Source organism: Tiliqua scincoides, chromosome 9 (genome assembly GCF_035046505.1).
Source record: "Tiliqua scincoides isolate rTilSci1 chromosome 9, rTilSci1.hap2, whole genome shotgun sequence".
Classification (NCBI taxonomy): domain Eukaryota; kingdom Metazoa; phylum Chordata; class Lepidosauria; order Squamata; family Scincidae; genus Tiliqua; species Tiliqua scincoides.
The window spans coordinates 40901207-40973295 of NC_089829.1; the positions used below are offsets into that span (position 1 = coordinate 40901207).

General features: G+C 44.6%; 2 pseudogenes; one reads left to right on the top strand and one right to left on the bottom strand.

The window, feature by feature from the left end:
• Positions 1 to 28837: 28837 nt before the first annotated feature.
• Positions 28838 to 28957, bottom strand: LOC136660935 (5S ribosomal RNA; annotated as a pseudogene).
• Positions 28958 to 53870: 24913 nt separating this feature from the next.
• On the top strand, positions 53871 to 53990 carry LOC136660801 (5S ribosomal RNA; annotated as a pseudogene).
• Positions 53991 to 72089: the final 18099 nt, after the last annotated feature.

The following is a 72089-nucleotide window of genomic DNA, read 5'->3' on the forward strand; positions in this document are numbered from 1 at the left end:
CTTCCACATAGCCATGCATGGCACCACTAGGACTAATGAACATGTATGGAAAGAGCATGAATGGTTCCTAGGGCTGTCCACCCTTGAGGCCAAGTGAGGCGATAGCTCCCTAAATTTGAAAAGGAAGCAAGAAAGGGAGTGGAAGAGGAAGTGTGAAGGGGAGAGAAGTAGTGGACTAGAACTGCCAGGATGTGGGGGAGGGGGGCGGGCGGATTGTGCATGTAGAAGAGACATGTTCTCTCTGATTTTTTCTCTATGCACCCTTCATTCTCTGTGCCCTACCTGCTGGTGCCTTCTGTTTGCCCTTTGTTCACCCTACCTGAATCTTGTATGCCATCTTTTTGTGTCTGTCGTGCCCCTGTGCCCATCTCTTATGTTTTTATCTGCCCCTTGTGTCCCATTTGGTTCTTGTCCTCTTGTCTGTATCTGTCTCTTGTGCTCTCAGTTGCTTTCTCATAAATACTGTGTAGCTCAGAAGTTCTCAAACTGTGGGTCCAGGACCCGCCAGTGGGTTGTGACCCAATTTTTGATGGTTTGTAAAACTGAGCGTGTACGTGTACTCAGCATTTACTCAGTGTGTCGTTGGTCTGTGGAACTCCTTGCCACAGCATGTGGTGATGGCATCTGGCCTAGATGCCTTTAAAAGGGGTTTGGAGGAAATTTCTGGAGGAAAAATTAATTATGGGTTACAAGCCATGATGTGTATGTGCAACTTCCTGATTTTAGAAATGGGCTATGTCAGATGCAGGGGAGGGGACCAGGATGCAGGTCTCTTGTTATCTGGTGTGCTCCCTGGGGCATTTGGTGGGCCATTGTGAGATATAGGAAGCTGGACTAGATGGGCCTATGGCCTGATCCAGTGGGGCGGTTCTTATGTTCTTAAACTACAATTCCCAGGAGGCCTTGCAGGTCTCTTGTTATCTGGTGTGCTCCCTGGGGCATTTGGTGGGCCACTGTGAGATATAGGAAGCTGGACTAGATAGGCCTATGGCCTGATCCAGTGGGGCGGTTCTTATGTTCTTAAACTACAATTCCCAGGAGGCCTTGCAGGTCTCTTGTTATCTGGTGTGCTCCCTGGGGCATTTGGTGGGCCACTGTGAGATATAGGAAGCTGGACTAGATGGGCCTATGGCCTGATCCAGAGGGGCTGTTCTTATGTTCTTATGACAAGGCAGATTAGGCTATGGGCATGAAAGGGTAAAGAAGCTGCTACTTGGGGGGGGGGAGCACTGCTGCCCAATCACCATGATTGCCACACCCCTTGACATTTATAAATCAGGCAGCAGCCTCTAGGGCCTCTGAAAAATTTGGAAACCACTGGTCTAGCCTGAGTGGAATTATCCAGATTTGTCACAAAGCAGAGGCTTGTGGTTAAATTTGCAACCGCTTTATGGAATGATCTCATCTTGACCCACTGACACTTTAAAACGCAATGCATTCCGCTGCACATGGATACAATCCTGTCTTAGTTTCCCAAGAGTTAGAACTCATGACTGACTCACCCTCTGGAAAACATAGAAGTGTAACTTGGCATAGCGCTCTGTGCTGACGAAAAACTGTTTTTCATTTACACCAGCCTTGCGTTAATTTTGCTCGAGCTGTTGGGTGCGAGGAACCGAAATATTAATGTGTTAAGGAGAGAGCAAACACAAGAGAAGTGGTTCTTCCGAACAGTATTGAACCAGTTTCCTGTTTTGTGGTAGGAAATAAACGGTGCTTGCCTCTGCAGGCTCTCAGCATGATAGCTGCACCAATGAAAAGTGGATTGCAGTTGGGGAACAATCCTGACTAGGTCCATTCTGCCAAATGCTAATGGGGAGTCAAAGGTACACACTGCAAGTTGAAATTTACAGTCTTTACTGGAGTTAAACAGGCTCCAAAATTTCAACCCACCCACTCAAAATATGTCTCTTTTTTTTTGGTCATATGGTAACAAGTTTGCTTTTTATTTTTTCAGATTCTCACACAAGAATAAAAGGGGGGGGGGAGCAGTAGCATAGCTAGAGGGGGTGTAATGTGCTTTCAGAGCCAGGTGTACACCTGTTTTGCTCTAGTGGCCCTGAATGGCTCCGAAAGGAAGGGGGAAGGGCTGCTTGCATGCTGTGGTGAGCCTCCCTGCAACACTTATGTTCTTATCTGATTGCCAGATGCAAGGGAGGGCACCAGGATGCAGGTTGTGTCTGTTGTCTGGTGTGTTCCCTGAAGTATTTGGTGGGCCACTGTGAGATACAGGAAGTTGGACTAGATAAACCTTTGGCCATGTTCTTCTTATGTTCTTATGTTCTTACTTAGTGCTTTGCACACCTCTAAGTATGCTTCTCAGTTCCTCTTCACCCAAAGCAAAGTACTCACCCAGGGAAAGAAGATGTTAGTTTTGTGGCCCTAGCAGTATCCTTTCTCAGTGGATATTGGGATTGGTTGTCCAAGAATCACCAACAGGAAGTAATGCTATCATTTCCACCTTTGAGAACTGTCTCCGTGGTGAAAATGTTGCAAACATCATCCATTTGCCATTTGATCAAGTGTCAGGCTGCAGCCGAATGCTAAGGGGGGGGGGGGAGACAGAAAGACAGAAAGACCGAAGTAGAACAAGACAAGGCAAGATGAGGCATGACTGGTTTTGTGTTAACTATTTCAAGATGTTCCAGCTACATGGGCTAGCTTGGAGACCCGAGTTTTATACAGCAAGAATCAACTGGCTGAATTCAGGCTGACTCTGATTACATACTGGTGCTGATCCTACATTTCTTTTCCCTGTGTTTTCACCAGTTTTCTCCATTTTGAATGTGGGGGGATTTTTGAGAGGTGTCACTAGGTGTTGCGGGGGGGGGCAGACTGCACCGGGTAACTGGTGCTGCAGACAGGGTGGACTACTTGCCTGGGTGACTCTCATCACCCCAGGCCAGTTTCCAGGGGGGACAAAGGGTTATGTCAGTACCTGAAGTTCATGCCAATCTTGCTCCAGCTGGAACCGATGGTTAGGTGGCATCCTGGTCCTGAAATCCCTCACAGTGAGCCCAGGGCCAACCTGGGTGCTCGAATAGCCCTAGGTATTCCTTCCTGACCTAGCCAAGATCTGGACTCTGCCAAGTGGGCTCTGATATCTGCAGACAGCTCAGTTGCTCTGCCCTCTGACCAATGGCCATCCCTGCCTATTCAGGGTCAGCCTTTATATCCTTGATCCCTAGGTAGTCCCAGGGAAGGTCAACATCCTTGCGTTCAGCAGCTCTGTCTGCTCTACACTGCAGGCACCACCATGTGGGGAGCCGCCATTGTCCTCCTGACCCCCCCCCCCAAATGTACACACTGCAACATCTTGTGGGATCCCCATAGGTCAGGATTTATGGTGAGCCTCATTTCTCGACAAGTTGAAGACCTCTCTAGAACTGATTGTTCCACCTCAGGCTGAAGTAATAATCAGGGAAATGAAGAAGTAGTCGCTCACAGGCTAGAGGGAGAAAGATTTGTTTGCCACGAATCCACCATTAGAGGCATGTCTCTGCTTTCTCAGCACTGACAGCCAGTGAAGGCTGTGGGTCAAAGGTGAGCGCATGGATTAAAAACAGAACTGCGCAAGTAATGTTGCGTGCACTGATATTCTGTGCTTGATTGCTTCCCTGGCTAGTCATTCTTTACACCTGTCTTCAGGGACCAAATCAATAAGATTTTATGTTATGCTTCAGGGTCATCATCATTGCTTATACTGAAGCAACATTTATTCTGGTACATATTGGTTGGCTAAATGATCTGCAAAGAACGGAGTTAAGGACATTCTGATTAAGGACATCCAACTCTTATTGTTAGGTTTATGGCTGAGCTGGGAACAAACGCTGTCATTTTACCCCCCAGATATATGCCATCCTTCCTTGATTTCCTGACATTAACATTTTAGTTTCAGGATCGTTTCAATGGTTTTCAGCACTTCCTAATCCTGGACGCACTCCATACAGAAACCAGGTTGCAGCTCTATATCCTGTATTAATTAAGCAGAATGGAAATAGCCCTATTATGCATTTGAAATAATTTGCAACAATTACAGTCCCGATGATTGTACATTTAAAATGCAGCAATAGTTCATTTTTTTTTATCATCCTCTCTAACCATGTTGATAACAAAGTAAAACAGAGAAGAATGACTGTTATAAACCCTATCCTGATTTTTCTTTAAGATGCCCCTTCCAAATCAAACAGATTACAGGAAATAACATATAGAGAATTCTTCTTTCAAGAACGAGTTGGTACTCAGTTTTCTCCAGAATAGAGTCATCATCTCTACTAGACATGCTATCAGATTATGTAGTATAACAAATTCAGAGGATTACTTGCTGGTCTACCTGTAATGGAGCCATATTGGACCTTTCTAGACAGGAGTTGGGCCAGACTCAGGTTGGGTATTGTCTATCAGAAGGAGCACGCATCTGAGTTGACCCCACTGAGCCCTCAGTACTGTCAGTGCCACATGTCAGCCAAATGACTCATGCAGTCATCAACCCTGGAACTCTCATCTACCTGCATTGGAACCACAGCGGACTGGTTCAGACAGGGGGAGTGGGAGATCAGGTTTGGCATTAGCTGAGGGACCATGTCCATTAGAATGAGCACCATGAACCCTAGAATGACCGTGGAACCCTCAACACTGGAAGCAGCAACAGCACAAATTGGCTAAGAGTTTCATGCTCAGTACTGCTCTGGGGAAACATCTTGCATTGGGGTCCCTGAAGGCTCTTCCCCCCCCCCTTCAATCCCCATCCCATCCCCCTCCTTTCACTGCATCCTCCTCCTACTTTCTCTTGTCCATCTCAATTCCTCCCTGAGGCCTCCAGGCCCTCTTGCCTGCTTCTTTCCCTTTCACTTTGGGCCCCTATCTTGCGCTGCATACAGCACAGGCCTCCTGGTCTGCCTGTTCCAGCACAAGATAGGATTGCACTGTAAATTAAGTTGGAGACATTAACCTACCTGGAATGAAGAAAATCCTAGTGGGAAATCTTATGAGAACATAAGCAAAAGCAAATAGCTGGTAATATAAAACACCCATTTAGCAACATCTACATGGGTTACCAATTTCTCTTTAGCTTTCAACACCCATAAATCTGGGAACAAGTGAACGGAAAGGTCGCACTCTCCCATATCAGCCTGCCCTGCTCCTGAAATAAGCAAGAGAAGCCCTGCTGTCAGATCTGCCATTGACAAGGATCTACTTGGCCAGCTCATGAGACAGGGCCTTTTTCATAGTTTACCCCAGTGTTGTGAAATTCTGCACAATTCTCACATTTGAGCATTCTATGAAAATGCTGAAGACAGTTTTCATTTGGGAAGTTCCTCCTGTCTCTTTGCCTGTGAATTGTTTGTTGTGCTTTTAGATTGTATATTGGACTGAAAGCTGCTGTTTTAGGGCACAATCCTATCCAGGTCTACTCAGAAGTAAGTCCTAGTCTGTTCAATGGGGCTTACTCCCAGGAAAGTATGGTTAGTATTGCAGCCTTAGTGATTACAGTCTCCGCTTTAATATGATTTATCAGGGGCAGTGCCCCTTCCCACTTTTCTGAAAGTACACATGATATATACCATTCAGTACCCAGGAACTGGGCAGCAGAGAGATGTGTGTTCTGATCTGTTCCCATCATCTAGATCATCATCATCATCAATTATCATCTTCATCATTGGATCATCATCATCATCATCTGTTCCCATCATCTAGCAGCTAGAGTTGATAGCATTGTACCCTTGCTGCCTTAGGGGTTGGCCAGGCATGGACCCCAAACAATCTACCTGTGGGACCTCCCTTGTGAGCTATGGCTGTTTTTTTTTAATTGTTCCTTGTAATGTATATGCTTGGCTCTTAAGTTTGGCTCTTTCCCAAGAGCCCCAAAATGGCTAATCACATCATAGAAAAAGCTGCATGATAAAAAACAATAGACCATTAAGGGCTGAATCCTATCTAACTCTCCAGGCCCATGCAACTGTAGTGCAGCCCCAAGGTAACAAACAGCCCCAAGGTAACAAACATTCTCTTACCATGAGGAAGCCTCCATGACAGCTTCTCCCCACTGCAGGATGCTGTGCATTCCCCATTGGTGTGGCTACACTGGTGCTTGAAAGTAGGGTAGGACTGGGCCCTTGTAGTTGGCAACCTTCAGTCTCGAAAGACTCTGGTATCGTACTCTGAAAGGTGGTTCTGGAACAGCGTCTAGTGTGGCTGAAAAGGCCGATTCGGGAGTGACAAGCCCTTCCACACTGGGAGCAAGTGCAGTCTGTCCCTGGTCTGTCTCCCTGGCTGTGGGCCTTCCTTCTTTGCCTCTTTGGTTCAGACTGTTGGCCAAGTGTCTCTTCAAACTGGGAAAGGCCATGCTGCACAGCCTGCCTCCAAGCGGGCCGCTCAGAGGTCAGGGTTTCCCACCTGTTGAGGTCCATTCCTAAGGCCTTCGGATCCCTCTTGCAGATGTCCTTGTATCACAGCTGTGGTCTACCTGTAGAGCGCTTTCCCTGCACGTGGGCCTTCCTTCTTTGCCTCTTAGCTTCAGACTGTTGGCCAAGTATCTCTTCAAACTGGGAAAGGCCATGCTGCACAGCCTGCCTCCAAGCAGGCCGCTCAGAAGGGGACATTGTGTAATGCTACTTGAAAAAAAAAAAAAAAAACTTGACAAAACATAAGGTTCTTTAACTGCTTCCAAAACGAGAACACACCAAGACTTTCATGGGAGGAAGTTTCACAGGGATGGAGCCACAGCTGAGAAGGCACTCCAGTGATAGCACCTCAAACAGTTGAGGGAAACACAAAAAGAGCTCCTCAGAATAATTTTGGGCACTGGTAGATTCACATGTGCGGGGGGCGGGGGGGGGTTTGCTTTGTTTGGTGGTCTAAACATTGAATAAATAAAGAAATAAAAGACTATATATCAAGCCTGTGGAAGGATTCAGATGAAAGGAGGCTAGCATGAGATTCTGGTAGAAATCTTGTTTGTGGATGATTTTTGCATTCTTGTGTGCTGCAAATGAACTCTGATGGTGTCCTGTTACTTGGGTCTTTGTAACCTAAAGCACAGATAATTGAAAAAGTTGAGAGTTCCATTCCTTAATGCTCCCTTGGGACCCAAACAAAGTTATAGGATGGGGCAATCGACTACAAGCTGAGGATGCAGACGTGGCCTCATTTCAAGGTCCTGCACGCCCCATTTGACTGTCGGTTAAGCCTTCTGGAGGGCTAGACATTTTCGAACATGAGTCTCAACAGCATTTTTTTTTTTTTACTTCTTGGCCCATCTTCTAATAAATAAATTAGCACCGTTTGATGAATATTCATGGTTAAAGGTCTATTGCCCAGTAAGCCTTTCTCAGGATAAATGCAAAGAGTGCTTACAGAAGCACATTCATTAGCAGCATTAAATTAACTTCCATGGATGATGCCGTGCTCTAGGTCCTAGCCTATGGCTAGAAGCCATCTGGATCCTACCACAAGTATGAGAGGCTGTGCATGAACAATCCGGAGTGTTTTGTATAGATCTGCATACCAGTAGATCTCTCTAGTGGAGAAAGACTTTTAAAACATCATTTGTCATTTACTTGGGGCAGGAGAATAGATGGAAGTAAATGAGTGCTGCATGAAGGCCTTCTCTGTCTTGCAGGAAGGCAAAGTCTTTCTGTTTGCTCCTCCTTCATTTCTGCAAGTCTTTGTATAAGACAGTGGTTCTCAAACTTTTTAGCACTGGGACCCACTTTTAAGGAGGACAGTCTGTCGGGACCCACCAGAAGTGATTAACCTGAAAGTGATGTCATGGCCAGAAGTGACAGCATCAATTTAGGCTTCAAACCTAAGCTGCATTCAGCCAAAGGTTCCATTGCATGGTGCACTCAGGGCACAAGCCTAACCAGGTCTACTCAGAAGTAAGTCCTATTTTGTTCAATGGGGCTTACGCTCAGGAAAGTGTGGTTAGGATTGCAGCCATGGACTGTTATTTTGTGTTCGGAATTCGAACATTCCAGCTCGGAAGTCAAAGCAGAACACACTTGGATCCTTCTCCAACCACACAGCCCTCCCTCCTTTCCAGTGTCCCATCTTCCCACTTATTCAGGGCAAAGCACCCTGCCTCTCTCCCAGTGGGAGCCCGCCCTGCCCAGAAGCTCTGTACCCTGTTCAGCTCTGTATTTTCAATAGCAGCTGAGCTAGATGCTATGTGACTCATCTGAAATAGGCTCGTGACCCACCTAGTGGGTCCCGACCCACAGTTTGAGAAACGCTGGAATAAGAATACTAGAAGAATATTAACTAAGAATAGAAGAATACTAAGAATACTAACCCTATTAGTATTCTACAGGAAACTACAGTTGTTAACGGGTGTTGAGCTACAAACTACAAACTACAGGAAACACAGTTGTTAACGGGTGTTGAGCAATTGATACAAGTCTCAGCCTGAGACCAAAGTATCAGGCAGGTTTTGGCACAGTATGTACGATGCTTTTTGCAGATCTGATGGTGTTATTTCGGTATGCTGCAGTTGTTTAAAGTAATTCACAAAGCATTTCAAGATTACTGCAAGTGCCTCGATGACAATGGTGTGTTTTGTCCATAATCGTGGGATTTCAATGGCCAAGTCTCAGTTTTTTTGTCATTTTTTCCTAGTTCTTTTTCATCAACATGGGCATCTCCAGGAATTGCAGTATCAACTAACCAGATGATTCAATTTTCTGTGATTGTTATATCAGGTGTGTTATGTTCAAGTGGTTGGCTCGTTTGAATTTTAAAGTCCCACAAGAACTTGACTTGTTCATTCGCCATAACAACAACAAAATATTGAGCTCACTTCCCGTGCTGTGATGAAGCAGCAACATACAGCCTCCACTGTATCCAGTGTGTGTGTGTGGGGGGGGGGGGGAGAGAGAGAGAGAGAGAGAGCTGTAGATATAGACTCACACACACACATCCAGAATATACAGCAATGCAGGGACACTGTATCTGCCAACGCAAGCAAAGGTCTTTTAGGAGAGCCTGGTCTTCTTATGTCAGCCTTTCATCTTTGATTCTCTCTCCCTGCTGCTGCAACACGTTGTTGCCTTCTATTCTCCAAAAGTCAGCTTTGCAGGACTCAACCTCCTCTGTCTGAAACAGATTCAATCCAAGACGTTCTGTCAGGTCTGGAGACATCTCAGCCCAAGAGGAATGGCTGCATCCTGGAGAGGGCAACGGAGATGTGATTTTCAGTGTTGGTCTATCGTATGGCTCTTCAGCTAGATAAGTGACTGTTTCCATTTATTCTTTTGACAAAAGCAGAGGGTTCTCCTCCCCACCCACCCCCATTTCTTACATTCATAAAGGTGAATATTTCACACTTGCAGGAAAAGCTTTTCAAGGAAAAATCTGGGTTCAGAGTAAGTCAGAGAAGCAAGGCAAACAGAAGGAGAGAACGAGAGAAGATGCTTGGGGGAAAAAAAGCCCACTTAACTATCAAGTGGCTATAGCGATGGCATGAAACCAAGCTGGTATGTCATCTCCAAGATGGTTATATTTTCCCCTGCTGTCAGGTGAGAAGAGGGCAGCTGGAGGTAGCTGTGTTAATTTAGATGTGACAACCAAGAACAGAGGGGAGCTCGGCAGAGGAGACCACAGCCGAGAAGAAAGGAGCCGGCACTGTGGGAAAGAGACAGATAGTTCTCCGGTGTGCGGGAATCTCTTTACAAACATCACATCCAGCCTTGGCAAAGCAACTAGCAGAACCGCTGGGGAGATTATGGGCCTGTCGACAACTCAGGCGACCGCAGGGCAAAATTGAGTGCTGCCAGCGGATGGGATTTGTGCTCCTTTTCAAGCTAAAATCTTGCCCAGGTTTCTAGTTCCTTTATATATTTACTACTGTGCATCCAAGGAGTTTAGGGAGGCTGACATGGTTTCCTACCCTGCCCCTTCCATTTTGTCTTGTCGTCATGGGCTCCTCCTCCTCATTCCACATTCCAGCGCCCTTGATAGTTCATATTCCCAAAGTTCTGAACTTCTGCACATGCACAGTCTTTACTGGTGCTTTCAGACACGACTCTTGTCCCCTGCTTCTTTCTTGGGGGTATCTCGGCATGTTTCCCTTTCTGCCCCTGCTTCGTCATCAGTCTAGCTCTAGATCAGCCACGTTCAACCTTTCTCATCTCACAGCACACTGAGAAGGCATTAAAATGGTCAAGACACACCATCCGTTTTTGGACAATTGACAAGCCACACCACACTACTAGTAGGAGGCTCACATACCCCAAAGGCCCTACTAATATATGGCCCCCCCAGACTCCAGCACACCTGAAATGCACTGTGGCACAATGATTGAAAATCGCTGCTCTTGATAGATGCCCCTTTTCCTAGTCTAAGACCAGGTCTTTCCTCTCACCTTGTTGGAGAACAGAGATAGATTCTCCCCTGGAGCACCTCACTCTGAGGTGGGCAGATACAGATACTCTAAGGCCATTTCATATATGTGGTCTGTGTCCAACTTATTGTCATTCTGTCAGATTGCCTTCCTATCTCTCCTCTTCCTCCCCCTCCCATTTATCTCCTTCCCTTCTCTGCTCCTCACCTAGCTTCCTCCTCTCCTGTCCACATTTTTCTGCTCTCTCCTCCCTCCTGCACTCCCTAACTGTCTCTGTCTTACCCTCCCCTTTTATGGGTCTGCCCAGTCTTCCCTGCCACCCCACCTGGAACGGGACTCTTGCCTGCTTGTACAGGCAGGAGGTCTGGTCTAGAGGGTAGAGCCTCCATTTGCCTGAAGATAACATCCACAGGGTCGCCAGTTCGAGGCCACCGGCACCGTGCGACCTTGAAGCAGCTGACAAGCTGAGCCGAGTTATTCCATCTGCTCTGAGCGTGGGAGGATGGAGGCCAGGATGTGCGACCAGATCAAGATAGAAACATCTGAATGTTGTGGTTTCTTGAAAGATAGAACCTTTCAAATTGTAAAAATCCCTACAGGGATTTAAATTAGCCTGCCTATGTAAACCGCCTTGAATAAAGTCCGAGGAGAAATCTGAGGACCAAGAAAGGCGGTATAGAAATACCTGTATTATTATTATTATTATTATTATTATTATTATTATTATTATTATTATTATTATTATTATTATTATTATTATTGCAGCACTCAGATGTTAGCACTCAGTGGCAAGGTTCCCTAGCATTCATCAGGATGTGCACCTCTCTCATATATCACCTCTCACTTCTCTCTCGTCTCTCACCTCTCATCTCATCTGTGCACCTCCCTCATCTCTCTCATAGCGGCTGTGAGGAGACTGAGCTCACTCCCCCCCCCCACCAACACACAATTCCTGCAAGTTAGCTTACACTGAGAGAGTCGCTAGCCCAAGTTTATCCAGTGAGTTTCATGGTTAAGGATGAATTTGAACCTGAGTCTTCCCAGTCCTAATGCGACATGCTAACCACTCCACTACACTGACTCTTCTAATATATTTTGTCAGGTTTCTGAAGAGGAATCAATACATTAGAAATCTGTTTTGGTGTATTTTTAAATTTCTGAATCTTCCACAGAGCTTCATCCATGTGCAATTTCCTGTAGCTATCAGCTCTGTTGTGGGCTGATTCAGACCATTCTTAGCAAATTGACTCATCTGAGCTGTCTGGATATTAGCCTACAGATGTTCCTGTACGTATTGAGACTTCCCAGTAGCAAACCCAGTTTAGCACTGCCCCTGTCAGTAATGTGCCAGCACATCCCTGTCTGCAGAAACAATGTGGAACAGAGGGAGAGATCCTCCCTGTAGCTGCTATTATGGGATGGGCAGGGCTCAGCCAAGCACACTACCAGAAGCCCTCACACATATAGGAATGTCTGGGAAGGCAAAGCTCAGTTTTTACAAGAGCTGTACAAAATGCCACCCCTGGTTTGCCTTGATAGAGCTGTAGCTCAGCAGAAGAACAGAAGACCCTAGGGTCAATCCCTGGGATCTCCAGGAAGCACAAGGAAAGACCTTCACCTGCAAACTTGGAGAGCTACAGCCAATCAGTGTCTTGACAATTCACAAGCTAGATAAACCAGTCGGTGGCCTGACTCACACTAAGGCCATTTCATATATGTGGTCTGTGTCCATCTTATTGTCATTCTGTTAACTTCTCTCCAAGATCCTACAGATGCTTTGCCCCAGCAGGACTCGTCACTTTCACTTCACATCCACTGCAGGCAAAATTCAGGGGCGGCTCAGGTTTTCATTGTTTCCTTCTCTGACAGAGTAAATAGCGGATTTCATCATTCAGTGCGAAGGGGAGGACGTGCAAATCAAAAGTTCATCATGCAAAGTGGATGAAGAGATACCTTTATGGCAATGCCACCGTCAAAAAATTACCAGAGAGGGAAGCTTGAGATGAACTGTCTGTTCTTCAAATAGATGGTATATGCAGTAGAAATCAGCATTTTCAAAAACAATTTCACCGCATTTGCCTCTGTTTTGCTTCCCTGCCCGGAATGACTCCGAAGGGGATGGTGAGGGGTCGCTTGCACACTGTGGTGAGGCTCCCTGCAAAACTTAGCACTTTGCACCCCCTCAAGCTATGCCACTGGTTCCCATCATTGCTCCTGCTCTCCGCGAAATCCCAGCATTCAACTTTGCCCCCACTCCGTTCCTCAACTACAACCCTGGCTATGCAAATGGACAGCGCAGTCTCAGAACACAACTCCCTCAAAATGAATTACCCAGGTACCACAGATGTGAGACATCTGACATGTGGCTGATATAGGGTGCAATTCTAACCCCTTATGTCAGTGCTTTCCAGGGCAGTGAAGCTCTGAGGTAAGGGAACAAACATTCCCTTACTTTGAGGAGGCCTCCATGAGCAACATCCAACTGCAGGATGCAGCACACGTCCCACTGGTACTGCTATGCCAGTGCTGGAAAGCACTGACATAAGGGGTTAGGATTGCGCCCATACTGGAATCATCAGTGTTCCCTATAAGCCATGCAGCCATGCAGCTCTTAGCCAAGCTACACACAGCACATTGCTCAGCATCCCAGAAGTTTGTGATGATGTATCGTGTAACTGTTAGGCATCCAGAGATGGGGTCACAATGCAGTCTCTACATCGTGTGCCAGAAGAAGGGGTCAGCGCACTGGTGCGTACCCCTTAGAAGGAATCTGACTACAACAGAAGCGTCTTTCCCATATAGTTGCTTTCAGTCCATTGATTGGACTTCAGTTGGAAAGATGAAGACAATGAAGACACAGTCCCTTGACTTCCTCGGGGAGATGTTATTCATGAGGTTAAGAAGGAACCACCCCAAATCGTGCTGGTGATCCACCGCCTCGTGGATGTGGGGTGGATCCAACAGTGATGGCAAGCACCAGATCCTGTCCCCTCTTCTTCCACCGTCCCAAGCCTTTCTTCTTGGACCTGCACCAGCTACAGTGCTGGTGCAGGTCCAAGGAGACCCAGTATGGAACTGGAGACTTACATAGGGGTAAAGGGAAATTTCCCCTTTCCCCCTGAAGCCTCCCCTTCCACCCCCTCACTGGAAACAGCATGTTCCTTTATGGTGCAGCTGCATCAATGGAAGAAAGGATAGGATAGGCCCCAAGCCTCATAAGTATTGTGACGGTCAAAACCATGGGTCACACATAATATACCTTTAATTTTTTAACCTGATTTTCTCCCTTTACTACTGTGAAAATGCCAAAGATAGGGTGCAAGAGAACTGAGCAGCATTTGTTAATGATAATGGTGGTTTTACAGTTTTAGATGAATACAGGGATGGGGGGATAATAGAGCTTAAAAGTACCTGATTTTCCAGAGGTCTAGTTAAATGTGTCTAACTAGGTGGTAAATTGGTGGCAACTCATTGAAGCCTCAGCCACGAGATGCAATCAAGAGAACTGTCAAATTGAGCTTAAACAAAAATGTGATTAGTGAGAGTGGCAGACGTATTCCGGAAACTGTCTGAATTCTCAGCTTTTCAATATTTGTAATTTATATTGTTGTTGTTGGTTTCGTTTTACAATAAGGTATTACTATTTTTTTTTATTACAAAGGACACGATGACAAATTTGTAGTGATATTCAGGTTTTGCAAATTAGATTTTACAAAAACACAAAAAACTAAAATATTCTCATCCGTGTTTGAATATGACTTGTCCCCATGTAACACCTGATTTTTATTTATTGACAAAATCCGCGGTCAACCTTCATGACTGCTGGCTCCTGTTGCTACTTGCCCACAGGTTTTATGCTCAGCCACATGGCTCCTGTTTTCTGGGTTGCTGCTACAGAAATCTAATTTGACAGTTCCAAGACACAGTCACACAGAAGCACATAACTGTGTCTACGGAATTTGTTGCCTCAAGATGTGGTGATGACCACTTGCTTGAATGGCTTTTAAAAAGGTTGGGAGAATGAATGGAGGACAGATCTATCAAAGACTTCTAGTCATTTTGTTAACTGTTCCTCATAGGGCTTGGTTTCTAGACACCCACCATCTTTCTTCCACTGAAGACACCTTCCACTGAACCTGTTCCAGCTTAGCAGGGCAGGAGGTGTGGTCTAGAGGTAGATCTGTCACCTTGACAGAAAAAAACTAAGTAAGATCAGCTCAGATCTACCATTGGTGTCAGATGAAGTTGTTCCCTGCCCTCTCCCCTGGGGAGGCAGCATGTGAAGAATTGATTCAGATCAGGACCATCATGGTCCTGAAAGAAAATATTTTTTTACCCACTGAGTAATTACTCTGTGAAATTGCTTGCTACAGGATGTAGTGAGGGCATCTGGCGTGGATGCCTTGAAAAGGGGAGAGGACAGATTTTGAGAAGAAACATCCTTTACAGGTTACAAGCCCTGATGGGTATGTGCAACCTCCTGGTTTTAGGCTACCTCAGAATGCCAGACGCAAGGGAGTGGCAACAGGATACAAGCATCTTGTTATGTGCTCCCCGAGACATCTGGTGGACCACTGTGAGTTGGACTAGATGGACCTTTGACGACCTGATCCAGCAGGGCTCTCATTATGTTCTTTTCAGCCCAGGTCTTGCTTTGGATGAGTGTTTGGAAGCTGTGGGCTAGAGATTGGCTGGCTAGATGCTTACACATTTGTGTTAAATAGTTGCAACTCACTAAATTTGAAATAGGCTAGATCTTTAATTGAAATACCAGTAGAAATAATAGCAGGAGAATAGATAATGAAGGCATTCAATGGCTGTTCTGTGATGGTCGCTACCGTGGGGACTTCAGGCAAAGCAGAAACAGCTTACACTTCGACCCATTTTTGCATAAATCACCCTCTGATACTTGACTGTTTCTGCCATTACCCACATTCCCCTCTGCAAGCTAGACAAACATTACCCTCCCATTTGTCCCTTATTTGGAAGACAGAGGTCATACTCCTGAACAGACCCAGCATTTGCTCTTGCCTCTTTAACAGCAGTTCAAATGGAAAATACCTCATTAAATCAGACCATATCTAAGAATGACGACCACCACCAATCTCTCTGTTGTTAAAGGCCATCTCATTAACATGGCCTGAAGATCCCACTTGGAACTTTCAAGTAGCCCATCAATTTGCAGCTAATAGGGAATCTGATAAATGCCTTTTGGCCTTAACTTGCTGTTATGACTGTCATCAGCACTGACAGACTCGGTGCAGAAGTAATGGATTTTTCCACATCCCCATGAAGTTGGGGATGCTCATATGATCTGAGAATGTGAATGGTAAGATACCTATAGATAGACTCACCCTGGGGCATCCCTTTGTAAAGGACAATATTGTATGATTTCTGCAGCTAATCAGAGAGCAGAAGGATTGCTTTGGAAGACAGTTGTGGTTGTATTGCTATGCAAACTCCTCTGTGTTTTCATTGGAATAAGTTCCACTGAAGTGAGGCTTTTCCTAGACCTCCTGCAGAATGTCACCTCTCTTCCTTCGATTTTTTTCTCAACATCTTTTTTCATGAAAACTTTGCAGGGTAGAATTGGGAGTCACTCAAGTCAGGTTCTGGCTGAAGCCCAATGTCCATCAGAAGGTCTACCAGACTGGTCCAACCCCCTGAGCCCTCAATGTAAAGAATAGTAAGGCAGATCAGCTAAGATACTTGTACTAAGATAAGCTACAAATGAGAGCATCCCCCCAGACTCCTTGCATCATTGCTGAGTTTCTAAGTGGTGTTGTCTTTGGCAAGTGGGGAGGAAGGAGCTATTCCCCTTCACTAATTGGGAGGGTGGAAGGAACCATCACCTACCTGAATAGCCTTACATTGGCATCCTTCAGTCTTGAAAGACTATGGTATTGCGCTCTGAATGGTGGTTCTGGAACAGAGTGTCCTCTCCAGTGCGCAAAGCCTGGGTAAAGTAGATATGGAGGATAGACTGTTACCCATGCAGCAAATCCCCCCTCTCCACGTCGCTGAAATGGTCCAATGGAAAGGCAGAAGCCAGTATGGTTGGTTCCAGCGACGTCGCAGGAGTTGCCAGAATGTGACTGTGTTCAGCCATGAACTGCCTCAGGGACTCTGGCTCCGGATTTTGTCTCGAGGTTGACTCCTGAAGCCTTTTCCATAACTGGATGTAGCCACAAGGCAGTGGAGGTTTGGGATCAGAGTTTTCCTTCTCTAAGATGAACTGCCTTCCCATGCCAACGAGTCCCATCTACCCAGTGGCTGTTTAGTCGCCTCTAAACTTTCTGTACTTTTGGCAAGTACAGCCAAACTGAGGGCCTATTCTTATCCCCAGCCCCCAGGGGATAGCCTTAGTACTTGTGATAGTGATTGGCTGTGAGATAACACCAGTGCTGTGCACCATCTACAAATGGAAATATCTCTCTGAGGCTCTCAAGTCAATGTGGGGCTCATAGAGAATGCTCTGCTCTTCTTCCCTTATCCCACAAAATTGGGAGAGGGTAGATGTCAATGAAAGTTCATACCCATTTGCTGATAGGGAGAGTAAGAGGAGTTGCTGCTCACTGAAGAGGGCAGAGCCCAACAAGCTGTGGGGAGGAGTGGAGAGCATTGTCCCAGGTTTCTTATATAACCCTCCCATCAACTATTTATATGCCTGGAGCAAGGTTAGGAGGTGGGTGATCCGCAGTCTGCTCACTGTTTGCAATGGAAAACAGGTCAATGTGGGTTACATCCATGGCAGGCTGGATAGAGACAGTGGCAGATGGGGTGAAAGCCGTCTCCCACAATCCGCTGCTGATGCCACCCACGTCACCTCGTGTACTGGAAGGGCCATGTCTGGGGCAGAACTAGAATCAATGGGTTGAAACTACAGGGACGTAGATTTGGGGTAGGCATGAGGAAGACGTTGCAAGAGCTGCTTGACACTGGAACAGTCTGCCTTGTGCTGTTGCTCTCCCTGAGCAGAGGGCTGAACTCAATGACCCCCAAGATCCCTTCCACTTCTATCAGCCCAATTCTATCCAGAGCTTGTGCAGTGGGGCCACACGGCCCACACTGTATCCAGCACTGGGATGGAGCAGGCTGGAGGTCTCCTCAGAGCAATGGGATATTTGTTCCCCTACCCATGTCTAGCCGCATACAGCCGAATGGGTTGACTTGGAACTATGCAAGCATGTAGGGCTTCCGGGCCTGGGAAGGGGGTTAGGATATGCCAAAGTTCTCCTCCGCTGATGCCGTCTCCCTCCCAGCCCTGAATCGCCCCCTTTCCACCATCCCCCTATACTGTTACAACCCTCCCCACCCTCCATGTGGCACACAACTTACATGCACAAGTGGCCGTTCTTCAGAATCCGCCATGGTCGGATGACGCAGGCCTTTCTGCTCACACTCCTTACTGCAAAATTGTCATAAAGTGCTCTGCTCACACTCCTTACTGCAAAATTGTCATAAAGTGCTTTATGGTGCTTTTGAAATGAATAGCAACAGCTAGGATTAGGATTGTACTGTACAGTGGCATCATAGGGTTTGTGTTACCTGGTGCAAGAGGCCAACACATCACCCCTATTATGCAGTGGGCAGGGCAACACTTTCAGCAGTAGGTTCGTCCTATCCCCACTTTTTTTGCCTATAACTTTTGATAGAATAGAGATAATTCAATGTGGTTTGTTTCATTGAGTTCTGCATGAAATTACACATTGATTGATACATAACTTGATGATTCATTCAAAAATACCAAGATTTTAAACAATTTGGCCAGTAATTATGTCACCCCCTTCCTGTGCATGTCACCGGTGAGGCCCCCCCCACACACACACGCTTCTAGTGACGCCACTGGCACCATAACATTTCTATGATTTAGAAAGCTTTCATTGTTTAGTTAGGCTGCAATCCCATGTTAACATACTGGGGAGGAAGTTCCAATGAACTCAATGGGGCTTGATTCTGAGTAGACAAACATACAATTACAGTGTCAGAGGTAGAGCTCAACAATGTTCGTACTTGTGGTTCCCCAAACCTGGAAACTCTCAAGCCCCAACCCACAGCAAGAGATTCTTCTTGCCAAACACATTGCTAATTCAGTACTGAACTGCAAAATATAAGCCAAAAGGCATTCAAGGTAATTGAGACCCTTGATGTGGGACCAGGTGTGTGAAGATATTCCAACTAATTATTCAATCATAAAACAATAACTAGTACAGTCAACCCTCTTGCTGATTTTTGAATGCTTATTAATTGAGGCACCTGTTATCGTGTAACAATTTCCTTAAAATACTTACAAAGCAATGCATGAGATGTAAATTTACAATGGATATGATTATCTCTTGATACAACCACTCTAGGTGCTCAAAATGATTAGAAAAGCATTGTTATTTTCACTGTTGTATAGATTCTGTTCTTGCAAGTATGCTTATATAATGATAGCTTAAAATCACCAAGAGACCTCCAAGCCATTGGATTACATTTCATTATACCTACCTGTCCCCTTTTGAATAGATGCTGTACATTTTAGGTCAAATGATCCACATCTATAAAGTGGGACAGATTGTAAATCAAGGGGTTATGGAAAAAAAAAAATCATTTTAAAAAACAGAATTTCAACAATTAAAACTGCAATCCTAGCCATACTTTCCTGAGAGTAAGCCCCATTGAACAAAATAGGACTTACTTCTGAGTAGACCTGGTTAGGATTGTACCCTAAGTCAATTAGGAAATTGATTTCAGGTTTTAAGAGGATTCATGGAAAATTGGGAGGGGGGGGTGAATTCCTGAAAGTGAATTTCCAAAACAGAAAGACAAGTCCCAAAGCAAAACCAGAATTTCATGAAGACAAATTATAAGACAATTATAGTAGACAAATTATAGTCCTAGGAATGCCATGTGAAACCACTGGTATGTTATTTTAGATTCTTATGCTCAGGCTCTGTGCTAATGCACTCAGATAAACTAATTTAAGAACATATGACAAGCTGTGCTGGATCAGGCCAAGGGCCCATCTAGTTCAGGAAGCCCACTAGGTGCCTCAGGGCGTAGTCAAGACAATATGACACCTGTGTCTTCTTGCTACTCCTTTGCAGAGACAGGCTACCTCTAAAACCCAAAGGATGCTTATAGTCAACGTGTCTTATGACCTGTGGTGGAACTTTCCTCCACAAATATGCCCAACCCCCTTCTGAGTCAGGTACCATCACAACATCATGTGGCAAGGAGTTTCAAAGATTAATTATGCCCTGGGTAAATCAATATCTCTTTTGTCTGTTCTAATATGATCAATTAGATCTGATTTGTGTGATCTAATTTTATCTGAGTAAGGAGTAGCCAACATTCAGGACTGGGCTCCAAGAATGTAATGAACACTGATATTGCTATGGAAAGAGGCCACCCCATAAAGTTCTATTGTACAAAACAAAAATTGTAGGTAGCTAAGTTAGGACCCAATCCTATCCAGCTTTCCAGCACTGGTGCAGATGCAATGCAGCCCTAAGATAAGGGACCAAATGGTGACTGCTCTGGATGCAGTGCATAGCGCATAGCTGTGCCAGCACTGGGAAATTGGATAGTACTGGGCCTTTAGTCCATTAGCAACAAAAGAAGGTGTCGTAATCTTGGAATACATATGAAGACACAATGGCCCAAATCCTAACCCACTTTCCAGCACTGGCATAGCTGTGCCAATGAGGCGTGTGCTGCATCCTGCAGTTGGGGGGCACTCACAGAGGCCACCTCAAAGTAGCCGGCCCAGGAGGGTCGCAAACATGCTGTAAAGCTGCATGCAGCCTGTATTGGAATCGCAGAAGATATTGCAAGGAGATTGGATGTGGTGTCAGCAGTATGTCCTTGCTCCGGTGAATCTGGGGAACAAAGGGTTAAGGGCTGGGCTTTCAGCAAAGGGTGTACTGCACAGCTGCAGCCACTAGAGGCAGAGGTCTTCAGTGTTGTAAGCAACACCTGGAGAAGGGAGAATTTTGGGGTTGAGAGTTGGAGAGAGAGAGTGAGTGAGTGAGTGAGTGGAGGAGGAGGAGGGGGGGGAGAGGAGCTGGCTAAATGGACTGACCTTTTTGGGTAACTGACCTACCGGTCTGTTAACTCATGGACTGACTTGTGGCTCTGCTTATTAGACTGACTCTCTGGCTGATGACTTACTGGACTTTTGGACTGATTAACTGGCAACTTGATCAATGGACTGGCAGACAAACAATGCACTGATGGACTAATTGGAGACTGCTGAGTGATGGGGAGCTGAGGTGGTGCTGCTGTACCTGAAAGGTCTGCTGCTTGGAGAACTGGGAGGAGGGACCCTGCAGACTTACAGGCAAGCCACCTACTGGTGTCCTTCCTGCTGGTGCTGGGGTATAGCAGTAGGTGTTAGCTGTGCTTGAACTGGGGAATTGGTTAACTTGAAGTGAGTGTAAGTTTTCTAGGCCAAGGCTAGAACAGGAATCTGGCAAAACACAGCCTCTGCACCGACCTGGGGAGGGAAGGTTGTGTTGGCTGAGCTTGGCAGATGCAGGGGGTCTGGGAAGGGACATTCCAGGGGGTAAGTGGGAGGTGGGGAGTGGGAGGTGGGGCTGGGACCTGGCAGTTATGCCAGATCCCAACCCTGTTTCCTGAGAAGCACGGAGTAGCTTCAAGCTGCTCTGTTTTCCTCTGACTTGTACCACCTCCTGAGGTGGTGCAAGTCTGAGGAGGCCCATCGGGGTGTGGTGGCTTACCTGGGGGTAAGGGGAAGAGTTTCCCCTTGCCTCTGGCTGAGCCACTTCTGGTCCCAATCTTGCACTGGATACCACGCAGGCCTCCTGGTCTACCTGTTCCAGCACAAGATAGGATTGTGCTGTGAGTTGTTTTGCTTTAAGCAAAAAAGGACATTGAAGTGGCAAGGTATGATCTCAAACTCCCCAAATCTGCCTGGTGTAAAAGTCCTAAAATTGAGGAATTAAGCAAACTGTATTGATTGATTGTTTAGGCTTCAGGGTGAACCTCTCAGGATTCTGTAAAGAAGAAGAGAGGACAGTAATGGCTTCTCTCCCACTTTTAGAATATAGGGTCCATCCATTATTGCGTTCCATCCCTTCTGGTGGTTGAAACCTACAGACCCCTTATCAGGCGGAGAAGTAAAAGAGAAACAGGATCACAAGCATGGAGATCAATTTAAGGTGATGTGCTAGGCAGAGAGTCAATGAATGGTGGAATGGAAGCATTACCTATTGGTTGGATGCTAGTTAAGCCTCAAGAAGTGATCTTCAGCTAGTAGATAATCATTTCCTCCCGTTTCAAAGCCCCTCTTGCTACATGTGCTATTGCGGCTATTCCTCCCTGTAGCCATCTTAGTTGACTTAATAATTACACAGCATTTTCCAGGCAATCCATTTTCTGCCCATGCTGTTCTAAGGGGGCATGCTGCAAATTGGACGCAATTGCAATACCAGTTGGAAAACCTTTGATTACCTTCACAACATTCCCTTCTCCAGCAGCTAAAAAACAGTATCTAAGGTCATTTGTTAACTTGATGAAGCCAGTTGTTGTTGTCATTTTATCCCAGGGTTGGTAATTAGGAAACGGTGTGATAGGTTTTTTTTTTGGTCAGGTAAGAAAAAAAAACGCAAATCAAATGCTTCTAGCCATTTATTCTTCCTCTAGCTGGGCAAAGTGCTTCTTATACAGAAGCGGGAAAGTGTTCCGCTTTCTAAAATCACTCTTTGTCTTAAAAGTGCCCAACGGAGGTATGAATATGGAAGAATAACAGCATGGGCAGGATTAAGCATACCATTCCAGCAGCTTCAAGAGCAGCCGTAATGCCTTAACAGAATGCGCAAAAATAAATGAAATGGCACAGTGATTATGCTGATTACAGCACTCCCAAATATGTGAGGATCCATCCTCGCTTCGGCAGGGATGTAATTGTGCTTTGAAAATGGCCACATGCTGAGCTCCTGCATTCCTCTGTTGCCTTCCTCCCGTTAATTTATTCCTGTTAACGTGGGGCCCAATCTCTTTGACTGTTGAATACCGTCTTCCATGTTCCAGTGGAAGCAAGCTCGGAGCATGCGAGGCCTGGTTTCTTATGTGCCTGTATACACCTAAGATGCTTGTATACATGGGCGAGATACATCATGAGTTGCTTTTGAGTCTGCAATAAGGTGCAGGCAATGACTATTTTTTTGCAAGGGCCTTCTCAAAAGGTGTGTTGCCTACAGCAGCAGCAGACCTAGTGCTTTGTGAACAGGGTAAATGTTCTGGGTGCTGAGTCCGCGTGCCTTTAGGACTGTATAGGAAGTCTCATTGAAGCTCCCAATGTGGTCAGTAACTGTGCTTCCGGTTTCCCGGAAGCATGGCTTAAGACCATGGAGAAGCCTTAGGAGGCTTCTCCAGCTGGTCCTGGAGCTGTGTGAGGCTCTGTATCACTCCAGGTGAGTGGTGAGTGGGCTTCGCTGGGGGGGGCGGTGGCATCGTGGACCTTTGCCCAGGGCGTGAGGCTGGAGGGTTTGCCACTGACCTACAGTTCTCTGAAACCTCTCTTACAAATTATAGGTGGGAGGGGAAAATATTGTCTTTAGGCTCATACTTGGTGTGTGTGTATATATATCTTACCATTGTTTACTGACTCAGATCATGGGAGTCCAACTACTCTGGTTTTGCCAAGAGTGACCAGGAGAAGATCCCCAGCGGATTGTGTCATTTTCAGTAAAGTAGTGTGTGTGTGTGGGGGGGGGGGGGAGTTAAATGGTAAGTACTGCAGGCCACTTACACATGATGTGTGACCCTTCCCATTTGCCACCAGAGTCATTCTCGTAGTGACAACCATGCACAGGAGGCACCCTTTCGTTCAGCAAGCACCTGCACAATGCCATTGCTGCCTGGAATAGTTCCAGTGGTGGGTGGGAGGTGACACTTACACAACATGTTGTAGCACCTGCAGTCCTTGCTTTGCCACCCTCTAGCTACACTACTAGTCATTTTGTTGGTTTTATTTGTTCTCCTTTGTTGGGGTTCTTGTTTCATGTCTTCTGCTTCAATGGAAACTGCTCGGTAAACATGTTTAGTTTTGAAAAGTGGTCGGAAAATAATGTCCGTCAATCAGTCAGTGTGGAGAAAGAGTAGCCGCAGTCTGTCAGAAGGCTGAACGGATCTAGCAAGGGCCCATTTCATCCTTCTTCAGCACTTTTTCCCCTGAAAAGAAAATATATCATTAAAATGCCCCACACACTTTCACCACCTGCAAACTGGGAAGTGAAATGGAGAGGGAGTGGGTATTTAGTTGGATGTATCCAAAAACTGAGAAGATTTCTGAGAAGGGGTCCAGTGAGGTCCCAAGACTGCCAAGTTTTAAAATACTTTATACACAGGAAATAAATATCCGGTAGCAAGGGGAGTCTGGCGATAAAGGGGTTGGGACAGTGACAGGTACAACCCAAAACCACCTGGTCCCCAAGACAGTGTGCCATTAGCTGCTCCTCCTCACTTACCTGGTCAAAGTGCCAGTCTTTCCCATTCCTTGGATTAGAAATGGAATAAGGCGATGGCCAGATATTAACCTTTTGCCACTTGACTCTCTGATAAAACAGCTGAAAAGGCAGGGATATTTGGGGGAAAGCAGCAACCCAATTCCCAACATGGAACCATTGTAACATCCGAAGGTCGCCAGTTCAAGGCCACCGGCACCGTGCGACCTTGAAGCAGCTGACAAGCTGAGCCGAGCTATTCCATCTGCTCTGAGCGTGGGAGGATGGAGGCCAGAATGTGCGACCAGATCAAGAAAGAAACATCTGAATGTTGTGGCTTCTTGAAAGATAGAAACCTTCTTTCAAATTGTAAAAATCCTACGGGGATTTAAATTGCCTTCCTATGTAAACCGCCTTGAATAACGTCTAAGGAGAAATCTGAGGACCAAAAAAGGCGGTATAGAAATACCTGTGTTGTTGTTTCCACGGGCCTAAGAAAAGAAAACAAAAAAACCCTTTCTTTTTAGTTGCCAAGAATGTTTGAACAAATTTAGGATATTTTTGGGATGGTTGGCAACCTTCAGTCTCGAAAGACTATGGTATAAGCCTACAGCACCTGGTATTCCCAAGCGGTCTCCCATCCAAGTACTAACCAGGCCTGACCCTGCTTAGCTTCCGAGATCAGACAAGATCAGGCTGGGATGCTGACACAATATGCGAGTCATAGCTTGTGCCCATCTAGACTTGTCTTGAAAAAATGTCAGGTCCTTTGAGTCACGAGTCTGAGTCACTTCAAGTCATGAGTCGTGAGTCCTTGAGCAAAAATGCACAGAAAAAAGGAAGGTGGTGGTGGAGTGTGTAAGTAAGCAAGAACTCTCTCTCTCTCTCTCTCTCTCTCACACACACACACACACACACACACACAGGGAGCCATTTTGAGTCTAGACACTTTTTTCAAGTCATTGGCCCTGAGTTGTGACACAAGTTGGGGGTCAGTGATGTCCCCAACTTCAGTCATCAAAAACAGGCAGGTCAACCAGCTTTGAGTGCCCACCCCTGACAGGAAGTCCTGGAGAATACCTAAAGTAGCACTTCTTTCCCCTTTTTCCTGAAAGTTTAAAACTTGTGAACTTCAATGATTACTTATAAACCTCCATCCTTGTCATAGGTAGTCCCTTGTGAGATACAATTCTATTGGGATGGGGAGATTAGGCTAGGGATGTCAACCTAATCTACCAACCCCTATAGTTGTGTCCTAGTTACATATTTTCTTATGGTTTTATCACACTCCTTATTTATTTTATCACACCAATTATTTTTATTCTGTCGTCCAAGGGTCTGAGTGCTCACGTCCCCCTTCTCCTTTCATCATCCCAACGACCCCATGAGAAGTGAGGAAGGATTGGATGAGAGAGAGTCATTGGCCCAACACCCCACAGTGAGATTCATGTTTGAGTAGCTTTCCGAACATATGTCTCACTAGACCTACCCCAGCATCCTAGTCAATACACCATGCCAGTCTGCAGTGTGTAAACTTGTCATCTATGGGTTTAAACTATGATGATTTTTCCCTAAGGAACAATGGAAAGGTCGTTTTATGATGGTATTGGGAATTTTTTCCCCCCTAAAACTTTCTATCTCCATCTCTGAGTGATAAACCCCAGGATTTCTGACAGGTAAGCCAGGGCAGTTAAACTGTTGTAGGTATGCAGTGTCAACATGCCCTTTCTATGTGTATACTCTGTGGGGAAAAAAAATGTCCCTATTGTTCTTGGGATGCTTCTTTAATAGGAGAAAGTTTCCATCGATGTCAGACAGCACTTTAAAAAATGATGCCTTTCCCAGCTGGAGGCTGTGTGTTGCTGACAAAGACATTGATACATGAAGGCAATTGTCTTAGTCTGCAGTTAATTACAATATTGCAATTAGCAGTTGCAAGTGCAGGTGGCTAAGGGTCATTGTCCGTCATCCTGACTCTGATAGGCCATGAAAGGGTCTACAGAAAGGAGGAGGGAAGTTGGCACAAAGTCACTTTGTAATGAAGCTTTCATGGGCCACGGGGATGATGAAGGCATTTGCTCGCCCGTCCTCTCTTTCTTGCAGACAGGTTTAAGGCTAAAGGCAAGATCTTTGGGATGGCCACCAGTCTCTCACCAGTCTCTCATTATAATGAATTTTCCCCTCTCCAGTTTCAGGAGCTCTGTGATAAGTAAGGGGACTGTTATGGCCATAAGGGGTTCATAGGTTTGCAGAAGAAGAATTGATGCATTCCGACAAACTTGTTGGAGATCAAAAAGGGGTTTCTGGAAGCAACAGAAAACCCACATGAAATATTAGGGACGTTACCCAAAGAAGACAATTTTTTCTTGATTAATTGTATATGTCTTAGATCAGGGGTGTCCAAACTTTCTGGCAGGAGGGCCACATCATCTCTCTGACACTGTGTCAGGGGCTGGAGAAAAAAAGAGTTAATTTACCTTTCAAATTTGAATAAATTTACATAAATGAATATATTAGCGATGGAATTTATATGACCGCATGATGGTCTTGCAATAGCTCAAGGCTTGTGAAAGGCCTTGCACAAAGCAAGCCGGCCTTTCCTTTGCTGCCACTGCTGCACCACAAATGTGAAACAGCAAGCAGTGGAGGGAGCCCTTGCTACTCAGCTCACCTGAGAGGTCGAACAGTTGGCCGTCACATTGAGAGCAGTTGCGTCGGGCCAGCACGGGCTCCAGCAAGTCTCCGTAGGGCCAGAGCTCATTGGAGATTGCGGGCTCTCAGAGGGCCGGATTGGGAGTCCTTGAGGGCCGCAAGTGGCCCCAGGGCTGGGGTTTGGGCACCCCTGTCTTAGATGATGAGCTGGTTCATTTGAATTTATTAGCTCTGCCTGCATTTGCAGGTTCAAAAAAGAAAAAAAAAATAGTTCAATGAGATGACTGTGTGTGCATTTATTTCATTGATTTAATATACCACCATTTTAAGATAAAAATCCTCCCCCAGTGATTCATATGTATGGAAGTTGGAATAATCTTAGAAGTTTGATTTCCATTCTGTCACTCAGGAGAAATTGCATTGATACAGAGGCACTTTTTGAATATGCAAAGTTCCGGTATAGTGCTGAGTGGACAAATGTTTCATATGCTGTATCTTGAGCCTGTATTTACAATAACCCTGTAATGTAACTATTATCATCCCGAGTGGTATAGCTAGAGGGGGTGCAAAGCACTAAAGTTTAGCAGAGAGCCTCACTGCAGTGTACAACTGGTTCCTCTTCTTTGGAGCCAGGCACATACCTCCGTTTTGCTACCAGAATGGCTCTGAGGCAGACGGGCCACTTGTACACCATGGTGAGGCTCCCTACAAAACTTAGTGCTTTGCACCCACTCTAGCTATGCCACTGTTCATTGCTAGATTGCAGCAGAGGCTGAGAAGGAGCAGTTTGCCTAAGTCTTCCTGATAAGTTGGTGGCGAAGGTGAGATTCAAATTGGGAATGCTGTGCTTTTCAGTTAAGCCTTGGGCAGCCCAATCCACCGGAACGCCCCACACAACGACGCAGCAGCAGTATGGCACCTGCTGTATGCCATGGCATGTTGAGGCTTCTGTGAGATAAGGGGATATTTCTTCCCATGCCCCAGGGTAAGCCCCAGCTTTTGCGATGGGTCAACTCAGACCTGTGCCAGCAATATCACTGGCACAAGTTCGCATTGGACCATGAAGGCAGATCAGGTCAGAGAAGGGTATTGGGAATCAGCCGGTGCTGCTATTTGGTATTTGTATAGCAGCATCTCCTGGCATCCTAATCCTAACCTGTGCTGGAACAGGCACGCCACAGTGGTCTGTGCTGTATCCTGCACAGATTAGATGCAGGCTGGGCATTACCTCATTGTAAGAGGATATTTTCCTCTTGCCCCAGTCTGCCCTATGGGGCTGCTAAGACTTGTGCCAGTTATTTAGAGGGGCCATGGATGGAGGTTAGGATTTGGCCTGTGCCACCACGGCCAAATGCACTCCCCTCCCAGACCTGATCCGTCTACCATTCCGCGAACATGTGCAAACATGACACTAAGGAACTCTCACAGGGGGCTGTGCTGGCTTGGAGCACTGTTTGGATTGCAGTCTGAGATCCTTAGAGAAACAAATGGTTGGCAACCTTCAGTCTCGAAAGACTATGGTATAAGCCTACAGCATCCGGTATTCCCAGGCAGTCTCCCATCCAAGTAGTAACCAGGCCTGACCCTGCTTAGCTTCCGAGATCATGGTATAAGCCTACAGCACCCGGTATTCCCAGGCGGTCTCCCATCCAAGTACTAACCAGGCCTGACCCTGCTTAGCTTCCAAGATCATGGTATAAGCCTACAGCACCCGGTATTCCCAGGCGGTCTCCCATCCAAGTACTAACCAGGCCTGACCCTGCTTAGCTTCCGAGATCATGGTATAAGCCTACAGCACCCGGTATTCCCAGGCAGTCTCCCATCCAAGTACTAACCAGGCCTGACCCTGCTTAGCTTCCGAGATCATGGTATAAGCCTACAGCACCCGGTATTCCCAGGTGGTCTCCCATCCAAGTACTAACCAGGCCTGACCCTGCTTAGCTTCCGAGATCATGGTATAAGCCTACAGCACCCGGTATTCCCAGGCAGTCTCCCATCCAAGTACTAACCAGGCCTGACCCTGCTTAGCTTCTGAGATCATGGTATAAGCCTACAGCACCCGGTATTCCCAGGCGGTCTCCCATCCAAGTACTAACCAGGCCTGACCCTGCTTAGCTTCCGAGATCATGGTATAAACCTACAGCACCCGGTATTCCCAAGTGGTCTCCCATCCAAGTACTAACCAGGCCTGACGCTGCTTAGCTTCCGAGATCATGGTATAAGCCTACAGCACCCGGTATTCCCAGGCGGTCTCCCATCCAAGCACTAACCAGGCCTGACCCTGCTTAGCTTCCGAGATCATGGTATAAGCCTACAGCACCCGGTATCCCCAAGCGGTCTCCCATCCAAGTACTAACCAGGCCTGACCCTGCTTAGCTTCCGAGATCATGGTATAAGCCTACAGCACCAGATATTCCCAGGCGGTCTCCCATCCAAGTACTAACCAGGCCTGACCCTGCTTAGCTTCCGAGATCAGACAAGTTCAGGTATCTGCAGGGCAGGGAAAGTTGTAATTGCCCAACGTTAAGACAAGTTCAAGAGAAGCTCCAAGGGCAATTTGAGCCTCATGTACACAAACACCCCAAGGGAGACAGTTTCCTTCTGTCAACAACTGGACACACACCTCTTGGTGGGAGGGGTTCTTTCTACTTATTCCCCGCCCCCCACCAAGCTTGCTGCCACGTTGTACTGTTTCTCTGAATCAATTTGGAACTTCATTTCTGAATATTTACCGACAGCGCCTAGAAAAGGGGATTAAAGTTCAGCGTGCCCTGAAAAGTGTTTGCCCAAATCAGTACAAACCGCACACTTAATTATTGTGTACTCAGAGGCTGATAATCATAGGAGATCAAATATACAGCCTGGCTGATTCCAAAAGTCTTTTTTTTTTTTTAATAGGGTGCTGTTAAATTATAGAGCTAAACATTATTAGATATATTTATTCATGAAAGCTAATTTGATATATTACAAAATAAGCCAATACATGGTGTAACCTCTTGCAGTCTAATTTCCATGGATGAGCTCTTGCATATTTAATATCCTTTGAGGATATATTTTAACCTACTCTAATTACTGCTTTCCTCCTATTTTGCATTCAAGAAGACATAGACATTTAGGCTAAAATAATTTAATAATGTTATTACTGTACATATGAAGCTTATTAAACTGGAGGCTTTTTTTTTAAAACATGTGCAGCAAATATTAGAAACTCCGCTTGTTTCCACATGCATGTGAACATAGAGCTAGCCCAGTGTACCGGTTAAGGATGTACTCCCTAGGCATGTTTACTCATGAAGAAGTTCCATGGAGTCTCAAGGACTTACTTCTGATGCAGATCATTGTATAGATTTCCTTAATGTGTTTCTTTCCTGCTTCTCTCGCTTTCAAGACAAGCAAAGGTGACTTGTAGCTGCAACTGAACAACACAAGGCAAAATTGAATTCAACAGAAAGGAATAAGCACTAAAACAAGTTACAGCCCAATCCTAAACTTCCTAGAGCTGCAGGTTACAGTGGTGTTGAAATGGGCACTGCTTGATCTTGTGGGGCCAGGGAAACCACTGGAGATCTCTCCTCGGGAGGGGACATTAGTTCCCTTACACCAAGTAAAGTCCCAACCTCTACAATAGAGGCCCCAGCCTCTGCTTCAAAGCCCAACACAGGAGCTAGGATGTTGCAGAGAAGGCTTCTGCTTGCCCCCCCACCTGGGACGGTCCCTCCTCAAGGGCCGCCCTCCCCTGCCCCTACCTACAGCTGGGCAGTGACCTTCTCTCCACCGGCAGCTGGGGTTCCTGCAGCAGCAGTGACAGGATGGTTCAGGCCTCCTCACCAGCGCCACTTACTCAGGAGCCACAAACATAATTCATGGCACATTTGTGACACCAGCGTTATGAGTGTTCTGCTGGTGCAGAGGTCCATAGGATTGGGCCCTTAAATGGCAGCATAAGACTATATCAAAATCTTCAGCTGGAAAATACATCCACCCCCACCAAACACTGCACCATCCAAAACCTGAACAGAATGTTGGGTTTTGGCAGATCTCCTGAAGGAGGATAGGGTTCACCTTGTCATCTATTCCATGGGGATGGTGCCACCATTGAGAAGGCCCTTGCTTCTATTGGATTGCTGAAGGCAAGGGTATGCAGTGCAATGCTTGAGATGATGACTGAAGCATACAGGGATGCATATAGGGAAATAGATGGTCTTTAAGGTATCCATGTCCCAGTCCATTTAGGGACCAAGTGTTCTTTAGTACCTCGGACCCAGATAGTGTAGGATTTTGCAGGTCAAAATCAGTACCAGGCATGGTCCACTAATACAGATCAGTGAAGCGATTGCCTCTTTCAGTAAATTGTCAGGGGACAGTGGGGTGAGCTCCACACACCCCCTGCACCGACCCAGCATCTCTGTCGAGCTTGTCACCTGGTCTCCAGTCAGTTGACTTGCCACCTTACCACTGAAACATTCAGCACTGCCCAGAGGGAGTGAGCAGAAGTACGTGGAAGTGGGAGATGCCCTAGTCCAATAGTTCCCAAATTTTTGAGTGAATAGACTTTACCAGTCACTCGAACGCTTTAAAAAAAATCCTTTTTACTATGGTGTGGGGACCGTTTATTGAGGTCCATATTGATCAGATTGGGGACATTCTAGTGGCATTGCATTCCCCTTCACCTGGCCTTTGACAAGAGCCAAGGTGCATTTGCCTGCTTGTGAGTAAATGAACAATTTTGCTTTCCATAGGGCTCAGGACATTTTCCTTGTTAGCTTGAAGGGAGCGGGACTTCCTTCTCTAGAGTTTGTTGGGGCCTGCATTCATTGGATCGGGACCATTCTGGTGGCGTTGTTGCATTCCCCTTGACCTGCTTTTGTTGTGAATTAAGGCATATTCACTTACTCATGAGTCAGCCCACAAATGCTGCTCCATTTTGGTTTTTCCTTAAGGCTCAATACATTTTCCTTCTCGTCTGTCAGGTTATCAGTTCTGTGACCCACCAAAAATCAGGTTACAACCCACTGGTGTGCCACAACCCATAGTTTGAGAACTGTTGCTCTAGCCCAGGGATGTCAAACTCATTTCATACACCAGACCAATGTTCACATTCATGGTGCCTGTTGAGGTCTGGAAATAATGTCGTTAAGCAGATGATGGCCAGAAATAAGTACTTTGGTCTCACATAGAAAGTTGCAAATTACAGAAGAGAAAATCTAGAGAAAATGGCCCAATCTAGTTCATATTTTCAAGATATGAGAGAGCCCAATTATAATGGGGGTCAGATAAATGGCTTCTGGGGGCCACATTTGACCCACAGGTCTTATGTTTGACATCCCTCTTATGTTTGACATATGGGGTTAGAGTTGCCATCATGATCAACTTAAACTGGGCACGGAAACACACTGATAACCAAGTTAGTGTTCAGGTATAATGCTATCGGCCCCTCAAACAAAACCCCACTTATGGGTCTAAAATTTCATGGCTGTTCTTTTTCTTTCAAAAAAGAAAGAAGTCCTCCTTATATACCCAGGAAAAATAACAACATGATCTCGGTGAGGTTGTCAAAGTAACAGTTCCCGAGGGGGAATTTTGTTCCCCTCTCTCATTTGTCTGGCCACGTGTAGAGGCTTTTGACCCAATTTAGCATAGATAAATGACCCATGATGTGAAATTCCCCAACAGTTTAATAATGCATTTAACTCAAAGTGACACTTGCTTGCAGCAGTTTCAAGGCTATAGATGTCTCTTTAAAATGATGTATGACATGCAGGAAAGCTTCCTTGATAGAACCCCAAGTCTCGGGGGAGGGAGGTACGAGAAAATCCTTTCCTGAGCGGCAAGTCGCAAATTCATATTTTGCAAGTCGTTATTTAATTTTGTATGGATTTTTTCCCCCCTCCTGTCATTGATAGCAACAACGATTAGTTTAGCCATCATGTAACTCATGGTAAGCTTTATATGAATTATTTTCCCCTCTCTGGCTCTGTAATAGATTTTAAATGGATTATTGATTTTTATTCTTTCATTGCAGATCAAAAATCTAAAGCCTTGTCTTATTTCTTAAAATGTTTTCATAATCCAGGTAAGTTAACCTAGTGGTATTGCTTCGTATAAGTTTGGCAGTGGGACACAAAACTCTTTTCCAACTCTGTGAATAGTATTCTTTCTGTAAAATTTAAGGAACAGAAGAACAGCCCCACTGGATCAGGCCATAGGCCCATCTAGTCCAGCTTCCTGTATCTCACAGCGGCCCACCAAATGCCCCAGGGAGCACACCAGATAACAAGAGACCTCATCCTGGTGCCCTCCCTTGCATCTGGCATTCTGACATAACCCATTTCTAAAATCAGGAGGTTGCACATACACATCATGGCTTGTACCCCGTAATGGATTTTTCCTCCAGAAACTTGTCCAATCCCCTTTTAAAGTCGTCCAGGCCAGTCGCCATCACCACATCCTGTGGCAAAGAGTTCCACAGACCAACCACATGCTGCGTAAAGAAATATTTTCTTTTGTCTGTTCTAACTCTCCCAACACTCAATTTTAGTGGATGTCCCCTGGTTCTAGTAGAAGGTTCTAGTAGAAGCTAGTCTGGTTCTAGTAGAAGGAGACAACTATCTCCCTCTATGTCCAATTGTTTTATTCTGAGTTAGTGCTTTGGTCCATTTAGGTCCCAATCCTAAGGGCACACCACCAGTGGAGTAGCTAGAGGGGGTGCAAATCACTCAGTTTTACAGGGAATCTCACCGCAGTGTGCAAGTGGCCTCTCCCCCTCCCCTTTGGAGCCATTCTGGCAGAGGGAGCAAAATGGAAGCTTTTTCTCCATTTTGCTCCCCCCCATGACTCCCAAGGGAAGGGGCTGCTTGATGCTGCAGAGAGACTCTGCATTCTCCATTTGGGGGGAATAAAATAAAATAAAATAAACAAAAACCAGGGTTTATGGTTAGCCCATCTCTCTAAACCCCTTTGAGCTTGTGAGAAAGGTGGTATATATAGTGTTATAATAAATAAATAGCATCACCATCTCAACTTGGTGATTTGTTCCACTTTTCAGCCAACCTTTCTTCTTTTTTCATGAAGAAAATTTAAGCAGAAATGCAGGCATTCTTTTCTTTAAAAAAATCAATCTTCCATAGAATATATTTTTAAAAAATCAAAACAAAAACCCACTTCATTCTTCTTAATCTGTTTCTAGAGTTTTCTCCAAAGATCGACGTTTAACTGTTAGCCCCTGGCTCCCTTTGTAACCAAAAGCAAACTGAAAGTCTCCACAAAACTATCCCTCGCCAGTGATTTTTCTAAAGTGCCGTTTGAATTGATTTCAGCTCCTTCAACACTCACAGCTAATGAATATTTAGCATTCAGATAGTTTCAGGTAGTGTGATTAAGACTGATGTGTAATTTCTATTTGCATGATTAAAAATATAATAAAATAACTTCCAAATGGCAAGTTGAGTAACCTTGTATTACTCAGCCTGAAGGAAACTAATCTTGGAAATAAATATTATTCCAGATCTGATTTCGAAAGCCCCTCCCAGGGTGTCAAATGCCTTGCGTGCTGATGGGGGGGAGGGATTGACTCAGGCAAGCTCAGTCAGGAGTGTTTGAAAAAATTAGTGTGTCTGTCAGTAGAAAATGGAACCCACAATCTTTTAAAGCTCCCAAGATAGGGTGCAAATATATGACAAAATGAAGTGTTGATATCTTGTTACAGCACCCATCAGTGCAAAATAGAAAATGTTCCCCTTACCCGTTGAAGCCTCTTTTTTTTTTTTTTTTTTTTTTTTTTTGTCCTTTTTAGTAGGGGGGGAGGCTTCCTTCTGGAGCATTTGTTGACCTCCAGTTCCATCGGATCCGGACAATTCTGTTGTCCTTACATTCCCCTTTGCCTGACCTGACCACCGTCCAAGGCACATCTGCCTACTCGCAAGTAAACGTGACCGTGTGGCTTAGTTTCGCTTTCCACAAGGTTCAATACATTCGCAGCTGGGAGGGAGGGACCTCCTTCTCGGGTGTTTTTGGGGGCTGCATTCATTGGATCAGGACCATTCTGATGCTGTTGGATTCCTCTTGGCCTGCCCTTTCTGACAGACTAAGGCAATTCTGCCTATTCATGAGTAAACGCAGCCACATGGCTTAGTTTCGCTTTTCATAGGGCTCAATACATGTGCAGCTGGGAGGAAGGAACCTCCTTCTTGGATTTTTTTGGGGGCTGCAGTCATTGGATAGGGACCATTCTGGTGTCATTGAAATCCTCTCAGCCTGCCCTTTCCAATGGGCTAAGGCACATATGCCTACTCATGAGTAAACACGTGATATGGCTCAGTTTCACTTTCCATATAGCTCCATACATTTTTTTCTTTCCGGTTTCTTGGCCATAACGTTTGAAGGAAAGGAGCTATTTCACTCTGGTTTTTTGCATTGCATTCCGCTAGACATTTTGCATCCAATGGTATATGGCATGATGGGGTTGTTCCTAAAAACTGCAATTTTAGCGCGTCATCCCCCAGTGCACATCACCCCCCTTGCGCGTCACCTGGTGTGGCCTGCACCCCCTGCACCCCACTAGCGACGCCACTGGGGTATCATAATTGCTTTCCTCATATTTTTTGTTAGCATTAAGAGCCCATGAGTATGAGTATGAGTATTAAGCTCATACTTCTGAGCCTGGAATTCAAGTTTCAGGACATAATCCTACGTACTCTTTCCTGGGAATAAGCTCTAATGACCACCACGGGACCTACTGCTGAGTGGTTAAGCAAAGGATTTTGGTGTGAGTGATATCACTGAAAAAAGAACAGGTAGGCTCCAGTAATATCTGAAAGATATGGAAGTCTCCTCCTTCTCACAAGATAGTGGTTAGAAGGAAAGAAGGAGCTACATTCTAGCTGAGAAGCAACAGGAGACAGAGATGGAAATAGTGACTCTTCATCTCAGCTGCTTCTCCTTTTCCTCTTGGTCCAAGCTTGCAAATGCATTGCATGTCAATAAAAGCACCATGATTCTTCCTTGATAAATCTTATTCAGAATAATGTTTTCAGCCTCTGATAATTTCAGAATTCCTTACCGCATTGATTTCCAATGCAAAAGATTTTTCTTTTAATTAAAAAAAAAAATCATGGTGCTTATGCCTCCTCCCTGATAGAAAATTAGAATTATCAGAGATCATTTTTATGAATGCTAAACTCAAGTGATTGGCTTTATTGTCAAGTCTGCAAAGAACCTCTCGTGCAAAACTCCGAAAGTCCTTCTGCTTGATGGTTGCGGGCAAAAAATGAGAAGGGACAGATAACAGGGAGCAGGGATCAATGGCATAGCTAGAGGGGGTGCAAAGCACCAAATTGTGCAGGGAGCCTCACCGTGGTGTGCTAGTGGCCTGTGTCCCTCCCCTTCGGAGCCATTCCAGGGGGTGGATGCAAAACGGAGGCACACGCCTCCATTTTGTGGCTAAACAGGTAGGAGGGACCACCGAGGTCATCCTGGGGTGCCTCTGTGAGTACACTGCGATCCCCTAAACATCACTTTGGGAACCCTTGCCTTACACAATGGTTCACTGTGCTGAGACTTGGGTAGGATTGCACCCGAACATGCTGTTGGGCAAGAGACATGATCCTAGTCCCTGCCACCAGTTTTGATATTTTTTACGTGTTTTGGCACTTTCTAGCCCCCCCACTTCCATCAGTTAAATGTTCTGCACCCTGAACATTTCAGATCTCATTGCCGGCACTGAACGAGTTGAAGAGGATTCAGCTAAGTGGGCATAGCTTTGATGTCAGAATTTATAAAGCAAACTGAGATTCAGCAAGTATGGAGATCAGATGTCTCTGGGTAAAACCTAATATCAAGCAATTATATATAAGTTTAATTAAACGCCATTCATCCGGCAAGCTCTATTCTAAAAGGACATAACCTAACATTTGTAGCTAGTAAAGTATAAGGATTTTTTTTTTTTTTTAAAAATGACTTTCCCATTTATTTGGCCATAAAGTGCATGCTGTAAAGTAGGAGGAATGTCAGAAGGTATTTCACTATAAGGGACCATCTGCTTTGCCTGGCAGGGTCTTCAGGCCGTTTGGGTGTCTGGAAGCCACTTGCCTCTGGATAGACAGAATTGCTTGCATAAGGTGCATGATGGGGTGACCTTTTCAATTTTGGAATCATTTTATGATTTTTTAAAAAAATGTTCATTTAATGTGCTCATGTATTGCCCTTGTATGAATTCCAGAAACGTTAACAAATGTTACCCCAGCTTGGCCTGAATCATACATTTCCCAATCAGATGTTCTCCCCCCCCCCGCCAATGTAAACCCACCCCTTAGTTCAGTGTTTCTCAAGGTTTGTGCTCTTCCACACCACTTCACATGATCCACCTATTTGAAGTACCACCAGAAGTAACTGGTGATGATATTCTCTCCAGTTACTTCTGGGTTGGGAGGCCAGACACTGCGAGACGCACACCAGTAAGAGCCACAGGGTGGATGGAAGGGCTTTTTCAAGTGCGGAAAAACATGCTATGGAGCTCTGCCCACAGAGCTGAGCCTCCTACCACTGTTTGTTGTGTTATGAGCCTGGTCTGTCTGCCAAGTACCACCATTCACCGCCTCAAGTACTACTGGTGGTACCTGTACCACTGGCTGAGAAACACTGCCTTAATTCTTTAAAGATCACCATAATTATTATTAGTTCCTGTGATATTTTGGGGGGGTTTTGGGTGGGGTTGTAAAAACTCTAGATCTATTCACACATTATGCTATACCCAGGCCAGCAATGTCACCAGGGGATTTGGCAATCGGGGGATTGTGACATCACTTCCTGGTTCTCCCAGGGGACGTGGCCTCTTCCTCTTCGTATTTGGTGTAGACAAATGAGCCCACCAAAAATAGCCCCAGCCATCACTGTGTGTCTGCATGTGCTCCAGTCGCTTCCTGAGTCAGGAAACGGCTACAGCAGGGGTGCCCAAACCCTGGCCCTGGGGCCACTTGCGGCCCTCGAGGCCTCTCAATGTGGCCCTCAAGGAGTCCCCAGTCTCCAATGAGCCTCTGGCCCTCCAGAGATTTGTTGTAGCCCAGACTGGCCCGACACAACAGCTCTCAGTGTGAGGGTGACTGTTTGACCTCTTGTGTGAGCTGTGGGATGAGCTGCTTGTTTCACATCTGCGATGCAGTGGCGGCAGCAAAGGAAAGGCCAACCTTGCTTTGTACAAGGTCTTCTATAGGCCTTGAGCTATTGCAAGACCTTCATTCATTCATACAAGTTCATCTTTAATATATTCATTTATGTAAACGTATGTAAATTTATTCAAATTTTAAATGTAAATTAATTTTCCCCCCCGGCCTCCAACACAATGCCAGAGAGATGATACCTCCTGATTTTAGAAATGGGTTATGTCAGAATGCCAGATGCAAGGGAGGGCACCAGGATGAGGTCTCTTGTTATCTGGTGTGCTCCCTGGGGCATTTGGTGGGCCGCTGTGAGATACAGGAAGCTGGACTAGATGGGCCTGTGGCCTGATCCAGTGGGGCTGTTCTTATGTTCTTAACTACAATTCCCAGGAGGCCCTGCAGGTCTCTTGTTAACTGGTGTGCTCCCTGGGGCATTTGGTGGGCTGCTGTGAGATATAGGAAGCTGGACTAGATGGGCCTATGGCCTGAGCCAGTGGGGCTGTTCTTATGTTCTTAAACTACAATTCCCAGGAGGCCTTGCAGGTCTCTTGTTATCTGGTGTGCTCCCTGGGGCATTTGGTGGGCCGCTGTGAGATACAGGAAGCTGGACTAGATGGGCCTATGGCCTGATCCAGTGGGGCTGTTCTTATGTTCTTAACTACAATTCCCAGGAGGCCCTGCAGGTCTCTTGTTAACTGGTGTGCTCCCTGGGGCATTTGGTGGGCTGCTGTGAGATATAGGAAGCTGGACTAGATGGGCCTATGGCCTGAGCCAGTGGGGCTGTTCTTATGTTCTTAAACTACAATTCCCAGGAGGCCTTGCAGGTCTCTTGTTATCTGGTGTGCTCCCTGGGGCATTTGGTGGGCCGCTGTGAGATACAGGAAGCTGGACTAGATGGGCCTCTGGCCTGATCCAGTGGGGCTGTTCTTATGTTCTTATGTTCTTATGATGTGGCCCCCCTGCTAAAAACTTTGGACACCCCTGGGCTAGAGCATGTGCGCACTTACACTCTGCAGCACCACCTTCTGTCTTTGAATCCAAGGTGGGCTGCCCCCACCCCCCACTTGCTATACCACTGACCCAGGCACAGAATCTGTGCATTCCCCTCCCCCCCCCCGGCTGATTGTCTTGCCTCTGGGACATTGGTTGACCTGTTCCTCTCTCTCTTGCTTTGTGAACGTTTTTGGTTGAAAAGGATTCTGTACATATTGTCATCCCTCTGCTATGGCTCTGCTATGTTGTCTTCGCTAACTTCACCCTCTTCAAGGGAGGGCACCAGGATGAGGTCTCTTGTTATGTGGTGTGCTCCCTGAGGCATTTGGTGGTCCGCTGTGAGATCCAGGAAGCTGGACTAGATGGGCCTATGGCCTGATCCAGTGGGGCTGTTCTTATGTTCTTAGGTAATGGCTCTGCAAGGATTCAGACAGGGTATTTCCCTGCCCTACCTGGAGATGCCACAGTAGATTCAACCTGAGACCTTCCTCATCATGTGCTCTACCACTAAGCAACAGTCATGGACAACAGGCAGAACCAGTCCATCCATGAGGCCAATTGAAACAGTAGCCTCAGGCAGTAGTTTGGCAGGAGAGGCACCCATCTCTAACTGCCTACATCATTTCCACTGCTCTTTCTCCTACTCCATAGATTAGAAAAGGGAGATAGAAGGAAATAGGACATGTGGATAGAGTGCTGAGCTGGAGCATCAGAGAGAGGGAGGAGCTGGGCCTGTTGTATCATCAGCTAAGGGAGGAACATTTGGCATGCTGCCTTAGGAGATCTTGGGCTGCCTCTGACATTCGATGTCAAGTGAAGGTGTATGAGGGCAGAAGCAGGTGGAAACCTGCTCCCTTTGCGACTGAAAACTGTTTCGTTCAAACATGCTTGTTAGTAGTACTGTGCCCTAAATCAGTGTTCTTTAATCTTGGGGTTGTGACCCCAAGGGGGTAGCGAAGCCACATTTGTGGGTTCACGGTAAATTAGGGGAACCAAACTGGCAACCAATCATGCCAATTCATAGTATTGAAGTCACATGGTGCAGTATGGGGAGTGGGCAGAGGGTTGTATATGGGCCAACATTCCAAGTGTGAAATTATTTGCACACTCCTTGCGTACATAGGATTGTCACTGAGCCTTTCTCCACTGTTAGACTTTGGGCATAATCCTAACCAGGTCTACTCAGAAGTAAGTCCTATTTTGTTCAATGGGGCTTACTCTTAGGAAACTGTGTCTAGGATTGCAGCCTTAATTATCTGCTGCATGCCATTCTGCGTTGTTCTGCAAGAGCCTATCCAACATGGATATAAAAATCGAGGGGGTGTATTATCTTGACAAGGAAGAAATGGTTGTGCGAAGTTGAAAAATAGCCTTCCCCACTGTGGCCTATGTGGGTAGATTGCGTCTCAGCAGTGGTGGTCCTAGGGAGGGTCAGGGGGCAAAAGCCCACCGTGCTTGCTGCACCACCACTACTGCCTCAGCCTCAGAGCCATTCCCAGAGTAGGCAAAGACCAGCATTGCATCTGCGGGTTTGAAAGCCTTATGAGTCCTCTGGAGCACCCTGAAACACTACTTCCAGTTTTCATTGGAAAACCGGCGGTACAGTTTAACAGTACTCTGGAAAGATCAGAAGGCTTTTGGAACACCCATGAATGTTGTGTGAGGCTCCGTACAGACCTAGGTAAGTATCCTGGGGGAAGGGGGACGATGTGTAGCAGGGGTCATGTTACAGTCCTGTGCCCTGAGGCAGCTCAGAGGCCAAGGACTCAAATGGGTCCCAGAAGAGGGGACAGGATCAATGGTGGGTCACCAGCCTCATATTTCATTCGTTCAAATCACGGCACAAAAAAGATTGTAGACCACTGCCCTAAATGGAGGAAAGTTGTGCAAGAAAGAAGTTGTGCAAATTTTAAATAATTTATCCTATAGTTGCTTAATTTCTTCATGTTTCTCAGATGTGAATTACTTATACTTTGCAAATTAGATACATTTTCTTCAATAGTTTCTTACTTTCTGCAATTATATCTATCTATCTATCTATCTATCTATCTATCTATCTATCTATCTATCTATCTATCTATCTATCTATCTATCTACACACACACACACACACACACACACACACACACACAGAAAGAGACAGACAGAGTTTTGTAACAACAGCTGGTTAGCTTTACAAATAAATTTCTCCTCAGGTAAAAACTGAATATTTTCTTTCCTCAAGAGTACACTTCACTCCTCCTAAATCCTCATCAAGCAGCTTGAGAATGACAGGAGTATCATAATGATATCCCCTTGTCAAGTACTGCTAGAATCATACTCCCATTTGTACCCTAAGGGAAGGCAGATTGAATAAAACCATTTTAATATTCGTGAATTGCTCATGTGAGTTAAAAAAAAAGGGAGAGGAAAGTTGCTATCTTTTTAAAAAAAATAGGTTTAAAATTTATCTTATTCGTAATTCTACATGTGAAAACAAATTCCCTAAACATCCATATAAAGATACTTGTACCCCCTAAAAAAAATGAAATGAGGAATTACATACTTTGTTTCACTCTGTATCAAGATACCTCATTAACTATATAATATGAACTCAATTCATTTTATACCTATTAGCGAAAGTTTGTCTTCCCTACAGTTACAAAACAATAAAACAGATGAACTACCTAGGTCAAGGAGGCTGCCAATAACATGGGCCAATACACATTTTGCTTCCTTAAACGTTACACCAATTCCTGGGTATATTTGGGGTGCCGATTCCAAAAACGGCATCCGTTTTGCCCTATCACATCTAGTTTTGGAGATATAGTATAATCTCTTTAGTGAATGGTTCAAGCAGCTTCCTCTTGAGGAAACCTACACCATGGCTTCTTCATGAAGAAGCAGCTTGAACCATTCACTAATGATGCTATACTATATCTCCAAAACTAGACATGATAGTGCAAAATGGATGCAATTTTTGGAATCGGCACCCCAAATTCATATCAAACCACCATAAAGTCTGGGGAAAAACTTTTCTGACCCTCAATTTTGTAGGCCTGTGTGATGAATACAAAATTTGCAGTTCTCTGCAAACCTGTTTTTGTCTCCCTTCTTTCATTCTTATAGAGGGGGACCCCATATCTGTGGATCTCATATCCACAGATTCAGTTATCTACAGATTGGGTCTGCAGGGTTCCTCTGAGCATGGCCCCTCTAAAGGTGAGGGGAGCCCAGCAGAGCCCAGAACCTGGAAGCAAGGGAGCCCAAAAGTGAGGGGAGCTTTGCTCCCCTTGCCTCCAGAGGGGCTTCTGAGTCCAGCGGAGGCATGGACATCCATCCACTGCCTCTAGCAAGCTCAGACTGAGCTCAACAGCTCAAAACACATGACTTCTGGTTTGATGGAGAAACTGGAAGTGATGCTTTTAATGCCTTTTAAGGCTTAGGGAGGCCCAAGCATTCTAAGGGCATTGGGAAGCCCTTAGAATGCCTTATAAGGTATTAAAAATATCACTTTTGGTTTCTCCATGAAACTAAAGTCATGTGTTTTGAGCTGCCAAATTTAGTCTGAGCCCCACAGAGGCCACCAATGGATGTTCATGGCATCTGTGGGGCTCAGAAGCCCCTCCAAAGAGGAAGTGAGCCAAGCTTCCCTCACCTCCGGAGGGTCCAGGCCATGGGGATGGATGTTTGCCTGTATCCACAGTTTTGCCTCTTCGGAGGGGATTCAGGAACCCCTGAGGGTAAGGGGGCACATCTGTATAATGAATTCATATTGCCATGACTGCACATTCGGAGAGTTTGTTTGCTCAGCCCTTTATTGTTGGAATATTTGGTGGTTTCCAGTATTTTACAGAGCAAGTTCTTAAAAAATGTATGATAAAAAATGTAAGATAGCAGCAACAAGCATAATCTTATGTATGTTTACTCAGAAGTAAGTCTCACTGAGGTCAATGGGACTTACTCCCAGGTTAGCAGATGGCCTATTGACGCATTGGCACATTTGTTATATATGTTGAGGTATACTAAGAAAAATGTAATTCCAATTGTTTATTAGTTGTTGTTTCTATCATTTGTCTTACTCTGTAGCAATATTCACCGATATATTCATGTATCCACCATATTTGAACCAAGCTCCTTTTGCTTCATAATTTTTCAATATTTCTCATTTATTGCTGTATACATTTTGTCTAATCTCTCTGGTGTCATACACCACCTTGCCATAATTGTATTGCAGTTTTCTCTTTTTATCATACACAGTGAGAAATTGTTTCCTATATCCCATATAAACTTCATTTTTCAACCATGATTGGTTCAGCAACATCTTGTTCCCAATCAATCATGTATTTTTTGTTTTCACTTGCCCTTCTTCACAACACATATTCAACAAGATCTTATACATTTCTGACAGGCCATGTTTCTTACTCCCATTCATAAAATAACTCTTCAAATCCTATAATTTCTCTAAGATGAATTTTCCCCCTCTCATTTCTCTGTAACATTTCACTATTTGCAAATATTCAGACCATTGGACTTTGACAATTCATTTCTTGTTTAATCTCACTAATATGTCCAAAAATTCTCTCACGCAATTAGCTCCATATATCTATAAAATTTAACTTTCTTTCATGTTTTAAATGCCCTAGGACTGCAATCCTACATGCCCTCTTCCTAGGAGTATACCTTACTGAACTCAGTAAGACTTACTTCTGAGTACACATGTATAGAATTATATTAATCTATTTTCTCCTGATTAAACCTGAAGTTTATTTGTAGATAACTGGTAGATAATTGGATATCTTTTAGGGCTTAATCTTCTTAAGTATTTATCCCATACTCTCAGGCTGCAGTCCTAGGCACACAATCCCATGAACTCAGTAGACATGCATAGCATTGCACTTTCAGTAAATTTTATATTGGAAAATTCCTTTTTAAATCTTTAATGCTCTCTTCTTTTTTTCTTGGTCCACAATAATGCTTGTAAATTTACTTTTGATTATCCTTGTTCAGTTCCCCCCCCCTCTGGTTTTTGTATTTCTTCTTACTATTTTATTCCCCATTGCAAAGAACTTGAATGAGAATATAATGTTAAATTAGGACTACTTGGATCACTTTAAAAAAAATCAACTTGCATTGCTTTTTCTTTAATTCTGACCTTTATCTTTGCCCGTATAAATGGTTATGTATGTATGTATGTATATTTTTCTTGTCACCTTCTTAATCATTCATCTTCAATATAGCATGGCAATGCTTAATTTTTTTTAAAAAAATTGTCATTTGATTACTGAGTTCCTGCCTCCCTGCTGGCAGTCCTGGGAGTGTATTGAGTAGTGTGCTGTCAGACCTCCTTTTACAACCAACACTGACCGCTTCAAGGCCAGCACAAGTGGAGGACGCTTCCCAACATTGCACAGTAAGTATAGGACTGAGTTCTGGTGTAACTTTGGCCATTTTTCAAAGCATTGATTCTAGTTTATTTCCGTTCTCTCTTATTCTCCCTCTCTTTTCATTCTTTGTCATAAGTACTCCAAGATATCTGACTGGTTTATCCCTGCAATTATATCTGAGGTCCTCTTTCAACTGCTGCTTTCTTTTGTTTTTGAAGATGAATAGTGATTAATTACAGTTTCTTCTTTGTTCACCTTAAGCCTGCCACTTTCCCATTATCTCTTAACCCAATTTCTACTTGCTTAAAATAATTAATTGGTCTCACTGTAGTAACTGCAACTGAATATGAATTTAGTGCAAGTTTTTTTTCTTTCCTTTTGACATCTTCTACCAAATTCTGATTCTGAACAACTATTGCTAAAAATTTAAAGCCAGGCACAAATATTAAGGCTAACAAAGGGCACCTCTGTTCAGTCCATGTCAAAGAAAAACAAAAACAAAAAACATACCCCACCTTACCTGCTTACCGCCAGTGTGGTGGAGAGTCTGGTCCAACAAGAAGCTGACGGAACATACCAAGATCCAGGTTTACAGAGCTTGCGTCCTGAGTACACTTCTGTACTGCAGCGAGTCATGGACTCTTTGCTACAACAGGAGAGGAAACTGAGCGCTTTCCACAGGCGCTGCCTCCGACGCATCCTCGGCATCACCTGGCAGGACAAAGTTCCAAACAACACAGTCCTGGAACGTGCTGGAATCCCTAGCATGTATTCACTGCTGAAACAGAGACGCCTGCATTGGCTCAGTCATGTTGTGAGAATGGATGATGGCCAGATCCCAAAGGATCTCCTCTATGGAGAACTTGTGCAAGGAAAGCGCCCTACAGGTAGACCACAGCTGCGATACAAGGACATCTGCAAGAGGGATCTGAAGGCCTTAGGAGTGGACCTCAACAGGTGGGAAACCCTGGCCTCTGAGCAGCCCGCTTGGAGGCAGGCTGTGCAGCATGGCCTCTTCCAGTTTGAAGAGACACTTGGCCAACAGTCTGAGGCAAAGAGGCAAAGAAGGAAGGCCCATAGCCAGGGAGACAGACCAGGGACAGACTGCACTTGCTCCCGGTGTGGAAGGGATTGTCACTCCCGAATCGGCCTTTTCAGCCACACTAGACGCTGTTCCAGAACCAGCATTCAGAGCGCGATACCAGAGTCTTTCGAGACTGAAGGTTGCCAACAAACAAACAAAGAATGAAGAAACATTCTTCGAAACAGTGTGGGTATGCCATTGGTAGGCATGCAGAACCTGTGGCCATTTGACCTAGTGGCTCTGAAATGCCTGACAGCAGTGTGCCATCCACACATAACTGGAGCATCAAATCACAAGCCCCAGGATAAGACTGGGCCATGATATTGATTGTAATTAAGCATATAATTAAGGGTACTGGAGCAGGCAGGACAACTGGCTTCCGCGGTATCCAACACAGGTTAGGAAGTAGCTGGAGGTCTCCTCGGGTTAAGAGAATATTTTTCCCCATTCCCTGAGTCAAGCCCCAGTAACACCCTTATGGGGTTACTTGGATCTACACCAGTGATTTTACTGGCACAAATCCAAGCATCCTAGGTAAGGCTGCTAGACCTGGGAGTGGGGCTTAGGATTCAGCATGGGCTGCTGTGGCCCGTCCTACCTCCATTCCCAGGCCCTATCCACCTCCTGGTCTTCCCTCCCCCACCCAAAACACTCCCTACCCACCTCTGTTTCACCCTCCCACCACCCTCTCCCGCCTCCTGAGTCGGCCTGCCCAGGCTGGCATAAATTCACCTTGTCCAGGGATGGATCTGGCCTCCTTGAGCTGGCGTGGTCCGCTGTGGCAGCCCAGCGGACTCCTGAGTTGGTGTGAACGTGCTTTACAGCATGTTCATGACACTCAGGAGTTGGCACTGGGGGCCAGCCCATATTCAAGTGTGCATTTGAATTGTTCTGTATTGTCTGAATGTAACCAAAAATAAAGGGATCTATATTAGTTTTAACAAGGATAATTCTTTTTACTTTTCCCATGTAATGTACTTCATAATTTTCCCATATACATGATCTCATAGATTACTTTTGTTAAAAGTGGTAACAGTACTTGACTTAAATGTTTCATAATAACCTCCACAACATCTAGTCCAGGACCCTTACCAACCTTCAATCTTTTTACTATATCACCTGCTAATTTCATTGGGTCTTCTAACATCTCTCTAACCCAGGGGTGCTCAAACTTTCAACTTTAGGGATGCTGGACCTTTAACAAGTGTATAGAAGAGAGAATTTCAGCAGGTGCAGCTTGTCATCTGTGGGATGACAGAGCTAATCTGTGGGATGACAAGTTGCACCTGCTGCAATTCTTTCTTCTATACACTTGTTAAAGGTCCAGTATCCCTAAAGTTGAAAGTTTGAGCACCCCTGACTCTAACCTAATCTTCAATGGTTGTCTCTCAGTTTTTCCCAAATATTTTAAGTTCTGTTGTATTCTGTGGTGATGGCAGCTGGCCTGAATGCCTTTAAAAGGGGATTGGACAAGTTTCTGGAGGAAAAATCCATTACATGTTACAAGCCATGATGTGTATGCACAACCTCCTGGTTTTATAAATGGGCTATGTCAGAATGGAGGGCACCAGGATGCAGGTCTCTTGTGCTCCCTGGGGCATTTGGTGGGCTGCTGTGAGTTACAGGAAGCTGGACTAGATGGGCCTATGGCCTGATCCAGTGGGGCTGTTCTTATGTTCTTATTCATCCATCACACATCATGTCATCCATCCATGAAATTGGCTGCCACAGGATCTGGTGGCTTTAAAAGGGGATTGGGAAATTTCATCATGGAGAAGAGGTCTATACATTGCTATTTAGCCATGTTGGGTATATGAAATCTCCATGTGCCAAGTAGATCTGTCACTGAATACGAGTTGATGGGGGGAAGAGCAGAAGAGTGGTATTGACTTCATGACCTATTTGTGGGCTTCTCAGAAACATGTCTGGTTTGGTCACCATGTGAAGCAAAGGCACTGGACTAGAAAGAAATTTCATCTGAGCCATGGGGACTATATTTTTTATTTTTTATTTTTTGCTTTTTGTGTCTGCTAAGTAGAAAAGCTGGCAGTTCAAGCATCTTAGACTGGAAGGCTGAGAAATTCTTCTCTATGGCACCTGCGGTATGAGAACCATTGCCAGTGTTGGGATAGACGGACACATGGTGTTACTCAGAACATAAGGCCACTGCTTCATGTGGTCCAATATCCAAATGGTCAGATGTGCCATAACCTTGTCTATATATGAAGGAAGGAGAAAACACGCTTTTCCACTGTGCATGGATTCAGGTGGATTAGAATATGTTGTCTTCGCTCACTCTCACTCACTCTCGCTCACTCGTTCTTTTTATTCTACCCCCCCACCAAAAAAAGGGCACTGTACAAAAAAAATGAACAATGCAATGAGCATTGCAATCAATAATTAAAAAAAAAAAATCGATCAACAGCAGCAATAACTAATCGATAGAATCAATAACCATGATTTATAGAGAACTTGTATCAATCACTTTCCTGGGCAGCCAGGCCCTAATCCATTACTTAGATCCTGCTTGGCTTCCAAGGGAAGAACATTTCAGAAGGTTGACTCTGCTGCCAAAATACCTCCCTATGAGTGAAATGCACAACTTCCGCCTTCATGTTGTCCTGGGATTGTGATTCCTGTGCAATCCAGTATGTTTTCGTACTGAAGATGTACTAATCCAATGGAAAGTACCCCTGCTAACTGGTAACAGGCACTTTTTCAAGTGGGTGCTCCTCTTTTATTCAGCAGGGGGAGAGTAACTGGCCCACCTCCCCCCAGCAGTGTCTTTTCTAATGGCTGTCTGCTGGTGTTCTTTTGTATCTTTTTAGATTGTGAGCCCTTTTGGGACAGGGAGCCATTAGTTATTTGATTTTTTTCTGTAAACCGCTTTGGGAACTTTTTGTTGAAAAGCGGTATATAAATACTGTTGTTGTTGTTGTTGTTGTTAAAGTAGGATTGTTTCTTTAACTGGGCTATTGTGAGGATCGCTAGGAAAAAAGGTGAAGCACGTGCTTTGGAAACACTTTGGAAAAAGGGGAAAAAAATGATACATAAATGATCAACAGCAGTAGGTGGCGATAAGAATAAATAGACACAAATTATGACATCCAGTACTTGGCAGAAGCTAGCAGCAGATTGCATTTGGGAAGAAAGATAAGGGGAGAGAGAGAATGCAGAAGGTACTTTGGGGACTCAAGAGTATCTCTGATGATATGATCCGGGGCAGCAAATCTGCTCCCCCCCCCCCAAGAAGGTCACTTCATCTTCACTAAACCTCTAGCAAAGAGATTTTCAACCACTGTACTGTGGCACACTGGTGTGCTGCAGATGGTTAGCAGATGTGCCGCAGGACTTTGGGGAGGGTCATTTATTAGTAGGGCAGCATGGTGTGCCTTGTCAATGGTCAAAAAACAGATGGAGTGCCTTGACAATTTTAGCACCTTGTCAGTGTGCCATGAGATGAAAAAGGTTGAAAATAGCTCCTATAGCAATATACGTACATGAAGCAAATATGCTAAGTCTTCATTGTTCTCTTGTCCAAAGGAGATCAAGCCTGGGTAGCACTGTTTGTGGTGCTACCACTGGAGAACCGGGGAGTACATGTCAATGTTAGTGAGAAACAAGCAAGGGCCCCATTATTTCTTGCAGAAAGTATCTGCCTGCCAGTCGCAAATAAGCTTGCTTGAATTAAAATTAATCATTTCAGATGGAAGAAAAGCTTCTTTCTCTCCCATCCTCCTTTTTCCAGGGTTTAACAGAGGAACACACAGGGTGCATCTGTCATTCTCGTGGCAGGAGCTGTAGACAAGTGCAACAAAAGAGCACAATCCCCTCTCCAGGCCCTGCCTATAATTCCTGACAAACCTTTCATTAGTTTCCATTAAAGGCAGGTAAGAAAAAAAAATATATATATAATAAGCCACGCGTTCCCCGTTTCTTATCCCGACAAACAGAACTGCTGTATTAGCCAGATAATCTTAAGAGGAGAACTGAAGGCACATGTCAGACATGAGATGAAGGCAAATTTGAAACAAAATCGGCATCTGGATTATGCAGCCTTTACATTACCCAGGTTCAGAACAGTGGGCGGGGGAGAGAATATTACACCCAGGATGAAAGGGGTGTCAGTCTTGCATATCAAGTAGCAGGTGAAAATGCCTCCAGTTAGCACTGATATGGTTGGATTTTGCCTTCCAGCAGAGCCTACAGCGAGGCAGGTTGTGTTGCAGCTGCAGGAATATATTATTATTGAATATTTATATACATTTTACTTTTCTATTTTAGACCATTTTATCCTCTTTCCCCATACATATATGATGCCTTTTATCAACAATGACAACAAAAATGATTATTTTATTTCAGCATGCATATACCGCCTTTCTCTGTTGTTTAGACAGCGTTCAAGGTGGTTCACGTGGCCAGGCTAGTTGAAACCACCATTTTTTCCATGGGGTTTGTACAGATGTATTCCGTGAATCACAGAATCCTCAGTCACCAGGTGTTGTCAATGTGGTTATCTTCTCTGGCTGAGTGCCATCAAGCTTCAGTAGGCAATTGTAAAAGAAACCATTGCCTCAAGGTCCTTCTCTGTTCTTTGCTGGCTGGCCTTCACATTTGTATTGGCAACCTTCAGTCTCGAAAGACTCTGGTATCGCGCTCTGAAAGGTGGTTCTGGCACAGCGTCTAGTGTGGCTGAAAAGGCCAGTTCGGGAGTGACAATCCCTTCCACACTGGGAGCAAGTGCAGTCTGTCCCTGGCCTGTCTCCCTGGCTATGGGCCTTCCTTCTTTGCCTCTTTAGCTCAGTCTGTTGGCCAAGTGTCTCTTCAAACTGGAAGAGGCCATGCTGCACAGCCTGCCTCCAAGCGGGCCACTCAGAGGCCAGGGTTTCCCACTTGTTGAGGTCCATCCCTAAGGCCTTCAGATCCCTCTTGCAGACGGATCTGCACATACAGCATGTGTATGGCCTTCACATACAGCAGCGATTTTCAATCTTTTTCATCTCATGGCACACTGACAAGGCACTAAAATTGTCAAGGCACACCATCAGGTTTTTGCCAATTGACAAGGCACACTATGCTGCCAGTGGGGTGGGGGTTCACAATCCCATTACTAATAAATGATCTTCCCCCCAAATTCTTGTGGCACACCTGTGGACCACTAGCGGCATACCGGTGTGCCACGGCACAGTGGTTGAAAATGGCTGCCATACACTCCCATACTTCTCTCACTGTATTGCTAATCAGCTCAACAGTGACTCCGTCCTGCCACAGCAGGTACTGCAGCTTGTCACCACCTGGCATTCCATCTCCCATCCAAAAACACAGCCACAGATTCTCCTGCTTAGATCATCAGGCAATACAGGCAGCTCAGCCATCAATTCGCACCTCCTGCCTAATCTGAGTAGTTACATAGAAATGAAGAGAGAGTTTCCTGCCCCCAAGGCAGAGTGTCACTGCCATAAAACTCACACACAAACATTTGTTACAGAGTGCAGAACCTATTACACACGGTACCATAATATAACAATTCAAACTTAATGGAACATTTTAAAAATATGCTATTGCTGGTATTGTTTCATTATCCATTTTCTTGTACATGGTTTTCATGCTTAAGTGACACCTAAATTGGACTACAGCAAACCACCACTAATAGTTCAGCATGCAGGACAGCAGAATAATTTGAGCGGGGACGAACCACCGCTCTAAAGAGATGTCATGGTCACTGTTGCACCCTCTACTATTGATACTGAACGGACGCTTGTTCAGGGTTCATGCTTCATGGAAAGGAAGCATCCTTTCACAATCACAATCAAACATTCTCTCCTCCTCCATTCACACTGCAATGCTAAATAGCATCCAATGCATGGATGAATGTTGGGGGGGGGGAGTTAATGGTTCATTCCATGAGTGAGAACCTGTTTCTGCGCCTAGAGTCGTATTCTTCTCTGAGTTACTGTGACTGCTTGGAGCAGAATTGCTCAGAACAGCCTTTAACTATGGCTATGTTGTAAGGCCACAGAATGTGTGTGGTGGGCATGTGCTCCACAAGAAGGCAGCATACAAGTCAGTTGGCACATCAGTATCATCACATTGGTGCATCAGTTGGCACATCCATGTTGGCACATCAAATATCTGGTTTTAATACAAAAATTGAACCCAAATGCTTGATGTTTTCTTTAGTTTGACAAAGATATGAAATGGGATTTTTGTTTTCCTCCACATAACGTGCGCTCTCTCTCTCTCTCTCTCTCTCTCTCTCTCTCTCTCTCTCTCTGTTCTTCTCTGCTAGTGTTTTTTTCTTCCTCCCCCATTTCATAACACCAATAGCTGGTCCTGTATCCACGGTTTCATTTATCCGCATTCCACAAACTTGACTTATGTTTGTCTGCTTGCAACCCTTCTGTCCTCATCTTTTCTGTCTCTCTGCCTCTGTTCTGCTTGCAGTGCTAGCAGGAAACCAGAAGACCTCACAGGAAGTGGGTTGGATGGCTGAAAACACCATAACCCAAAGAATCATGTGAGGTCTTCCTGTTTCTTGTTAGCATTTGCAGGCAGCACAGAAACAGCTACAGGATGGCTGCAATCGAAGATAGTCATCTGCATGATTGGGGAATTGATGTAAGGTTCAGTACTATCCATGGTTTCAGGTATCCACTGTAGCAGCAGGAATATATCCCCATGGGTACAGTGGAATGCCTGTATCCTGACTAAATTCTGTGAAAGGGTGGGGAACTGTGCAGTGTCTGGTGCACATCTTAGTTGTTGGCAACCTTCAGTCTCGAAAGACTATGCAATCGAAGATAGTCATCTGCATGATTGGGGAATTGATGTAAGGTTCAGTACTATCCATGGTTTCAGGTATCCACTGTAGCAGCAGGAATATATCCCCATGGGTACAGTGGAATGCCTGTATCCTGACTAAATTCTGTGAAAGGGTGGGGAACTGTGCAGTGTCTGGTGCACATCTTAGTTGTTGGCAACCTTCAGTCTCGAAAGACTATGGTATCGTGCTCTGAAAGGTGGTTCTGGAACAGCGTCTAATGTGGCTGAAAAGGCCGATTCAGGAGTGACAGTCCCTTCCACACCGGGAGCAAGTGCAGTCTGTCCCTGGTCTGTCTCCCTGGCTATGGGCCTTCCTTCTTTGCCTCTTAGCCTCAGACTGTTGGCCAAGTGTCTCTTCAAACTGGGAAAGGCCATGCTGCACAGCCTGCCTCCAAGCGGGCCGCTCAGAGGCCAGGGTTTCCCACTTGTTGAGGTTCACTCCTAAGGCCCTCAGATCCCTCTTGCAGATGTCCTTGTATCATAGCTGTGGTCTACCTGTAGGGCGCTTTCCTTGCACATGTTCTCCATAGAAGATAGTCCTCTAAATGATTGGGGAATTGATGTAGGGTTGATTGATATCATGCACATCTTACATGGCTTCATATGACATTTAAATACAAACCGTGGACTGCTTGTGTGCAAGTGGCCAATGAGCATGCACGCATGGCTGTACCTCTGCCACAGGGATTATTTCTGCTATTTTAAAAGAAAAATTAAAATGTTAAGCATGGGCTTGGTCTGGGCCTTTGTGAATTTATTTGATAGCGGAGCTATTATTTGCCAGAGGTGAGATTTACTGTCTTATTTATTTCCCATTAAGTGTAAGCATGAAGCATTTCCATTGCATACGGCTGGCCCATACATAATTTACGGCATTTTAAATCCCCTTCAGTACCTGGGAAAAAAGCACACATGAAAACTCTTTGGTCCCAACGGACAGACTACCAAACCGTACATTAGCATTCTTTGATGTTCAGGTTGGGTTCTTTCGGCAGAACACGGCACCTCGCAAATTCTTCCCAACAAAAAAACAAAACACCAAAGTTTATCTCCAAGTGTCAAGATAACACATCTCTTCACATTTGATCCATGCAGCTCTCGTGGTTTTGATCAGTGTTACGTGGGAGGCATGAAGAAAAGATCGCAAGCGCTAATATTCGTGTTTTGATCTTGCGCCTTTCAACGTAATCTCTCATCATTTGATCAGAAGCTGAAGAGTTGTCGCAAGGTAACCATTCCCAAGTGGCAATGTGGGTCATCTTGTTTCATGTTCAGGAAGCAAGGTTCAACATGGAAATGCAACATTGATTTGACAGCTGATGTCCCTCTCTAGCTGAGATGGGCAAGCACCCTTCAGTCCTCTATTTTGTTTGTTTCAGACAGCTGCCCCTCCCACCCCCACATTTCTGCACCTTTCTGTTCTGGACAACATTATGTTTCTGCAGTGGAGCAATGGCACAAGAGGGATGTTACGTTCATGTCCCAATCTGAACATTGATTGGGGCACATAAACTTTTGGGTCCAAGTCCAGCATCACTCTTCTTTTGCTTTTTCCTTCTGCCCAGTGTTGTAACTTGGACCCTTAGCCTAGAAACACCTGGAAACTTCTTCTGAAATTCTTGGAAGGAGACCAAGAATCTCCTTGGAATCCAAAGGAGTTGGAAATCCATCACCTGGAATTAAAAAATAATACTAATAATCAGGACATTTTGCATGTTTTCTACTCCTGGTATTAAATGGGTTAACTTACAGCCCAAACCTAATTAAATAGACAGTGGCGATGGTGCTGGCCACCTGCTACTGCTACTGGCTACCTGCAGGAGTGCAGGTAAGGCAGCATAAGGGATGAGTAGTGGGAGGAAAAGGGCAATGTCTGGGAAGGGAGGGGGCAGGTGGGGGCAGAATGAGAATGGAAGGGGTGGATCTCAGTGGCACTGGAATCTCCCCAATCCCATACAGGAAACCTTTTCTATATCACACTATAACTAGCAGCAACTGTTACCCTGGGTAACTAGCAGCAACTGTTACCCTGCACATGCCAGATCTCGTCTGATCTCGGAAGCTAAGCAGGGTCAGGCCTGGTTAGTACTTGGATGGGAGACCACTTGGGAATACCAGGTGCTATAGGCTTGTACCATAGTCTTTCGAGACTGAAGGTTGCCAACACATCACACTATAGATTATTAAATACTGTTAATAATAATAATAATACTCTTTTTGGTTACTTTTTATGGTTCTGTGCTAGCTTTCCCCAGGGTAAGGGAATGCAAATTCCCTTACCATGAGATCTCCTTGAATGCCTTCCTCCCACAATTGGCACGTCTTCCATTGGCATGGCTGCATCAGCAAGGAGGGCTGGTTTATTTAGGACTGGGCTGTTAAACAACCAGCTTCTTAAGTTGAAAGAACAGTCATTACATTACTTAGAAACACTTCATTGAGGTCAGATCTATAATATTTGACTTTTGTTGCACATTCCTTATTCATTTGTCACTTATTTTTCTTAATAGAATTTTCCAGCATCTGATTTGTTACTTCCTATTATTATTATTATTATTATTATTATTATTATTATTATTATTATTATTATTATTATTATTATTATTATTATTATTATTATTATATAATAATAATAATAATAATAATAATAATAATAATAATAATAATAATAATAATAATAATAATATCACAGCTGCCCATACTTTAACTGGACTTGGCATTAATTACTAGTCGGGCCCCTCCCAGGGGCTTAGGTTGTTATAATGTATTTACGTATAATGTGTGCTGAACCAAGCAGGATAGCTTTTTGAATTTGATTGATAGTAATTTTGTCAATGTTCAGCTGTTTGTGAATGTTCAGCTGGGTAGATGGAACTCGTTAGCCTGGGAAGGCAGCTCATCTGAGAGAAGGAAAACTCTGATCCCAAACCTCCACTGCCTTGTGGCTACATCCAGTTATGGAAAAGGCTTCAGGAGTCAACCTCAAGGCAAAATCCGGAGCCGGAGTCCCTGAGGCAGTTCATGGCTGAACACAGTCACGTTCTGGCAACTCTTGCGACGTCGCTGGAACCAACCGTATTGGCCTCTGCCTTTCCATTGGACCATTTCAGCGACGTGGAGAGGGGGGATTTGCTGCATGGGTAACAGCCTATCCTCCATACCTACTTTACCCAGGCTTCGCGCACTGGAGAGGACACTCTGTTGCAGAATACTATTCAGAGTGTGATACCATAGCCTTCCGAGACTGAAGGATGCCAACAACTCAGCTGTTTTAAATGCAGTTCAAGCATTTTTGGAAGTGCACCTAGTGTACAGTCGCCACTGGGATAACCACTGCTGGCTTGCCATAATCTTTGGATTTCAATTTTTAAATTCTGATATTTACTCATTTTTTTCATGTTCTTTTTTGGTCAGTTCTACTATCATCAGGTATTGCTATATCAGTAATGGTCACTTAATTTTTTTTTTTCTGTCAATGAGATATTGGGTGTATCGTGTGCCAAAATTTTATCAGTTTTTATTCAATGTTGTTGATGAAGATTAAAATCTACACTTATCTTTGCAGGCCCTATTTCCCTGGGTGCATTTTAGTGTGATTTCTTCCAATGTAAAAAAGAAACTTACCGTGCTCTTGGCTCTGTACAATGCATCCATAATGAATAAGTATTGGAACTGCAAACTTCAGAGAGTCATTGAACAAAAGAAAGTCTTGGAAAATAAAATATTAAAAATTAATAGGATGATTGTAGTGGAGTAAAACGCAAAGAGAATAAAACACGAGAACTTACTGCAGGCATATGCATTTCATGTTTATTTAAGTAAAAGCAAAAGTCAAATTAGCAAATGGATGAAAAAGAAACCTGTGGAGGTACAAAAAAAATAAGGAAACAATAAGAAAGGTGTTTTTTTGTTTAAATTTCGAGATTTATTTTTTTGATTTCTACATTTGTCTCAGAGAGTTTTCTATGTCATTTTGTTCTTTTCTGCAAAGAACAAAAAAAAGTAGAATTAGCACAGATCACAGAATTTATGTTATGTTACTTCCCGAACACACAAAGAAAAGGTTGATGTTGAAAGGGAAATAAATTTTGCATGCCAAAAAAATAAAAAATAAAAAAAAATGATGGCTCCTGGGAAAAAGCAATAACACAATACCACAGCCAGCTATAATTTTCACCCTTTTTTAATTTTACTGCAATACGTATTCTGACGAAGATGCCTTAGATCAAGCAAATAATTGCTTGTCTTGGAAGTACTCGCAAATCTAGCAGCAAAATTAAAAAGGCCGACAGTATTTCACTTTGGTGCATATGAATCTATAAATTCAAGTAACGTTGAGGGAACTTTATATCAATAGGAAACGCTCATAAATTTTTACGTGGGATTGGGGAACGTGTCTCGGTCATTTGTAAGAGACATTTGGCATGTAATGCCAGGTTCCAGACCTGGGAAACTGCTGACTGTTAAGCATGTTTCTGAAATTCTGCTCCTCCAGCCACCCCTTCCCCATATAAGAATGCTAAATGACCTGCCCTTCTTTCAGATCTGGAATAAATGTATTAGGTTAGGAATCATTTTTTTTTTCCTTAGATTTTCAGATGTTGCACAGAGCTCTAGGTATGCATTTTTTCAGTGCAGATTCATTGATTCCACGCACACCCCTCCCCCAGGTTCCAAGCATGGAGGAAATGGGTACAATTTACCAGGATCTAGAGATCAGGGAGCAGTGACTTGGACTGCAACCACTGGCGTACCTAAAGGAGGGCAAACAGGTCAAAAGCCCCAGGAGCCAACCCTCCAGGGGCACCTCCCCGAGCCTCGCCCCCCACCAGAGGAGGAGTGCCCAGGAGCGCTGTGGAGAGGCAGCAAGAAGCTGCCTCTCCATCAGTGCCTCAGTGCTGGACTGGCGTCCCCCCCTACTTTATAGGAGGATAGGAGACAGGTGCCCTAGAGAAGCAGCATGTCGGAACCTGAGAGGCAGGTTCTCACTGCCTCCCAGGAGCGCTCCTGGGCATCCATCAGAGGCAGAGGGGAAGCGGCGCGCACCCCCTCCACTTTCGGAGGAGATGCGTGCCGCTTCCCAGACCCCCTCAGAGCCTTCCGTATCTCTTACAAGCGGAGCGGAAGTCTCCATTGCAACAGTCTGGGGCTGCTTCCATTACAGTGGTCTGGTGCTGCTACCTCCTCCGTTCCCCCTTGTTTTCAAAGGGGGAATGAAGGAGGTAGCTGTGTGGAAGTAATTGCAGTGACAATGACATCACTACAATTACTTCTAGGTCAGTGCCTCAGCGCTGGACTGGGCCCCCCCCCCTACTTTATAGGAGGATAGGAGACAGATGCCCTAGAGAAGCAGCATGTCGGAACCTGAGAGGCAGGTTCTCACTGCCTCCAGGAGTGCTCCTGGGCACCCCTCCTGTGCCTCTGAGGGCATCCCTCAGAGGCAGAGGGGAAGCAGCGTGCACCCCCTCCAATTTCGGAGGAGACATGTGCCACTTCCCAGACCCCCTCAGAGCCTTCCGCATCTCTTACAAGTGGAGCGGAAGTCTCCATTGCAACGGTCTGGGGCTGCTGCCTCCTCCGTTCCCCCTTGTTTTCAAAGGGGGAATGAAGGAGGTAGCTGTGTGGAAGTAATTGCGGTGACAATGACATCACTACAATTACTTCTAGGTCAGGGGTGGGGAGCGGAGAAGAGGGTGTGGGGGGAACAGGGTGGGGGCGCAGAAAACAGGGGGTTGCCCTGGGCACAGGGACCCACAGGTACACCATTGGCTGCAAGCCTATTACTCACAGCACAATCCTATGCATGCCTACTCAGAAGTAAGCCCCATTGATTTCAAAAGGTAAATATGTTTGTTTCCAGTGAGTAACATAGGATTACAGCCCCGCAGCCCACTCCTAAGCTCTCTGGTGTTGCTGGGTGCATCAGCGCCAAAATGGCTACCACTGCATCCAGTGGGGCCAGGGAGGCCACTGGAAGTCTTGGGGGAAGCCCCAGACCTTGCAATGGAGCTACTTGAGTCTGCACCAGGTATTTTGCCAGTGCAAATTTGAGACGCCCCATGTTGGGCTTTGCAGCCAGATGCAGGGCATAGGATATAGCGGAGGAAGTGTCCGTCAGTCCTGCCCCCCTCTCAGGCTGGTCCTTCCACCATCCCGCCCTCCCCCTGCCCTGGAACACCTCTCCCCGCTCTAAAAAGCCACACCACCGCTGGCACTGCTGCTTACCACCAGCAGCTTGGCGCCATCCCCCTACCAGCACTGCTTGCGCTCCCTCCTCTCCAGGTGCTGCAGACACTCTTTATACTATGTTTGCAACACTCAGAGCTGGCGGGGCAAAGTGTACCTCTGGTGCTGGGGGTGATAGGATTCGGACATAAGTCTTACTGAACACAGTGAACTTCCTTGTGAGTAGGGTGTGAGTAAGGTGAAAATAATAATTTTCAAATACCCTATCCATAGATCTTACTTGATTCCAGGTAAGTCTGCGTAGGTCTGCAGCCTAATAGCCCAGTGCTGTGCAGGACTGAGCTGTCGCACAGAGCTTCTTACAACAGCAGAAGCTGACTTCTGCTGTTGTAAAATGGTTGCTGACGGAGCTTGCAGGGCTGTGTAAGTGGCCATTCTGCGAGCACTGCTGCAACAGGTGGGAGAGCTGGCAGCTCTGCTGACATACCCCACCGAGCAGACCCATTGGTGAGCGGAAGCCTTGCCCAGAGGTGAGACAAAATGTTCACCCGTACCTCTCTCAAGCCTCCCGGTCCACACTCCATGCAGGATGTAGCCCAAGCCTGCATCAGTGGGGGGAGGAAGACTAGGACAGGGCTGTTAGTTAATTAAATTTAAGTTGTGTGCATAGCCCCATAGATTTTTTTGCTCACTGGCAGTAGCAGAAAGTGTTTATTGGAATGCCACCACTTTGTCTCATCCTCCCTTGCCCAGCAATGGCAATCCTACAACTATTGCTGAGCTCCTCCCGTTCCTGCCCCCACACCGCCCCCTGGTTCAGGCCACTTTTTCCCTGAACCACACAAACCAATCACAGCCCACCCCCGCCACCACTTTGCCTGCTCTGAGTGGCTTGGGTGGGCCGTTGGTTTGTGCGGAGATGGTTGGCAACCTTCAGTCTCGAAAGACTATGGTATAAGCCTAGAGCACCCAGTATTCCCAGGCGGTCTCCCATCCAAGTACTAACCGGGCCTGACCCTGCTTAGCTTCTGAGCTCAGACGAGATTGGGCTTGCGGAGAGCCAACAGCCGTTTCTGCTGGTAGCTCCTTCAAGCTCAGGAGCAGCATGCCATTTACAGCAGTGCTCCACCATTTATGATGGCAGAACATGAGTTCCACCATCATAAAAAGTGGATAGGGTGGGACGTAATGAGTCATTATGCTGCCCCCATTGCATCCATGTCCATATGTACTGTAAGGCAGGAGGTCTGGTCTAGAGGATAGAGCCTCTGTTTGCCTGAAGATAACATCCGCAGGTCACTAGTTCGAGGCCACCGGCACCGTGAATGGTAAGACCTTGAAGCAGCTGACAAGCCGAGCCGATTATTCCACCTGCTCTTTGGTGTGAGCGAAGAAGCATCTTGGCTGCCCTCCATGTGAGAGATGAAGGAGCTGCTTGTCAGCTTGCGTTGGAGGAAACTGGGGGCCAGAATGTGATACCAGACCAGAAAAGATCCATCTGAAATGTTGTGGTTCTTGAAAGATAGGACCTTTCAATTGTAAAAATCCCTACAGGGTTTTAGAACAGCCTGCCCATGTAAACTGCCTTGAATAAAGTCTGAGGAGAAATCTGACGACCAAGAAAGGTGGTATATAAATACCTGTATGATGATGATGATGATGATGTACATATTTAGACTGCAAAGAGCAAAAAGCCGTTTGGTGCATACTCTAAACCTGAGAACAAATGATCCATGTCAAACACCGACTCGTGGATCTTTAGTCACTGTGGAGATTCCAAGTTAGCTGGCCAGAATTTTCATTACATTAAAACTTACTTACAAACCCAGTGTGCAGTTCACACTGGATTGATCAGATCACCACAGTCCCTCGGTTCCCGGCAAGCTTCTGAGCAATGCACACTTTAAATAGAAATCAATCCAACAAATGCAGAAGCAGCAAGCCAGTGGGGAGACCATGTGATTGGAAATCCCATCAAAGCAAAATATTCTCTCTCTCTCTCTCTCTCTCTCTCTCTCATTTTCTTCTCTCCCCCATGGCTTTTTCAGTCTGCTGGTTAGCATGTCAATTTCTCATCTGTTGATGGACTTAAAGCCATTTACGTCACTCTTAAATGTTCTTTCATTTGCACCGAGAGTTAATATAGCACAGTATTGTGTGGGCTGTGTGACTTCTGCTTATCTAGCTTATCATGATTGGTGCCAGAGGCTCATGTTTATTTAGGATATTGGCAAAGAACTTGAGTCATTGGTTTCTCAGCGCTAGATAAATGGCGCCTGAGCTTACATTCATGAGTGTCTTGGAAGCCGTATTTAAAGTAGCCCCCGAGGCTATACGCCTCCTTGGCGTCCAAGGCAGCACATCAAATTTACACTGTTCTGATTTGTCTTTGGAATGGAATGTCTGGATATTACAACGATTATGAAGAGAGAAACCAGGAGCTATGCTAAAAAGGTGTGTGCAGGATTTTCTATATATGGTATATGCAAGCCAAGAAGAGTCCTTTGAGAACTTAAAGCAAGAAGGCTTGGCTTTGTCTGGTGTGAAGAGTAGTTGGCCTTCACTCTATCCATGGGTAGTTGGTCTTGGTACCCACTCTATCCATAGGTACTCTTGGTGTGAAGAGTAGTTGGTCTTCACTCTATCCATGGGTGGGCAGGCAAGCCTCAGGCAATAATGATATTTCTGAGTATGTGGCATGAATTGTCCTGATGAAGTCCTTACAGCAAACCTGTAAGGAAAATATTATTATCCCCATATTCCGATTGAGGCTGAGAAGGAGCAACTTGCCAAAGGGTACATAGTGAGTTCACAGCAGAGGTGATTGGTGAGAGGTGTGAACTGGAGAAGGGGTGACTTACATCACTGTCTCTTATCAACAGTGCTACCACAGATCTCAGGCCCATGCCCAGTGTGGGTCCCTCAAAAGGATTTTTTACTGGGAAGGAGGAAACACTTGCAAGTCTCCATGCATGCCACAGGGAAGGTCATCTCCACTGGCAGTAAGAGATGCTTGATAGGCCACGTGTTTACCATCAAGGAGCAAGCACCTTTAGGTAGATCCAGGATAGGTGGAGGCCCAGAATCCTCTTCAAGGGAACAGCAACTGCTTCGGCAGCAAGATCAGTACAAGTCTGGTCCATTTCTGGGAAGGTCAATGGGCTAAAGATCTGCAAGGACTAATCGGAGATTATTAACTCCTGTTTACTGTTGGGGGAAAGTGACTCTTTTGTAATAGAGTGACTTGCCTCCAGATGGGATTATCCCAATAGGGCTGGAACATCTTTTCAGTGCCTTGACCTTCCTGAAAAAAGGCCAGAAATCATATCTGCGCATTGGCATTTGCTGCACAGTAGTTTGCTAATTTGTAGTTTGCTCGCACGCGCGCCTTGCACAGTGGGGTAGCTAATGATCATGTAGCCCAGGAGTGAGCTCAAAATGATGCCCCAGAAGTGATGTCACACTCAGGCTTTTAAAAATGTGAAAATCCCTCTCCCCCCCCAGCAGCTTGCCGCCCACTTGCGCTGCTGCTTCCCCCCCGCTCTCCCCCATCTTTACACCTTATTGGTTACCGTGCTGTATCATAACAACACCTAATTGGTTCTTGGAACAATCAGTCTCATTGGTCAGTTTTGAGTTTTTAAAACCCAGTTTTTGTTACATAAAGCAGTTGTGTTTTTATTTTCTGGTTATTTGGCTCTAACTTTAGATAGAATATTTGATAGAACTTTTGACGTGGTTTGTTTCATTGCATTCTGCATTTAATTCTGCATCTAATGGTATATAATACGAAGGTATTATTCGAAATATCAAGTTTTTCACAATTTTGGCCACTCATGTCAAGCTCAGGTTGTTACCCCCCTAAAACTTGTTGCCCGGTGCAGTTGCTACACCCTGCACCCCCTTATCTATGTCACGCTGTGTGTGCCTGTGTGTGAGTTTGAAATTTAAGGCAACCTACCACAGGAAATTCAGAATTTAGGATTACCTGATCTTTTCTTACCATTTAATTGAAAGCAAATTGGTCTGTTCCATTGAAAGTACATTCTTTCATAGATACTGATAGGCATTTTGAAGATTCTTTGCAATAGAAAGTGTTGAATAAAAATACTTATTTTTTTTTTATTTTCCAAACACAAATACAAACAAACACACAACACATAAAAATAAAAAACATAACACCACTACACACACAAAAAGGGTGCAGGAAATCGTATATCATTATCATATATCACTACAGCTAATAAATCATTACATATCTTAATCAATTTCCTCTTCTAAATTTACCTCTTAATATTTTTCATTCATCCTTCGTCTATTATATCTATTATATCATATCAAATATAATATATATGTAATACAATCATCTAAATGCCCCATCATATATTTCTAAAACTTCTTTTTCAACCAAGCATAAAAAGATTTCCATTGCTCAATTTGTGTCAGTTTTCGTTATTAATCCAAAATTTCTGACCTCCTGCCTCATTATTTTCTCTATTAATTCATCTTTCATTAATATTTTAAAATCCTTCCAATATCTAACATATAAAATCCTCACTACAATTAAAATCATAATAACTAAATATACACCATTTTCTTTTATCTGTAACATCTAAAATAATATTAAGCAAAAATCAGGTTTCAGCGATATCATAAATTCAGCAATCTCTTGTATTACATTTCTTACCATTCTCCAATAGATTTGCATTTTTTTACATATCCACCACATGTTCCTTCCACACATCTACACTTCCAACAACTACTTAATATATTCTGTTTCATTTTTACCAGTTTTTCGGTGTCATGTACCATCTATAAAATATTTTATATATATTTTCTTTAAAATTTATTGTTCTAATAAGTTTTATATCATGCTTCTAGATCTGTTCCCATTGATCTATTGTGATAGTATGATCTATATTTTATGCCCATTTTATCATACATTATTTTTTCTTACATCTCAAAATCCAATAAAAACATGTACATTTTTAAATATATTTATCTTTTGTTTCTAGCAATAGTCTACCAAATAGCATCTATTCCATATAGAAACCTTCTTATTTGTCTCTCCCAAATCTTGAATCTAATTATAGGCACGTCCACCAGCCGTTCTCCACACCTTGCCTTGACAATTCTTATTTTTTCTCTTCTTTCTCACTCTGCATGGAACATGTCTCAGAATTCTACCTTTATTGTCATCCACTCTCCATTTCTTTTCCTGTGAAGCCTTCAGTGATTTATCTCTGTAAAAGGTGCTGATGAATTTCACATGAATTTCTCTTAGTAATTCGTGTCTTCTCAAATAAAAAAGTGCTCACTGTTCTCACTGAATCCAATTCTTTAGGTATCTCCTTCTTTGGTGTATCAATCCATTCTGATATTAATATAACAATCTGTCGTGATGTATCTTCCTCTTCTGGTATATTTTGTATCCTCACCACTCGAGCTGCGCTATCCGTCTGAATTTCCATTAACGTTGTCTCTGCGTCGCGCTGATTTTCTTCTATCGCCGATATTTTAGCTTGGTCTTGTCTTATCTTTTGTCCCGATCTCTCAATCTCTTGTTTACCTTCTTAAAAATACTTATTTTAACAGCAATTACAGCAAGAAGAATTGGTTGCATCCAAAACAAGTTAGCTATGACTAACTTCTCACTGAAATTAATGAAACTCAAGTTGGTCACACAACTAAGGGCCCAATCCTATCCAATTTTCCAATGCCGGTACAACTGTTCCAATGGGGTATGCACTGCATCGTAGTGGGACAGCAGTCATAGAGTCCTCATTAAGGTATGGGAACATTTGTTCCTTTATGTTGGGGCTGCATTGCGTCTGCACCAGTGCTGGCAAATTGGATAGGATTGGGCCCAATCTTTTCTCCTTGATTTCCCTGGGGCTTAGTCATGATGACTAACTTGCCTTGGTTACTACCCAATATGAGTTGTATGAGTAAAGAAAAAAGAAAGTGTGCACTGCAACCAATATGACAACTCTGTAGGAAGATGTTGCCTCCAAGGAGGTCCACAAAATAGATATTCACATTAAAACTCCAATATAAGCAATGCCACTCTGCATTTTTGAAAATCTGTCTTCATAAAGTTTAAATGAGTACATCTAACAAATGAAGATCTGACAATTAGTTCTGGCTTTCAGAATTCAGTTGATTGCGAAATGAGAAGTTGAACATTGAACCATCATCCGTTTGTCAAGAACCTGCCTCTGTAAGAATCTAATAAAATATCATTCAGGTTATGTATCATCTGGTCTTAGCAATCATGTTCCAATAATAAGACACTGTCAATTTATTAAAAAGCCTTTTTTCCCCCTCTAGAAAATGATTTCATAAAAAAGAGACAGATATTTTAGCAGCTGACTGTAAAGATTTATATTCAGCTCTGGCATCCTCCAGAAGGTAAAATAAAAATAAAATAAAATAAGATAGAATAATAAAGCTTGCCCAGCATTGAAAAATTTCTTATTATCTCTATTTCACCCACAGGAAAAATGGACTGAAAATAACAATCAATTAACTTCCATAGCAAAAACTAGCAAAATAACATATATAATCACAGAGGGCACAATTTGCTCAATTCCTTGTTGTACGAGTAAAGGTCACTCATGAGAGGGTCAAGGCCAAATCTTTCCCGTAAGTATGGGATGATTACTTGTGCAAAATTAGATTCATAAAAATTATAATTATAAAGGAAATACAATTCTTGAATTTCCATTCACTGCGTAGGATTAAGCTGATTTTTAACGACACTTTCTCTGCAAGTTTTATTAATCAGTTCCACCATGTACCGCTACTTTGAGTATTACCTGTCTGTTGGCTTATGACTATAAAGTACTGAGTGGCACAGTCAGAAACAAATGTACTTAGCATAGGGCTACTGTCTTCGCTTCTAGGAAGTCAGCATCAGGCTGGTGCTGATGGCAAATTTTTAAGTAATGTATCAAAGAAGCAGATGGCCGCTCTGGGGTTTTGTGGGTATTGGTCAAAGATCTAGGATGTACTCACCCAGAAAAGAGACTGACTTGTGGAACTGATCCCTCAGCAAGGACATGCTGAGAGCCAGGATGGGAGATCAATTTATTCATTACTGGCTGACTCTGAGCCAGTCTCTGATAGCCCAATCTTACAGGTATTTATTTATACAGGTATTTATATACCGCCTTTCTTGATTGTCAGATTCCTCCTCAGACTTTAATCCAAGGCGGTTTACATAGGCAGGCTGTTCTAAACCCCCGTAGGGATTTTTACAATTGACTAGTTCTAGTCTTTCATAGAACTCCTCGTTCCAGCTGGATTCCTTCCTGGTCTGGCCTCTCTCTGGCCCTTCGCCTCCCACTCTCCACTTGACGGCAACTCCTCTCTGCCACCGAGGGTCAGCTCATCAGTATATCATTGTGTCGTCAGTTCTCGGGTACTTCCGGTCGTTTCGAACTGGCAGCCTCAGATCTTCAGGCATACAAGGCGGCAGCTCTACCAACTGAGCCAGACTTCTTACCCTCCACCCCTCCCCCTGGTTGAGTCAGTGGTGCAGAAATGGTGTCCACTGCATTCTGTGGTGGAGTAGCAGTAGCAGAGGTCTCCTCTAGGTAAGAGGACAATTGTTCCCTTATCCAGGGGCAAAACTCTATGGGGTTAGGAATCCACTTGGACCTATGACAGTTATTTTGGTTCCACAAGTCCATATTAGTCCACACTACAGGATAAAGCCTAGAAAGGGGCTCAGGATATAATCACCACCATTGCTGCCTATTCTGTCCCCTCCTGGGTCCGATCCACCCATCTCCAGGCCCCATTTGCCCATTCCATCCCCTCCTTGTCCTCCCCACTCCATTTTGCCTCTCCCCACCCTTATTCTGCCCTCCCACCACTACCCATCACCTCTCCTGCTGATTTACCTCCTCTGATGATTGATGGAAGGCACAGACCTTCCCGCCAGCACTGCAGGAACCATTTATGATTGGCGCTAACTGCTGCCAGCACCAGCAGGGAACCTGTCACAACAATGGCCAGTAAGTTTAAATTGCACTGTGAGTGTGGTCTACCTTGCAGGGTTGTTGGTAGGCAAAAAAATGGGAGAGGGAAGAACCATGTGGGATAAAAATGTAATAGATCATCATTGTCATCATCATCAATGGTTCTTTTCTTAGAGTGAAAAGGTAGGTTCTTGCCTTATCTCTAGTTTAACTTGTTAACCATTTCTGTCATTTTTAATTGCAAAATGCTCCAAAACTGTGTTTGCAATAATATTTCCAAGGGAGCTGTGGAGCAGAGCAAATACAAAACACACAGTCTAATACTGATAGAGAGACAACAGTTGAAATCCATATTTTTGGCCCTCAGTCATTTCAGTGAGCCTTTCCAGTTGAGTACAGCTACCCTGTTTGTTCCCAAACCGTCCCAATCTGTGCCGCAGGCATTCAGATCTGGTTCCTTTCTCAGCCAGGATTGTTGCTTTTCGAAGTAGAGATTCTGCAGTCATACAAAAAGCAGAAATATTGGCAGTGAGTGGGTGGTTTTTCATCCTGAACAGGCAAACAGAAGTAATTCTGAAAGCATTTCCAAGGGATGCCTGGAGGGGCTTATTTGCTAAAGTTTGAGCCTCTAATAAACAACTCTCAACTGTTTTCATTTTGAAGACCTTCTATTTAACATTTGTTGATGCATACAGATAAGCAGGGCAATCAAAAAAAGTCTTAAATGGGAACACTGTTAAGGCAGACTGTTTACAAGAATGTTCATTGTATTTCTCTATTCTTATATTTCATGACAGAAGAGGAAAATGGGTTTTCGACAAACTAAATGCAGTCAGTTCTCATTATCAGTTGGGTTTTGGTTACCTGAAAACCCCAGCAGACACCGAATCCATAGATAGTTATTCATTGATCCTATGGGTTCAGTGGGGTTAGGAGGAGGTACCAGCGGAAGACCTACTGCTTACGAACCTCCCAGCAGGAAATCCTCAGGATGGCAGCAGGAGACCTTCAAAATAGTGCCCGTAAGTAGCATGGAGCCCTTTAAAATGGCTGTGGGAAGCTTCAAAAGGGCATGGCTCCATGCTACTCATGGGTACCATTTTGAAGGTCTCCTGCTGCCATCCTGAGGGTTTCCTCCTATGCCTTTGTGCAATAGAGGGCAGCACAGCTCCAGTTTGGGAAACAGGGCCCAGGGTAGAGCTATGCAAATGAAGGGGTGTGGCTCTGCAGACTGAAGAAGGTGTGTTTCTGATTGGCTGGGATCATCAGAGGCAGGCAAGAAATTCTGTATCCATCCCAATGATGTTGCCAAGTGAACTTATTTAGATTCTCATATATAAATACTACATATTCTGCTATTCAATATGAAGTGCTGCAGCAGAGGATTTTGTTGTTTGTGGTGGACTAAAATACTGATCCCTTTTACTGGGTATCCTGGTCTTCACTGATTTGAATCACTCTTAGGGTTTTTGCCCATAGGGGGTCCCTAATACATACCCTCCACAAAGAAGAAGGGGGCTAGTTCAGTGGTGGACCATATTCCTCACAGGCAGAAGGTCCAAGGTTTGGTCCATGGCATCTTTCATTGAAATGATCACATGAAGTAGGGGCTGAGAGCAGTTCCTCACTCTGGAAAGCCACCATCACTTGGAACACACTTCATTGGGTTAAATGAACCCCCATGGTCAAGCACAGTAGATGGCAGCCCTATGCGGTCACACAGCCCACCATTCATAACAGGCAGGCATTCTATGGGTTTTAGGCTAAAATCCTCTACACCAGGGGTGTCAAACTTGTCTCATACAGTGGATGGAGCAGCATTCATGGCACCTGCTGAGGGCTGGAAGTTGTGTCATTAATCAGGAAGTGACATCATTAAGCTGATGACCAGAGCTAAAAACTTTGTTCTCACTTAGGAACATACTAGATGCAAATGATGGAAGAGAAAAAAATGCAAACCTTGACTGTATTTTCAAGATATTGGAGAACCCAATTATCACATGGGCTGCCCTTTCAGCAGTCCACTTCTACAAAGGCATCACTTCCCAGCTCAGCAGCTGAGACCAACCGATAGTAGTGCTGAGAGCGCCCAGTTATCACAAGGGCCAAAGCTTCAAAGGGCCGTATCTGGGCTGTGGGCCTTATGTTTGACATCTCTGCTCTACACACTTACATGGGAGTACATCTCCTTGACTTCGATTTACTTCCAAGTTGGCATGCACAGGATTGCAATGTTAGCTTGTGTAGTCGTATGCACACTTTCCTGGGAGTAAGTTCCCTTGAATTTAGTGAGAAGACATGCAAAGGATCGTGCTGTAAGACTTACAGATCAAAAAGTTGGGGAAAAAGAATAATTGGGATTGGAGAGTCAGGAGGAGATGCAAATAAAATGAATCAATGATAGCCCACATCGTATGTCCACTGCTGCTTGGATACACTCTACTGTTTTCAGCTGCCAGCTTGTGTATTAAGTATTAATTTACACAATGCTATTTCTTTGCTTGTTTGTGTGTTTTGTTTGTTTGCTTGTTTGCTTGCTTGCTTCCTGAGATTCCTCTTCAGCTCAGGATGTAATCCATATGGAAGAGCTGATCATTTTCTTTAGGTGCTTATTATAAAGTGTGTGTGTGTGTGTGTGTGTGAGAGAGAGAGAGAGAGAGAGAGAGAGTACATCTTAAAGTAGATGTAGTCTTTTTCTTGGTGCCACTGCCTAAGTAATGGTGCATAGACAATCAGTTCAATCCCTGGGCTTGCTTTTTTCTACAGCTTTATTTTTTGAAGCTCTGTGGCTGCTACCATTAATTTTTATCTCTTTTTTTTTTGTATCAAAATAATGGACTTGGAGGAGCTGCCTTCTTCCAAGCAAAGCCCTTTTACTTCAACTTAGCAAAAAAATAAACAACCCCTTTTGCTATTTCTCTTTTATGTATCTTCATTCTAATTCACCCTGTTATTGTCTCCTACGGTACAAGCCGAAAGCTTGCTAATAAGTTATTTACCACAGCCATATCGGTTGGCTCCATCTGTTCTCACGCCATTTGAAACGGGGAATGCGAGTGGGAACTTTGCAGACCTTGGTTATGTTTGTCGGTCTCCATCTGGCATTGTTATGCGCGGTAATGAACTGCTACATGCCTCACTTCGCCCGATCTTGACTTTGATCAAAGTGGTGTCTTCGATTAGCGCTCTCCTCTCATTCTTAGGGAATGACTAATGAAAGGCAGGCCTTATTCCAGTGGGGAGGTAGCTGTAGTTCCATGAAAGAGCCCTGGCAGAAGGTTTTAGGTACCATCCCAGCATCTCCGGAAAGGGCAAGGAATGACCTCTGTCTGAAACCCTGGAAAGCTGATGCCAGTCAGTTTTGACAATGAAGCATTTATTCATTTTCTTTTTAGATTGGTTCCCCAATTTTCAAACCAATAGATCCCCTTGGGGGCTTACAATGGCAATAAAATAAAAACACTTGAAGCCCTTTGATGGATGCCATCATTTGCTTCTTGATTCTCCAGAAACTGCCAAGTTAGAACAGATTTCTTTTCAGCCAGGCAGGGAGAAGTGAGGACCCTGTAGCTGTTCTGTGACTGATGGTGGGGCCAAGGTTGACGATTCTCTTACCATGGTGTTGCTCTTGGGAGGCAGGGAATGTAACCTCCTAGGGACACTGAATCCACTAGTCAATGGCAGAGACCAGAGGATTCCTCAACCTCTTGATCCTGGGGTACTGATTGTTGGAGTAGATTTCTTTTCAGAACTGGTTGCGACCCATAGTTTGGGAAGCACTGCTATAATACATCTAAACACAAGGAATGAAAAGGAAACCTGATTGTTGGCAGATCGTGAAACTGACAAGCTGACAACTGACAAGTACATAAGAACATAAGAACAGCCCCACTGGATCAGGCTATAAGCCCATCTAGTCCAGCTTCCTGCATCTCACAGCGGCCCACCAAATGCCCCAGGGAGCATACCAGACAACAAGAGACCTCATCCTGGTGCCTCCCCATCAAGTAAGATGTATTGAGCCTTAAGGAAAGTGAAACAGCCCCACTCATGGTTAGGTGAATGTACTTTAGTCCATGTCAAAGGGCAGGCTGCGAGGAACGCAAAGCCACCAGAATGGTCCCACTCCAATGAAGGCAGACCTCAAAAAAACCACTCAAGAAGGAACCCCTCCCCCCAAAAAAAAAACTGACAAGGAACATTTATTGAGTTATATGGAAAGCAAAACTGAGTCACACGTGCATGTTTACTCACAAGTAGACAAATGTGCCTTGGCTCTTATCAAAGACCAGATGAAAATGAAAGGGCCGATTAAACAAGTCTGGGTTGTATTTTTTGTTCAGTCTGGAAGTCATTTTTTTTTTAATTGAGGAGAAGGAGAAGTACTTGAGGAGAAGGCCAGTTGAGGGGGAATGGAAGGCCACCCAAATGGTCCAGAACCAGAAAGCTAGTACCCACCATAATAAAGAGAATAAAAACTGAGACTTGAGCAGCTAGTAAGGTGAAACTGTTTTGTTTTTTGTTTGCTTTTAGTCTCATAAAGTGGGTCCTGTGTCATAGGTGGGTCATAGGTGGGTTCTGTGTCATCCTGGTGCTAGAGTGTCACTGAATGGGTGCATCCACCTATTAGAGTGGATCCAGTGCTAAAAACTTTGGGAACAACTGGATTATGGGCTCGTAAGACTCACTGTGAGCAGCCGTTCACATTTTTTTTTTTCAGTGAAAGAACCGCAGAAGACTCTAATGAAATTTTGGGGAAGGGGATGGATAGGAAACAGCTCTAATTTGCCTTCATTAATCACTTTACACAGCCCTCCCCACATGAGAGAACTTACGTAGTAGGGGCGCATGCTATTAATTAAAGATTGGGAGAAGTTCCTCCAGCTGAAATTAATTAATTATGCTCCTTTGGGGGAGAAGGAGTGGAGTTGAGCAGTGAAAATTTCGGGGTCATGATTCCTTGCATCACTTCTGAAGCTGAATATATTAGACCTGACAAGCTGTTCCTTGCCAGCAGAATCTTGTTCAGCCAATCACAATGCTGCTGTTTGCCTATTCCCACTAGAATTTACTGAAGGGTAGAATCTTTCCAAACTCTCCATTCACTACACCTGCCAAGATAAGTTATATATATTATTGGATCAACTCATGTCAGTGAAAGTGTGGCATCCTTGATGATGATGATGATTCATTTGGGGGGGGGGGTCTCTTTCTGTATATAATTTCCTCTTCACTTACACATCAGTTACATAGAGAAAAAAAGAAAAAGAGAGGCTCACAAAATGAATGAATGCATCTGCTGCCCTTGAAAACTGAACTGGAAAGCTCTCACTGAGTTCACCCAACCACAGACAGGTAAAGAATTAGTGCCTATGTACTGACCCCCCCCTCCCCATCGCACATGAGGTGATGGTCTGGGTTAAAGTTTTAGATTAAAACAGGGCCGTATTTGTTGACATCAATGCCAATCAACAATCTGTGTAAACCCTGTTGTGGGTCTTCTCAAAGCACTCCTCCCCCTTTTAGTGTGGGCACTCCAAGTGTTTCCTTGGAGAGATCAGAAGCCACCATCACCTGACACAAAACTTTAGACCACCTGGAGATTATTCCAGTTACTTCATGTCAACTCCCAAGCAGGGGATGAGAAGCTGAACTGTACCATTTCCCTCCAACCAGACAATCCTTAAGATCAACTTTGAAATCCAAACCCAAGAATACCAGCCATTATTCTTGGCACCTACCCAGCTCCACAATGGCAGCTAGTCTACACAATATGTTAACCAGTAGTTGATATGGGATCATCAATGGGTTCAGCTGAACTGTGAGAGTGATCACCACTAGAACTGCCTCCTTTTCCCCAAATACTCAATGGTGTGCAAGAGGTTCTTCAAGCCTCATGCAAGGACGACCATGGCAAAAGTACTCCTGCCTTCATTTTAGACTGCAGAGTGGTGGAAAAATGTAAAAATGAGTTCGATAAAGCTCTCACTCGTTGGACAGGTTTACAAGGGTTGTGAACCACAGCGAGGGGAAATTGGAAACAAAATTCAGGGAAATA